General features: G+C 44.6%; 1 protein-coding gene and 2 non-coding genes across 4 annotated transcripts; all 3 read right to left on the bottom strand.

Annotated features, from left to right (window-relative positions):
* Positions 1-14686: 14686 nt before the first annotated feature.
* NUCLEOLIN (nucleolin multifunctional protein) lies at positions 14687-32937 on the bottom strand. 2 transcript variants are annotated; one of them, XM_034407968.2, is made up of 15 exons: positions 32644-32937; positions 29068-29178; positions 27996-28245; positions 27193-27330; positions 25942-26133; positions 25640-25717; positions 24139-24271; positions 22671-22807; positions 21896-22019; positions 20756-20907; positions 19217-19343; positions 18945-19096; positions 17915-18041; positions 16348-16571; positions 14687-15174 (listed from the first exon to the last, which is right to left on the bottom strand). In XM_034407968.2, exons 1-15 carry the CDS (start codon positions 32659-32661, stop codon positions 15089-15091), a joined length of 2049 nt encoding a protein of 682 aa, XP_034263859.2. In that variant the 5' UTR covers positions 32662-32937; the 3' UTR covers positions 14687-15088. The 2 variants fall into 2 exon arrangements, with proteins under 2 accessions (XP_034263859.2, XP_034263858.2); XM_034407967.2 differs by having other exon boundaries at positions 25634-25717; positions 32644-32911.
* On the bottom strand, positions 25805-25887 carry LOC117659932 (small nucleolar RNA SNORD20). Its single transcript, XR_004589547.1, has one exon. It is a non-coding gene; the product is annotated as a small nucleolar RNA SNORD20 (small nucleolar RNA).
* Positions 26896-26961, bottom strand: LOC117659931 (small nucleolar RNA SNORD82). The gene has a single exon (XR_004589546.1). It is a non-coding gene; the product is annotated as a small nucleolar RNA SNORD82 (small nucleolar RNA).
* Positions 32938-71118: the final 38181 nt, after the last annotated feature.

Consider the following 71118-nt stretch of genomic DNA (forward strand, 5'->3'; position numbering starts at 1 on the left):
CCATCTGGAAGCGATGCACGGACTCCGGAGTCTCCAGAGTCAGACGTCAGAGAGGCAGAGGAACAGGAGGAACCTGTTCCTAGTGCGTGCATGCGCAGAGCTACCATAAGGCAAGAACAATTAAAACAAAAGGGACAACTCGGGAGTAAGGCCTGGAGATGATTGGCCCCTCCCATAAGGCTAAAAAGAGGAGGAAAGGCATGTGGTCCCTTTGCAGGAAAGCAACGTTGTTAATTCTGTTCCTAGTCGGCATCTCTGTTTGATTCTGGACTCTGTGGGGCTTTGCCAAGTAGGTCTTGGGCAGCGTGTCAAGGGAGATAAAGGTTGGTGATTATCCCGAAGGACTTCTTGCAACTAATTGGGACTCAGCTGTGAATGAACATAATTCACAGCTGTTGCAATAAAAGAGGTTTTTGGGACTATTCGTGTGTTTTAATGACTCAGGAAGCCGAGGTCAGAACAATGGGTACATTTCGAAGCTTGACACGTGATTTAATGGGGTGCAAAAATGCCAAATAGGCCCTTGGTAAAGGTAGTCCTTGACTTACAACAGTTCATTTAATGACTGGAGTTACAACGGCACTAAAAAAAGTGACTGATGACCCCATTTTCACACTTTACAACCGTTGCAGTGTCCCCATGGTCTCGTGATCAAAATTCAGATGTTTGGCCACTGACTCATATTTATGACAGTGTCCCATGGTCATGTGGTCAACTTCTGTGACCTTCTGAGAAGCAAAGTCAAGGGGGAAGACAGATTTCACTTAACAACCATGTTACTAACAGGACAACTATTCTCCAAAGCACCTGAGGGCAAGAGAAGAAGCAACGGGTGGAAACTCATCAAGGAGAGAAGCAATTTAGAACTAAGGAGAAATTTCCTGACAGTGAGGACAATTAATCCGTGGAACTACTTGCCTCCAGAAGTTGTGAATGCCCCAACACTGGAAATTTTTAAGAAGAGGTTGGATAACCCTTTGTCTGAAGTGGTGTAGGGTTTCCTGCCTGGGCAGGGGGTTGGACTAGATGACCTCCAAGGTCCCTTCCAACTCTGTTTTTTATTCCTATTCTGTTTTGTTCTATTCACTCTACTACTCTACTCTACTCTACTCTACTCTACTCTACTCTAAAGGTAAAGGTTCCCCTCGTACATATGTGCTAGTTGTTCCCGACTCTAGGGGGCGCTGTTCATCTCCGTTTCAAAGCCGAAGAGCCAGCGCTGTCCAAAGACGTCTCCGTGGTCATGTGGCTGGCATGACTCAACGCCAAAGGCGCACGGAACGCTCTTCCCTTCCCACCAAAGGTGGTCCCTATTTTTCTACTTGCAGTTTTTTTTACGTGCTTTCGAACTGCTAGGTTGGCAGAAGCTGGGACGAGTCATGGGAGCTCACCCCCGTTACGCAGCATTAGGGATTCGAACCGCTGAACTGCTGACCTTTCAATCAACATGCCCAGCATCTTAGCCACTGAGCCACCACGTCCCTTCTATTCTATTCTATTCTATTCTATTCTATTCTAAATTGCAGTGATTCACTTAATAACTGTGGCAGGAAAGGTTGTAAAATGGGGCAAAGCTCACTTAAGAAATGTCTCTCTTAGCAACAGAAATCTGGGGGTCAATTGTTGAGGACTACCCGTATTTCACTGGGCTGAAGGTGTGTGGATTTCAACTCCCAGAATTCCCCAGCCAGCACTGAATTCTGGGAGTTGAAGTCCACCTGCCTTCAAACCACCCAGGTTGAGAAACGCTGTTGTAAACCAACCTACATAGATTTGCCTACGTAAATCTGACTTATACACTCAGTGAAGAAATTTCCCCAGTGAGGAAAATTTAAGCCTTCCTTCCTTTTTCTCTCTCTCTCTTTCCTTCCTTCCTTTCTTTTTCTCTCTCTCTCTTTCCTTCCTTCCTTTCTTTCTCCCTTCCTTCCTTCCTTTCTTTGTCTCTCTCTCCCCTTCCTTCCTTCCTCTTTCTCCCTTTTCTTTCTCCCTTCCTTTCTCTCTCTCCCTTTCTTTCTCCCTTCCTTCCTTTCTTTGTCTCTCTCCCCCCTTCCTCCCTCCCTTCCTCCCTCCCTCCTTTCCTTCCTTCTTTCCCTTCCTTCCTTCCTTTCTTTGTCTCTCTCTCCCCCTTCCTTCCTTCCTTCCTCTCTCTCTTCCTTCCTTCCTTCCTTTGTCTCTCTCTCTCCCCTTCCTTCCTTCCTCTTTCTCCCTTTTCTTTCTCCCTTCCTTTCTCTCTCTCCCTTTCTTTCTCCCTTCCTTCCTTTCTTTGTCTCTCTCCCCCCTTCCTCCCTCCCTTCCTCCCTCCCTCCTTTCCTTCCTTCTTTCCCTTCCTTCCTTCCTTTCTTTGTCTCTCTCTCCCCCTTCCTTCCTTCCTTCCTTCCTCTCTCTCTTCCTTCCTTCCTTCCTTTGTCTCTCTCTCCCCTTCCTTCCTTCCTCTCTCTCTTTCCTTCCTTCGTCTTTCTCTCCCACTTCCTTCCTCCCTCCCTCCTTCTTTCCTTCTTTCCTTCCTTCCTTTCTCCCTTTTCTTTCTCCCTTCCTTCCCCTCTCTCTCCCTTTCTTTTTTCTCCCTTCCTTCCTTTCTTTTCCTTTCTCTCCCTTCCTTTCTTCCTTCCTTCCTTTTCTCTCTCTCTTTTTCTTTCCCTTCCTTCCTTCCTTTGTCTCTCTCTCCCCTTCCTTCCTTCCTTCTTTCCTTCCTTCCTTCCTTCCTCTCTCTCTTTCTTTCCTTCCTTCATTTCTTTGTCTCTCTCTCACCTTCCTTCCTTCCTTCCTTCCTTCCTTCCTTCCTTCTTTCCTTCCTTCCTACCTACCTTCCTTCCTTCCTCTAAATAGCAAACGAGACAAATGTGAACTCTTAAAATTGCTAAGGTTGATAAAGGCCTCCCCTTATCTGGAGAAAAGGTGAAACGCCTACAATTCGTAGGACAAATATCCCATTCTCCATCAACCAAACAGAGAGGAACGACCCACCCATCTGACGTCAATGCCAGAAAAGATTGCAGAGCAAATCGTAAGGAGGAGTGTAAACCTTTTCAAAATGACACTAAATATCAAGGTGCCGCTATGGATTTGTCAAGAACAAGCCTTGTCGGACTAACTTCCTCCACGGTTCTGAATGATTTCCTTAGTAGATGGCGGGTACTGTGGAGAAGTAATACGTCTTGATTTCAGCAAAGCATCTGACAACGCCGGACAGTCTGAGTAGCAAGCTAGATAAACATGGATTCTTTCTTTTATTTTAAAGAAAAAAAACAGGTGCTTTCTATCGAGATGAGAATACTAAAATTATCACTGAGCTGCAATGGCGCAGTGGTGAGAGTGCAGTACTGCAGGCTACTTCTGCTGACTGCCGGCTGCCTGCAATTTTGCAGTTCAAATCTCACCTCAGGCTCCAGGTTGACTCAGCCTTCCATCCTTCTGAGGTGGGTAAAATGAGGACCCAGATTGTTGGGGGCAAGAGGCTGACTTTTTCAACCGCTTAGAAAGGGCTGTAAAGCATTGTGAAGCGGTATATAAGTCTAAGTGCTATCGCTATGGCTTTTCATGGCTGGAGAATTCCTGCATTATATAGTTTCCACAGATTTTTGAGTATACCGGATGATTTTTTTTTACTAGTTTCCCAGCTGGTATTGGCATCTGCTGCCACAAAGAAGAGGGGGGGTCAAATTATTTTCCACAGCACCAGAAGGCAAGACAAGAAATAATGGATGGAAACTAATCAAGGTGAGAAGCAACCTGGAATTAAGGAGAAACTTCCTAACAGTGAGGACAATTAACCAGTGGAACAGCTTGCCACAAGGAGGTGTGGGTGCTTCATCACTGGAGGTTTTCAGAAAAGTCTAGACTGTCACTGCCTAGGCCCTGCCTAAATAGGGGGTTGGACTAGATGACCTATAAGATCCCTTCCAACTTTGTTAATCTGTTAATTCTGTTCTGTTCTATTCTATTCTATTCTATTCTATTCTATTCTATTCTATTCTATTCTATTCTATTCTATTCTATTCTATTCTATTCTATTCTTCTATTCATCTGAACTGGTATAGGTTCTCCTGCTTAAGCAGGGGGCTGGACTAGAAGATCTCCAAGGTCCCTTTCACCTCATTCATTCTATTCTAATCTCTTCGAGTAATTTGTGATTCAATCTATTACGAAAAGCAAGAAAAATATCAGTGTGCAAGAACAGTCTGAGCACAGATATTGAGAGATAAGGGGGTTGCGTCATATTACAGGGAGTCCTCGACTTACGACTACAACCGAGCACAACATTTCTGCTGCAAAGTGAGACATTTAAGTGGGTTTTCCTCCATTTTATGATCTGTCTTGCCTCAGGTGTTAAGTGGCTCACTGAAGTTGTTAAGTGAGTCACAAGGTCGTTAAGTGAATGTGGCTTCCCCATTGACTTTGTTTGTTGGAAGGTTGCAAAATGAGTAGAATAGAATAGAATAGAATAGAATAGAATAGAATAGAATAGAATAGAATAGAATAGAATAGAATAGAATAGAGGCCAAGTGATTGGACACACAAGGAATTTGTCTTTGGTGCATAGGCTCTCAGTGTACATAAAAGAAAAGATACGTTCATCAAGAATCATAAGGTACAACACTTAAGGATAGTCATAGGGTACAAATAAGCAATCAGGAAACAATAGCAATATAAATTGTAAGGATACAAGCAGCAAAATTACAGTCGTACAGTCCTAAGTGGGAGGAGATGGGTGATAGGAACGATGAGAAGATTAATAGTAGTGCAGACTTAGTAACTAGTTTGACAGTGTTGAGGGAATTATTTGTTTAGCAGAGTGATGGCATTCGGGGAAAAACTGTCCTTGTGTCTAGTTGTCCTGGTGTGCAGTGCTCTATAGCGTCGTTTTGAGGATAGGGGTTGCAACAGTTGATGTCCAGGATGCGAGGGGTCTGTAGATATTTTCCCAGCCCTCTTTTTGACTCCTGCAGTATCCAGGTCCTCCATGGAAGGCAGGTTGGTAGCCATGGTTTTTTCTGCCGTTCTAATGATCCCCTGAAGTCTCTGTCTGTCTTGTTGGGTTGCAGGACCAAACCAGACAGTTATGGAGGTGCAGATGACAGACTCCATCATTCCTCTGTAAAACAGGGATCACATGACTCTGGGGTGCAACGCCACAACGGTCATAAGTATGAGTCACTTGCCAAGCTTCTGAATTTTGATCACATGACCCTGGAGAGGCTGCAACGGTCACGAGTGTGAAAAATGGTTGTATGTTACTTTATTCAGTGCCCTTGTAATTTTAAATGGTCATTAAAGGAACAGTTGTAAGTCAAGGAGTACCGGTGGTCTTGATCATTTTATGATTTTTTTATAATCCTACCCGGTTCAGAACTGATATTCAGCCGGTTTGGACTAATCTGGGCAAACCAGTAGCAGAAATTTTGAGTAGTCCGGGTTCCTATGTTTTTCGGTAGTTTCAGAAAATCAATCATTTCAAGCCAAACATCAGCTGCAATTATCAATAACAACAACATAGTAGCCCATTCATAATGCATAATAAATATTAGTTCATCCACCAAAAATCCAATTAAATACAAGGACTCCTTGACTTACAACAGTTCATTTAGTGACCGTTCAAAGTTGCGGCGGCTTAGGATCATTTTTCCACACTCATGACCGTTGCAGCATCCCCATGATTTAACATTGGGATGCTTGAACAACTGACTCACATTTATGACGGTTGCCGTGTCCCGGGGTACCCCTTTTATGACCTTCTGACAAGCACAGTCGAAACCGGATTCATTTAACAACCCCCGTTACTAATTTGAGCAATTTGCTTAAGAGATGTAGGTGAGGAAAGTCGTAAGATGGGGAAAAACTCACCTAATAAATTTCTCCCTTGAACAACTTGAAATTTTGGGCTGAATTGTGGTCGTAAGTTGAGGAGTACAATTTTTTACTGCCCTTGTTTTTGCTAGAAACCAGAAATAAATCCATCACTGGATGTTTTTAAGCAGAGACTGGACAGTCACTTATCTGAAATAGTATAGGTCAGTGATTGATTGATTGATTGATTGATTGATTGATTGGTTCGATTTATATGCCGCCCTTCTCTAGAGACTCAGGGCGGCTTACAATGCGTTAAGCAATAGCCTTCATACTTTTGTATATACCTGCTTAGTAGGGTTTTTGGCCCCCCCAAGCGGTGTTATTTTTTATATGCAAAGTCAGCTTATTGCCCCCACAATCCGGGTCCTCATTTTACCTACCTCGGAAGGATGGAAGGCTGAGTCAACCTTGAGCCTGGGGAGATTCGAACTTACAGTAATTGCAGGCAGCTGGTGATATTTAACAGCACTTTAGTCTGCTGCGCTACCAAGGCTCATCCATGATGGCTAACCTTTTTGCCATTGCATGCCAGGAGCGGGGGGAGGGTCGTGCGCGTGCGTGCCCACACCCATAATTTTATGCGCCCGGTCCCCACTCCCCCCGCTCCTGGCATGCAATGGCACAGTAGGTCTGTTTTTTGCTCTCCCCGGCCTCTAGAGTCTTTCTAGGAGTCTGGGGAGGGCAAAAACAGCCTTCCCCATTCCCCCAGAGGCCCTCCGGAAGCCAGAAATGGCCTGTTTGCCAACTTCCGGTGAGGCTGGGGACAGCAAAAAATGGCCACCCCCACCACCCCCTGAGGTCCCCCAGAGACAGGAAACAGCCTGTTTCCCTACTTCTGGTGGGCCCAGAAGGCCCAAAAATCAGCGGAGCTGAGCTCGTGTCCCCACTGATATGGCTACATGTGCCACCTGTGCCACACGTGCCATAGGTTCACCCTCACAGGTATAGGTTCTCCTGATTGAGCAGGGGGCTGGACTAGAAGGCCTCCAAGGTCCCTTCCAACTCATTGATTCTAGGAAATGTTGGATTTTAGCAAAAACAATTATAAATCACTGTCCTATGACCGGGGGTGGGGAGGAGGGGAGTGGGCCAGGGCACCCCAGCGGAGCTGCCATATTGGCATTCTAAAACCAGGTGTCAAGTGTTGGCTATCTGTCAGGTTTCGAGGTCGTCTCAGATAAATTGCATTTCAAACAAAGTCTTTGATGAAAAACTCTTCATTTATTAAGCACGACATTCTAACTCCGACTTCATCGTACCCAACACTGACTTCCTGACCCAAAACCCTCCTTTTCCTGTCCCCTCTCCTCTGCACTCATTGGCCATCTTCCAAATCACTCTACCCCTAATCTACTGCTTCAGCTCAAAGGAATTTCCCCCCTCCCATCCCATCTCCTAGGGGATATTATCTGCAGGGAAAATAAGTAGGTGAAAAGTCAAACGTCCCTTTCCAGACGCCTCCGCTTCTCCTTCTTATGTCAGCACTAGAGTAAATGCAGCTTGAAGTTCTGATACCAGGTTTTGAAACCAGGTGGCTCTTGGGAGTGGCGGTGTATGTTATAACTTTGAATGGTTGCTAGGTGACCGGTCATAAGTTGACTACCTGTAAAACAGTTTGTTCCCTTCCAGCTTGTAAATCATTCCAGCATTCATTTCACGACCGGCAGGCCAGAAGGTTTGGCCAATAAAACTCATGGTTTCCAGGAAATTTGGAGTCCTGCGGATCAGAAGGATGGGCGGCCTTGTAAAGGAAGCATTCCACATGCTCTCCCAGCACTCCTTTGAGTTTACTAGAGTTTACTTGTGACTCATTTTGCGATAAACTTCCAGCTCTTCAACTCTTCCTCCTCCACTTTTTATAGTTTATTAGTTTAGTTTATTATATTTATATACATTATATTTATATATTATATTTATCTTCTTCCTTCTTCTTTCTCCTCCTCCTTCCTATTCTTTTCTAATTTTTTTCTTCTTTCTTTTTTCTTCTCCTTCTTCCTATTCTTCTTCCTTCTCCTTTCTTCCTTCTTTTCTTCTTTACATCTTTTTTCCTCCTCCTCCCCTTTTTTCTTTTTATCCTTTTCTTCTTCTCTTTTGGTCTCCTTCTTCTCTTCTTTTCTTTCTTCCTCTTTTTTCCTCCTCCTTCTTAGTCTTTTCTTTTTTTAATTTTTTTCCTTCTTTTTCTTTCCTTCTTCTCCTTTTTCCCATTATTCTTCCTTCTCCTCTTTTCTTTTTTTCTTTTTTTCTTTTTTTACAGGAAAGATGGGCTGCAAAATTTAATAAATAATGATGATGATAACATGGCAGCCATGGTCACACAAAAGAAGCTTTCTCTCTCTCTTTTTTTTTTAATTAAATTTTATTAACATAAACAAACGTAAAACACAAATACATGTAAACTCTTATACATTAACAAAAAGTCAATCGACTAACTTCTAGAAAACCTTCGCATCGGTGATTAATGTCCATTTAACCAATTTTCCTTAATCATACTATTTACAAATTCCCTTGCTTATACCTTGATATATTCATTGAAGTTCAGCAGTATCTTTCTACAAACATATTAACCATTTATTTATACAATCCTACGGCTCATCTCATGTATCTATTTCTGCAATTCTTGAGTTATGTTCTCCTAGTGTCCTATGTTGTTGGCCCTATCCTTCCTTCTAACCATGTGTACCATTTTTGCCAAACTAAATAAAAGTCAGTGTTCTCTTTATCTTGGAGCTCTTTTGTGAGCCTATCCATCTCTGCGCATTCATTTATTTTTGTTATTATTTTTTCTTCTGTTGGTATTATCTCGGATTTCCAATTCTGAGCGTACACTATGCGTGCCGCTGTCAATATGTGGATGGTAAGATATTTTATCTCCTTGGTACACTGTGTTGTAGTCATTCCAAATAGAAAGAGTTCTGGTTTCATTTCTACACTTTGCCTCGTTGTTTCTTCAATTATTCTCTTAATCTCTTGCCAGTAGCGTTGTGCCTTCCTGCAAGACCACCAGAGATGGTAATATGTCCCCATTTGTGTCTTGCACTTCCAACACATTGGTGATGTGTTTGGAAACATTTTAGCCAAACGTGCCGGAGGAAGGTGCCATCTATAAAATATCTTGTATAAATTTTCTTTGTATGGAATCGACAGTGTCATCTTATAATTTTCTGCCCATAGCTTGTCCCATCTGTCCAACTCTATATTGTGACCTATATTTCTTGCCCAGATTACCATGTTTTCTTTCACTGTTTCCTCCTCTAATTTATACCTTATTAAATATCCATAAATTTTAGATATTATTTTCTCATCTGTGCTCTTCTCCTCTTTTCTTTTTTCTTTCCTATTCTTTTCTTTTGGTCTTCTTCTTTTTTCTTCTTCTCTTCCCCTTCTTCCTATTTTTCTTCCTTCTCCTTTTCTTCCTTCCTTCCTTCTTCTTTTTTCCTCCTCCTCCCTATTCTATTCTTTTCTGATTTTTTCCTTTCTTCTTTTTTCTTCTTTTCATTTCTATTATTCTTCTTTCTCCTTTCTGCTTTTTTCCTCTTTTTTCTTTTCCTCTTCTTTTTATTCATCTTTTATCTTTTATCCTCCTTCCTATTCTTCCTTCTCTTCTTTTTCTTTTTTCCTCTTCTTTTCATCTCCTCCCTCCCTCCTTCCTTCCTCCTTCCAACTCAATTATTCTGTTACACTTAACAGACAGGAGGTACCATTGGTTCCTCAGTGCTCTGCTGCCACCTAGTGAGGAAATAGAGCATTTTTCTCCAGCGTCCACGCAAGACTGCCTTTTCGGTGAATCCTTTTCTCTCTCCAGAATCAGCTGTCTCAAACTACAACCCCCATGATTCCCAGCCAGTTGCTGAGGGAACAGAAGTGCCAATCTCCAGAGAGAAGAATCAGAGAAGAAAGCACAGCATGCATTTCTCATTTATTTTCCCCACAACCAGCTTATGCTTTCACAGGATGGATCAAATGAGACAGAGTTGGTCTGGATTAATCTTTTTTTTTGCTAGTTTAGTATGTTAAAAAAATGTCTGCAAGAAAAGGAGAAAGTTCAGAGAGCACCCAGGACCTCACAGTCCACCTCCTCCTCCTCCTCCTCCTCCTCTTCTCCTTCCTCCACTCCACACACCCTTCTCCCTTCTAGCACTGATGATGTTACCTAATTGGGTCATGAAACGTTTGCAAGAAAACCACCAAGCTCAGAGAGCACCAAGGATCCCTCCCTCATTTCAACCCTGAGCTACTAATGTTCTCCTTTAAGGATATTCTGGAGAAAATGGATCATAATCATGGATTAAATATTGGTCATTGACGAGAGGCAGAGACTCCAGAATCCTATTCCTTACAAAAGGGATTATATTTGAAGATTGCCTTTGGGAGCCTTGAATGGGTGACCTCCTTTTTTGGGGTGCTGCCCCAAAATAAATAAATAACAAAGGAGCAGAGCAGGACTTCAAGGGAGAGGAGGACATTTTAATTCACAATATGTGTAATTCAGGGTTGAACTTGGTGCTCCTGTGAGCTTGGCTGTTTTCTTGCAGATAATAAAATCCTTTTGGTGTTGTTGCCTCAAGAGCTCCATTTGATATCAATGACTAATTTGTTTATTTATTTTCCTCCGTAATTGTGCAACCTCCTGTTTGTAAGGCACACAATATTTTGTTATTTTCCTCATTCAATCTCCATTGTCTTCCAGCCGATTAGAATGCCAGAATGGTTTTGGCAAATTTCACTATAAATGTGCGGTTTGTAGGTGAAAATTCAACTAAAACCAGCCAGATACTCCAACTGGCACATTGGGAAAATATATATATATTTAAAATTGGAGAAAGATGCTTCTGGATAGAAGGTTTGACTTCTGATTCATTTCAATCCTGACTGGATGCTGAGAAAATTCTCTCTCTCTTTTTTTGTTGTTATCTCTGTTAAGCCAATGCATGTAATCCCAGATTTTCTACCCAAAATAAGACATTCCCCTGATAATAAGCCCAATCGGGCTTTTGAGCGCATGGCAATAAGGCCAAGCGCTTATTTCAGGGTTCAGAAAAATATAAGACAGGGTCTTATTTTCTGGGAAACACGGTATCCCTGTCGTGCCAGATGTCCTCAAAGCAGATCCCTGGATCACATTACAGTAGTGGCCAAAATTGTGGAAACGTTTTGGGAAAAGTGTATTTTCTAAAATTAGCTAATAACACCACTTTTCTTGGGAGTAGTACCATAAAATTATACATCAATGGAAAGACAATTTAATCAAGACTGTAATGCAATAACTTTTATGAAGGATTTGCTATTAGAATAGCAGTTACAGTATAAAGAAAAGTGAAACACGTAGAAAAAACGAGATATATAAAAATGATCCCCATGTCAGTTAATACTTCGATGGGTAACCTTCAGCATGAATTCCGGCCTTACAACGTCTTCCCATGGAGTGAACCAAGTCTTTTATTCTGCAGCTGTTCTAATATGAAACCAAGATGGAATGATGGCTTCTATTAACTGGATTTTATTGCTGGGTTGCTTGTGACTAACAAGTTTCTTTAGTCGGCTCCATAGATTTTCCATTGGGCTTTAAGGTCTGGGCTATTCCAGGCCATTCATTCCAGCAGTGGAATAGGATTATCTTGAAACTCCAAAAAAAAAAAAAAAAAAAAAAAGTGGTGTTATTAGCCATCAAACTTCAAAAATACACTTTTCCCAAAAGGTCTCTGCAATTTTGGCCACTACTGTATCTTGAACTGGACTCTCTGCCTATTTAAGGGAGAGTTGAAAACAGCTGCTCGTCATCCACTAGGAACATCTGCAGGAAATAATAGACTTCAGATGATAGTCAACACCTTTAAAATTGGCCTTGTGTCCTTCCGGTGACTTCCCGGTCATCTCCGTGACACTTTCTTAAAATTTACAATCAAGCGCTGTTTTTTTCTTTGGGAGAAAAAAAAAAAAAGAATTGGCTAGGAATCTGAGATTTTTTTTAATTTGGCTGACTTAGAAGGGCTCGATTATGGGGTTTTGTTTTTTTTATTTGATTTATATGCCACCCTTCTCTGAAGACTCAGGGCGGCTTACAATGTGTTAAGCAATAGCCTTCATACTTTTGTATATTTATACAATGTCAGCTTATTGCCCCCACAATCTGGGTCCTCATTTTACCTACCTCGGAAGGATGGAAGGCTGAGTCAACCTTGAGCCTGGTGAGATTTGAACTTGCAGTAATTGCAGGCAGCTGATGTTAATAACAGTGGTTTAGTCTGCTGCGCTACTAAATATGGTTAATGTTTTGGGGTGGGAAAGGGGTGAAAAAGCTAAAGGTATCTTAAGACTCACACTTGGGATAAATCGTTGAATCTTAATAGTTGTTGGAAGATTCAGAATACTCTTAAACAGAAGATTATTTAAATTTATTGGGGTTTTAAATCTGAGCCACTTTATTTATTTTAAATTTTATATTGTTTTGTCTGTGTTTTTAAATAGGCTGTACACCGCCCTGAGTCCTTCGGGAGAAGGGCGGTATAGAAATAAAATTATTATTATTATTATTATTATTATTATTATTATTATTATTATTATTATTATTATTCCACAGGGCAGACAAAACATGATTTTTGAAAAATCTTGCCCAGAAAACCCCAAGAAACTTCTCTCCGTCATTAACAGGAGTAAAGTCCATCTTTTAAATATACCCCGTTTCCCCAAAAATAAGACCCAACCTGAAAATAAGTCCTAGCATGATTTTTCAGGATGCTCGTAATACAAGCCCTAACCCCCAAAAATAAGCCGCTGTTAATATCGTCAACCAGATGGAGGCATTTAGTACTGTATTTCCCCCCAAAATAAGACCTAACCGGAAAATAAGCCATAATGCATCTTTTGGAGCAAAAATTAATATAAGACCCTGTCTTATTTTGGGGGAAACATGGTCTATAGAGATTAGCAATAAAGAATATTTGAAGGTCAGGGTTGAAACGAGGGATCCTTGGTGCTCTCTGCAAAAAACCCACCAAGCTCAAGAGAGCACCAAGGACGCCCGTTTCTCTTGCTTACGTACAACCGGTTTATTTTATTTTATTTTGTCGCATTTCTATGCCGCCCAACTCCCAAGGGACTCTGGGCGGCTTACAACAAAGAATAAAACAATGCGAACGATCCCATAAAAAATGTTAAAAACATTAAAACATTAAAAACTTTAAAAACAATTAAAACTCATTCACACCATTCATGGCCGGATCTCACAAGATCGCAAGAGCGAGATCAACGGCCCCAGGCCTGCCGGAAAAGCCAGGTCTTCACTGCTTTCCGGAAGGCCAATAGGGTGGGGATGGTCCGGACCTCAGGAGGTAACTGGTTCCAGAGAGCCGGGGCCGCCACAGAGAAGGCCCTCCCCCGCGGGCCCACCAGCCGGCATTGTTTAGCTGACGGGACGCGGAGGAGACCAACTCTGTGGGATCTTACCGGTTGTTTAGCTACATGCTAAACATGGGACATATGACAAAAAGACCAGCATTTTTGTCTAGCTTTCACCAAAACCACGCCATAGCCAACCATGGGTTTCCTTAACCACCGCAAAAAATGTTGTAAAATCAAGTCAGTCACATAACCGATCAATTTTATAGCTGGTGGGCAGACTTCCATCACGGTTGTAAACTCAAGACCTACAGGTAGTCCTCGACTTAGGATCGTAACCGAGTCCCAAATTTTTGTCGCCAAGTGAAACTTTTAAGGGAACTATGCCCCATTTTACGACCTTTTGTGCCACCGTTAAGTGAACCGTTTCCGTTGTTAAGTGGATAACCTGGTTGTTAAAAAGAGAATCCGGCTTCCCCATCGAGGTTGCTTGTAAGGTCGCAAAAGGGGATCGTGTGACCTCGGGACACTGACACCGTCATAAATATGAGTCAGTTGTCAAGCATCCAGTGTAAATCACGTGACTATGGGGATAATGCAACCGTCGTGCGAAAAACGGTCCTGTCGCTTTTTTCGGTGCCATGGTAATTTTGACCGGTCACTAAATGAACTGTTGTAAGTTCGAGGACTACCTGTATCTACAATCTTAAAGGGCAGAGGCATTACAAGGCACTAGCAATTTTCTATTGCTCTCTGGTCGTATGCAAGTAGAAAGAATAGACGGATATTTGAAGGGTCCTTGGTGTTCTCCGAGCTTTTCTAGACGAGTTTCTGGTTTTCCTTTGAAGACCTTTCGCTTCTCATCCAAGAAGCTTCTTCAGTTCTGGGCTGGATGGTGGGGATTTATATTCCTTGCAGACAGCTGGTCATTTGCATCCTTTAGAGGGTCGTTGAGGCCACTTGGAGGTTTATCTGCATCCGGGGTGTGTGTGTGTGTGTGTGTGTGTCACCCGAGTAGTGCAAATAGCTCCTGTAGTCTGCAAATTTTCTGGAAACCTGTTCACACTCCCACATCATTCGAAGGGTTGTTCATCCCAAATTGGGATTTCTATGGAGATGTTATTACCCCAACTAGGTAACATCATCCCAGTATGATGGAAGTGTTACCTAGTTGGATAGTGAAATCCGCAAGAAAACCACGAAGCTCAGAGTACCAAGCACCCCAGTTCTTTCTCCCCCTCCCTGCACATCCCCACCCTTTCTAGCACTGATGATGTTACCTAGTTGGGTAATAAAATGTCTGCAAGACAACCAAGGTCAGAGAGCAGCAAGGACCCCCCTGAGCTACAAATATTCTTTGTTGGAGCCAAAGGTCTGCCTGAGTGAATTTGAGGTATGCAGTGTGTGACTCCACTGCATCAATTCGTTTAAAATCGTGCAAGATGCTGAGCTGAAATCACACAAGCCCAGGACATCTCACAGCCCATAGAAACACACACCAGACTCCATTTAGGCCCTTTAATCTGTCCTAGACAGTTTGCCGAGACACAAATGATAAAACATTTTGCATTTTTACAGCAAGGGGAAAAAAAAAAAAAAAAACCAAGAAAAAAGCCTACAGAAATGTTTAAGGAAGTTAAATTTTGTACATGGGTAAAACGTTATAAATTCAGGGGGGGAAATACATGGACACAGGGTCAACTCCCACATTTCTTGTTGCTTTTTAAAAAGTTCTTATGCGCGGCCAGGCAGTCGATCGGCTGTTTCTTTGTGGAGGGGGAGCCCTCGGAGAAGCTCCTCGGGGACTGCGGCGTGTCTTGGAATGTCCTCGGAAGGCTCTGTCATTTCGAGGTGACCCAAATTAAAACCCCAGAGTCCTTTCGGATACAAAGGAACGCACGCCGCTTCAGTCGTCAAACTTGATCTTCTTTCCTTGTGGTTTGTGGTCACCGCCGCCTCCTCGGCCTCCCCTGAAGCCGCCACCTCCTCTGCCTGGAAAGGGGGAAGGGAGGAGAAGGGTGGGTTAAATTTTGGCAAACCTTCAAGGCTACAGGTGGTCCTCGAATTAGGACAATTGGGACCCAAAATTTCTGTTGCTAAGCGAAGTGGGTGTTAAAAGTGAATTCTGACCCATTGGAATGTAGACTAGACTAGAAAGAACGGAACAGAACGAACAGAAATAGAAATGAAAGAATAGAACAGAAAGCACAGAATAGAAATAGATAGAAATAAAATAGAACAGAAAGAACAGAATAGGATGAATAGAACAGAACTGAACCTACTGCATGCGTGCCACAGCTGGCACACGGAGCCCTTTCTGTGGGTATGCTCACACTCAGCTCCACTGCCCATGCATGCACGCCTCCCACCAGCTAGGTGATTTTTGGGACGCAGGAGGCATGCATGGGGGTCATGCGCACTGAGCCCATTTTTGGCCTCAGGAGGCTGCAGGGAGGCCTACTAGGCCAAAAATGGAGTGTGGGGCTGGGGGGGGGGGTCTCCCCACACGGCCTGTTTTTGGGGCCAGGAGGCTGCAGGGATGCCTACTAGGCCCAAAACCGGGGACGGGGCGGGCAGCGGGAGTCGGGTGCACATGCACAGAGTGGCAGGGGAGCGTGGGGTCCCCTCCGCATTGCATTTTGGGTGCCAGCATGCGACAAGAAAAAGTTTCGCCACCACTGGACTGGAGTGAATAGAAACGAAAGCATAGAACAGAAAGAACAGAAAATGGAAATAGAAAGAATATAGAATATTCTTTATTGGCCAAGATTGGACACACAAGGAATTTGTCTCCAGGGCAGAAGCTCTCAAGTGTAGATACAAACAACAAAGGTGACAACAATCTTAAGATACCAATAGGAAAGATGAGAAGGATCACAATAACACAACTCTACTCGTGGGTAAATATCCTCTGTGCTGTGGGAATTCGGCTGCAAATGGCGGTCAGATAACCCGGGACGCTGCAACGATTGTAAACACAGGCTGGAAACCAACGCCCCAATTTTGATCATGCGACCACAGGGGTGCTGGGACAGTGCGAGGACTGGCCGTAAGTCATTTTTTTTTCCAGGACCGCTGTAACTCCAAACGGTCGCTAAATGAATGGATGCCTGTCCAGGGTAGCTGGACATATTGTTGAAAATTGTACGAGCGAAGGATACTCACCTCCGAAGCCTCGGCCTCCTCCCCGGCCCCCAAATCCACCTCTGCCGCCGCGTCCGCCTCTGCTGCCCCGGCCGAAGCCTCCGCCACCGCCTCCCCCACGGGGAGCGGCCCCCTTGGGCTTGGCAAAATCGAGGGTCACTTTGTTTCCATCGATCTCTCCGTCCTCCATGGCTTCCTTGGCTGCTTTGGCATCTTCTGTGGAGCTGAAGTCCACAAAGCCAAATCTGAGAGAGACAGAGAGAGAGGAGTCAAGGCAGGAAACACAGACACACCCCTCGGAGAGGGAGGCAAGTTGTGGTTGTTGTACTTCAGTTGTTCTGAACCCACCGAGACAAACTAGAACAGCACTGCGACTACAGGTAGTCCTCCACTTATGACGACAATTGAGCCTAGCATTTCTATGGCTAAGTGAAACATTTGTTAAGCTGAGTTTTCCCTCGTTTTATGAGCTTTCTTGCCACGGTACTTAACTGAATCACTGCAGTTGTTAAGTTAGTAAACACGGTTATTAAATGAATCTGGCTTCCCCGTTGATTTTGCTTGTCGGGGGACGGTCACAAAAGGGGATCACGTGACGCTGGGAGATGGAAACCGTCATAAATATGAGTTGGTTGCCAAGTTTCCGAATTTTGATCACTCGATCTTGGGGTTGTTGCAATGGTCGTTAAGTGTGAAAAAATGGTAACAAGTCGCTTTTTTTCAGTGCAGTTGTAACTTCGAATGGTCACTAAATGAAATGTTAAGTCGAGGCTTACCTACCTGTACAGGTAGTCATCGACTTACAAGTTTGTTTAGTGACCGTCCGAGGTTACAACGGCACCGAAATAGTGACTTGTCATTTCTCACACTTATGACCGTTGCAGCATCCCCGTGGTCATGTGATTTATATCCAGGTGGCTCATATTTATGACAGCTGTAGTGTCCATGTCATCCCCTTTTGCGACCTTCTGACAAGGAAAGTCAATGGGGAAGCCAGATTCACTTAACCACCAGGTTTCTAACTGCAGTGATCCCCTTAACATCTGTGGCAAGAAAGGTCCTAAAATGGGTGAAAACAAATTTCTCACTTCGCAACATAAAAGGTTGGGCTCAATGGGTGCCGTAAGCCGAGGACTACCTGTAACGAGTTCTCCCCAGAAAGCATGGGGGGAGATAAAAGCACCTGACCTGCCATCACTTAAACCTCAACGTGGAAATCATCCGTGGCTCCACTGGTTGAGGAAGGGAGAAGTTTTATCAGAACTCGAGGGCCTAGCCAGGCCTGAGAATTGTGGGCCAAAATCCCTAAGAATTTCCCTGCTGAGAGTTAAAGTTGTCCCGCAGCCGTGACAGTTAATTCCTCCAGAGGAGTTGGAGGGACTCGGGAGGGTCAGGGCTTGTGGGTTTACTCTTCTTCTCGTGCGAATCCATTGCCTGCCACCGAATGCACAGCAGGAAGGAGCTCATTGAGAAGGAAAAGCGACTTCTGACTCTTAAATCAGGATTAAAAATGCCTTTTGGTTTGAGTTGCAACTAGTAGTTGGCGTCAAGTGTTCCCTGCTCGCCTCGTACGTCCCGTCGCACTTACCCTTTGGAGGAGCCGGTGTCCCTGTCAGTCACTATTCTTGCCCCGATGCAGCTATCGAACGACTCTCTCAACGTCTCTTCGGTGGTGTCCTCTGACAGCCCTTTGACAAACAGGGTTTTGCTTTGCTCTGAATGACAGGAGAAAATGCCGGGAATCAGTACTGGTAAAAGTAAGGTAAAAGGAGTCCTGTGTCATGGCCTGTTTGGAGGAGGAGGGGCTGGAACCGGGAACGTCCGATGGGGATGGCACGTCTCCCCTGGCATGTCACCACACTATAAAAAAAAGATGCTGAGACTCTAGTAGAAAGAGTGCAGAGAAGAGCAACCAGGATGATGAGGGGACTGGAGGCTCTAAAATAATACGATGAACGGTTGCAGGAACTGGGTATGTCTAGTTTAATGAAGAGAAGGACCAGGGGAGACATGACAGCATGGTTCCAATATTTGAGAGGCTGCCACAGAGAGGAGGAAGGGGGTCAAGCTATTTTCCAAAGCACCCGAAGGCCAGAGAAGGAATAATGGATGGAAACTGAACAAGGAGAGATTCAACCTGGAAATAAGGAGGAATTTCCTGACAGAACGATCAACCCATGGAACAGAAGTTGCCTTCGGAAGTTGTGGGAGCTTCATCACTGGAGGCTTTCCAGAAGAGATTGGACTGCCCTCTTGTCAGAAATGGTGGAGGGTCTCCTGCTTAAGGGGGGGGGAGGGTTTGGACTAGATGACCTCCAAGGTCCCTTCCAACTCTGTTAAATCTTGTTATCAATGTTCGGAAAGGCCAGGGGCTGAGGACGATGCTGTCCCGGGCCTCTCAGGTATTGGGGAATTTGGTTGACCGGATGGTTAGCTACCTGCCTTCACAGACAAAAGGGGAGGGACAGGCTGCTGACAGGCAGTGGGACTCGAACCGTCGGAGAACCGACCTTCTCCAGGGTCTTTTAAGCCAGCGTGCATCTATGGATCAGCACTGGCCCGGAGAGAAATGAAGGGCCCTCTTTAATGCTCCAGGTAGGTAGCCAAGCTTCACTTACGACTAAAGCCTCCTTTAATGTTTGTGTTTCTGCTCTGTCCGCCCGAGTTGCTGAATTCTAGTCTGATTGTGCGGCCTTCGATCTCTGTGTTGTTGCAGGAGTTCATGGCTTCCTTTGCGTCCTCAGCCGTGGCAAAGTCGACGAAGGCATACCTGTTCCAAGAGAAGCAGGGGGTCACCAGAGGAACTGCGTGGAGCAGGTGTGACAGCTCCTCTCCCCTCTGTCCAGGGGGGCTGGGGGTGGGGTGGGGGCTCATCTTGGCTCCTACTCACCCTTTGGGTCTTCCCTGGTTGTTCTGGGGAATCCTGATGGCCGACGCTTTCTCAAAGACCTCTTGGAGGCTTTCTTCGGTCGCATCGTAAGAGAGATTGTTCACCACCAGCGTCTTGGATTCTCCCCCTGTGCAAAAAACCACACTTCCAATTGAGAGGGGCCCGTCACGGAGTAATTGCATTTGAGATACAGGTAAATCATCCGTTTCAGAGACAATTGCAATGGTGACTTGGTCATTCCTTAAGTGGTCACTAAGTGAAACCACCTCTCTTTTTTTAGCAATAGCACTGAGACTTATATACCGTAGCGTTTTACAGACTTCTCTGGGCGGTTAAACAATGTGGAAGCATTTTTTTTTCCATATTGCCCCAAACCAACTAGGTCCTCATTTTACCAACCTCGGAAGGATGGAAGGCAGAGTCAATCTTGAGCCGGTCAAGATCAAACTCCAGGCTGTGGGCAGTTTGGCTGCCGTTCTACAGTTTAACCACCAGGGCTCATTTTGATTTTACTTTGGCATTACAGACTGCAAAGGTCTAAATGCAAGAACTGGAAAGTTATTTTATTCATCATAGCTGAAACTGTGAACGGATGCTAGATGAGGACTGACTGTAAAGTGGGAGAAGGCTTCGATAGTGGGAGAAGGCTTCTCCAGGGTGAAGCCTTGGTGGCACTGTGGTTAGAATGCAGTACTGCAGGCTACTTCTGCTAACTGCCAACTGCCAGCAGTTCAATCCTGACCGGCCCAAGGACGACTCAGCCTTCCATCCTTCCGAAGTTGATAAAATGAGGACCCAGATTGTTGGGGGCAAGAGGCTGACTCTGTAAACAGCTTAGAAAGGGCTGTAAAAGCACTGTGAAGCGGTATATAAATCTAAGTGCTATTGCCCTTCCTTCCTTCCCTCCCTCCTGTGGAGGCAGTGGTTAAAATACAGGCTGACTCTGACCTCAGCCAGTTCGATCCTGACTGGCTCAAGGTTGACTCAGCCTTCCATCCTTCCAAGGTGGGTAAAACAAGGACCCAGATTGTTGGGGGCAAGAGGCTGACTCTGTAAACTGCTTAGAGGGCTGTAAAGCACTGTGAAGTGGTATGTATGTCTTTTTTTTCCCTGTTTGCAGGTGTTTTATTGTTCTACATAAAGACTTCAAGTGACTCTTACTGCGCAGCAGAATTACCTGGTTGATTTTGGGAAAGTTCCCATCGCATAATATTTCTATTTTGTTTTTAAAAGAAATGTGCGGCAGCTGTTATACAGGCCTCATCATTATTATTTTCAGAATTATAAAGGAATGCTTTTAATGAAATAGATAGGACTTCATTTGTCTGGAGCAGTCCTGGTGCACAGTGGCAGATGTGTGTGAAGGAATCAAAGAGGGCAGTTACCCCAGGTGGCACCTATATATAAGTCTTAAGTGCTACTGCTAAACTCCTTGTGTTAATGAAAACCAAAGTGTCCCCATGCCTGGTTAATTCTGGAGGTCTCTCTGCAGCAGAGGCAGCTTTCATCCCCCCGAGTGGCTCCACCTGGGCATCTTACCTGACGGGGCTCCCTTGCCAGGTTTCCTGCTATCCTGCTGGCTCTTTTCACCTACGTAGTCAAGGACAATGGGACGGCCTTCTATCTCCATCCCCTGCTTCTCCAAAGCTTTCTCCGCATCGGCCTCGCTTTTAAATTCGATGTAGGCGATCCTGGAATGAAAGGGAGGGAACAACATTACGGCTTCCATCCAAGATTTGTTTGGGAAGCCAGGTTAACAAGCTCCTTAACTGCTCATACCGGTAGTCCTTGGCTTACGACGACAACTGAGCCCAAAATGTCTGTTGCTTAGTGAGACATTTGTTAAGGGAGTTTTGTCCCATTTTACAACCTTCCTTGCCAGTTGTTAAGTGAATCACCGCAGCTGGTAAGTTAGTAATACGGTTGTTCAGTGAATCTGGCTTCCCCACTGATTTTGCTTGTTGGAAGTCTGAATTTTAATCACATGATCATGGGAATGCTGCTGCAACGGTCATAAGTATGAAAAAAAGTCCCTTTTTTCCAGTGCCGTTGTAAAACTTTGGTCTCTAAATGAACTGTTATAAGTCAAGGACTACCTGTATTCCTAGCTAGCTTCCCAGAGAACTTGTAAATCATGCCATTTCTTCAGGTCTGGCTTTTATTAAGCTAATTCAACCCATAAGAGTAATTTTTAGAGGTGGTTTCCCTGAGCTTTTTGGTTCATTTTGGCCTATATTAATATATAGAACACGTATTCTATTCTTATGAATCAATGTATTTTAAAATGTAACCTATAACTAAGGTATAATTTCTTGAATTCTCCAAATCTTAAAACATTGGCTACATATTTCTATCATAAATGTCCCATATTATGATGTGCTTGTTCCATATAATTTTATTACTGTTATACTTGTGCTCTATGCCATACGCTAAATAAATAATTTCGGTACAAAGTCATGACTAGCTAGCTTGTTTTTGCACGATTAATCTTTAGCAGAATGGGCATAGGAACTCCAAAATAAATTACATCTACATGGAGATTTTAAAAACAAAGACTTTTCTCAGTTACATGGATGTGATTACAGTGACAGAATTCCTTTAAACTATTTAAAAAGGAAAGCGGCACAAATCTTATTACAAAGAAATAAAAATATACTGGTGTTCTTAAGAGCAACATACCCTTTACTATTCCCATCCTTGGAGACCAGCCTGACCTCGACAGCCTCCTCAAATGCGGCATGCAGTTCATCCTGGGTGACGCTGTAAGCAAGGTTCTTCACGAAAATGGTCCTTGCTTCTCTCTCTAGGAGAAAAAAACCCCCACATATTACAATATTAGGCCATTTCTTTTGCACACTTGCTGGCCAACCAGTCAATCAAAATCGCAACTTATTAACAAGAAAATCCTGGCCACAAAAATAAATAAAATGTCACAACCACACAGAACTTCAGCTGGACACCCATGGATAACCCTGCTGTCTGCCCGAGTTCTTCAAGGCTTAGTAGCTATCAGAATAGGCATCACTGGGCTGGAAAGGTAAATTTTCTGGCCCAGTGAATACATTTTCCTCTGTTCTTTTGAGAGTTGAACTTCAGCTCTAATCTGGCACACAAGGGAAGGACCGCTTTCATACAAAGCTTTGGCGTAATATTTAATAGTCAATTAGACTTACATGTGTGTCTCTGTTGTACGTGCACCTTTGAGTTGGTGTTTGCCTCCTAGCAACTGCCTGGACAGCCCCTGCAGTTACCTTGACAAAGTTTTTCAGAAGTGGTTGCCCTTGCCTCCTCCTTCCTAGAATGAAGGTCATCCAGCCCAAGGTAGGACTAGAGCTCACCTTCTCCCCGTTTCTTGCCTGATACCTTAATTACTATAGCCTTAATTGCTGCATCGGGGACATGGTATATATAAAAGTGCTGCCAAACAAAATACGTGAAGTGTAATGTTACTCACCTTTTTTATTCTCCCAAAGGCTCTCTTTACTCTTTGCCTTTTCTAGTTTCGTTTCCAGGCCCATCAGTTTTTTCCCATTTAATTTGAGTGCTTTATCCAGTTCAGCTTCAGAGGAGAAATCTACATAGCCAAACTTCCTGCATGACAAAGGGAAAAAAAAATCAGTCTATTTTTTTTAAAGCATTAAGCACACACGATAGCTTTCCCAAGTCCAACTGCCATCCAATTTAAAGCAAATTAAAGTAGCTGGACCTTTACTGAGAGGGCTCCCTCCCTCATTCTTCTCATTTGTAATGTTCTATTACTTGAAATGCTAAAGGGACTGACACACACACACAAAATAACCAGGCCACAATATGCACTTACAGTGCACAAGAGTATACACATACATACTGAACCTTAGCAGACCTTATACTTTTAAATGCACTCCACAAAAGGGGCACACAAGAGACTGTGTAGAATGCAAGCATGAACACCCCCAAACTAAAGCAAGCCAGTCCAACTGGAATTGCTTTTGCCTTCTGAAATGCAGCAAGAGTATTCCTGATGAGCCATACAAACAGAGGCAAGTGATCAGCCCAGAAATTTTGTGAAAAAGTGCTTGATGCTTGTCAAGCCAAAATATGCACTCATGTATTCATAGCGCTATTATGAGCCGCGGTGGCGCAGTGGTGAGCGCGCAGTACTGCAGGCTACTTCTGCTGACTGCTTGCAATTTGGCAGTTCGAATCTCACCAGGCTCAACGTTGGCTCAACCTCCCATCCTTCTGGGGTGGGTAAAATGAGGACCCAGATTGTTGGGGGCAAGAGGCTGACTCTGTAAACCGCTTAGAGAGGGCTGTAAAAGCACTGTGAAGCGGTATGTAAGTCTAAGTGCTATTGCTACCCATGTTTCCCTGAAAATAAGACCCTGTCTTATATTTTTTTGAACCCTGAAATAAGCGCTTGGCCATTTGAACCAAGATTATCTTAGCAGCTTTGCAATAACATACAGCGGCATTTCTTGTCTCTTGTACGCAACTAGTGGTGGTTAGGGATAGTCCTAAGGGATGGCTCTCATTGGCCCGCTCATTTGTTCAACGCCTGCTGCTTTACTCAAAGCTGTATTGTACTGTTCACTCATGTTCAGTTTGCAATCAACTACAACTCCAAGTCCATTTTCACCCCTAACCCTGTCCCAACACATTTCTCAGTTCTATTAGTTCACTCTGCCTAGTTTTGCACTCTTCGTGAAGCTCCCAATAAGTTTGTGGCATTTACAAATGTATAAGCAATTTTTCATTCAGCAAAACTGAATGTCTACAAAACACCCAAGGTACATTCCCCGTACCTCTAGGATTCATGAGGTTGGGAAAGGTAGTTTTAAAGTTAAATCCTTACATTTTTTTTTTAAGAAAGAAAAATCTCCACCAGTTTCCTCCTCCTCCCCCCCCCCCCACCCATATTTCCAACTCGGCAAAGTTCTTACTTTGAATTGCCAATTCTGACTTCTTGGACTTGAAGATCCTTTTTGGCAAAGAAATCTCTGATGGCAGCCTTGAGTTCTTCGAAGTTCTTGCTTGCATTGAGATTACTCATGAAGAGAGAGAAGGCAGCAGCCTCTGCAAAGGTAAAGGGGAGATTGAGACATCTGGCAAATCCTCCCCAGGATTAGCAGGAAGTGCTGATGGAAAGTTGCACGGAAATTTTTTTTTAAAAAAAACCTCAGTCCTTTTGCTACTTTAGCCTATTTTATACATTCAACTGCAACTTTTGGAAAAAGCAGGATAGCAATGCAGAACTACAGGTAGTTCTGTAACCGAGACCAGAATTTGTGTCACTAAGTGAGAAATTTGTTATGTGTTTTGACCCATTTTATGACTTTTATCGTATTTATTAAGTGAATTCACTGCAGTTAAAGTTAGTAACACCGTTAAGTGAATCTGCTTCCCCCACCGATTTTGCTTGTCAAAGGGTCACAAAAGGGGATCACGTGACCCTGCAACCGTCATAAATGTGAGTCAGTTGCCAAGCGTCTGAGTGTAAATCACGTAACCATGGGGATGCTGCTATGGTCATAAATGTGAAAAATGGCCGTAAGTGTGGTTGTAACTTTGAATGGTCACCAAATGAACTGTTGCAATTTGAGGACTACCTGTATTATCTTCTAAGGCAGAGTTCCCCAACTTTTCTGTGTCGGTGGCCCGGAGCAGGGGCAAGTCTGTGTGTGAGCCCGTTGCTTGCGCGAGTGCCCACAATGCTTGCACAAGTGGGGCCCCGAGCCCCTGCAATATTTGTGAGTGGGGATCTGCGGGCATGCAACAGCCAGCCACTCATGTAGTCCGGTTGAGAATAGGCTGTGGACTTGTAGTGGGCCACGGCGGACAGATTAGGGACCCATGCTCTAACGGACAATAATTTATATACTGGGGGCAGACTAACAAGATCTTAAGGATTGGGCTAGGCTTCGCCCACCTACCTTTACAGGAGCCCTGATGGCACAGTGGTCATAGTGCAGTATTTCAGGTTGACTCTGCCCACTGCCAGGAGTTCGATCCTGATGGGGCTCAAGGTTGACTCAGCCTCCCATCCTTCCGGGGTGGGTAAAATGAGGACCCAGATTGTTGGGGACAATAAGTAAATAATGCTTTTCCACTATAAACTCCCCAGAGAGTGCTGTAAAGGGCTACAGGGCGGTATATAAGCCTAAAATGCTATTGCTATTCCTGAACTTAGACTATCTTAGACTATAATAGAATAGAATATAATACAATAGAATAGAATATAATACAATAGAATAGAATAATAGAATTCTTTTATTGGCCAAATGTGATTGGACACACAAGGAATTTTTCTTTGGTGCATCTTATCACCTATTTGAAATTTTCAGGGTTGTCAAGAATCGGGTAACTAAAATATTTGAAGCCAAGTTAAGGGACATGGAGAGAGAAGTAATTATTAGTAATCCTGTTGGGAGGTCTTGCCTTCACCTTCCGTCTTCTTCTTCTTGGCATCTGGGGCACCTTTTTGCTTGGCTAATTCCTTCTTTCGTTTTCCAGGCAGAGCATCTGGGGAGTAAAAGGGCAAACAGATGTTTTTTTTTTCTTTTTAAAAAAAATTCACATATAGAGGAAAAAAGCCGCAAGACAAGAGTGCTGGATCAGGACTTGACTATCTTGAGGATTTGCTCATGTGTGATTTTGGATCACATCAGTTCAGCGAGAAATCATCATTTCCAGCTTTGGGACCCACCTTGGACCTAATGCAAAAGCAGCGGGACAGGTTAACTCACCTTCGTCGTCGTCGTCATCCTCGTCATCTTCCTCTTCATCCCCTTCCTCCTCCTCCTCCTCCTCTTCCTCAGAGTCTTCATCGTCTTCCTCAGAATCCTCCTTTGCTGGGACTGCCTTGGCAGGGATTGCTTTTGCCAGCACAGCTTTCTTCCCCTTGGCTGGAGTGGTTTCCATGGGCTCATCTTCTGACTCTAAAGCCGTAACAAAAGGGCCACCCTGAGTTAACTCCCGCGATCCGCAGGTGCTGGGCCAAGACAAACTGTCAAAAACTACCTTCTCTTCATCCCTCTGGCAATCTTTGGCCTAACCCCTCCCCTCCCCTCCCGAAAATGCTCTACCAGTCCCAATCAATGTAAAGAGATAAGTCCCAAGGTGTTTTTTTTCAAGAGGCAACTGGACTTTCTGGTTTTTCATTGAAGACGTTTTGCTTCTCATCCAAGAAGCTTCTTCAGCTCTGACTGGATGGTGGGGAATGGAAGGATTTATACTCCCGTAAGTATAAAGGAGCATAAAGGAGTACAAATCCTTCCATTCCCCACCATCCAGTCAGAGCTAAAGAAGTTCAACCACAACTTCCGTTGCTAAGTTTTGCCCCATTGTACGACCTTTCTTGCCACAGCTATTAAGCAAAAATGGCAGTGATTAAGGTAGCAACGTGGTTGTTAAGTGAATCTGGATTCACCATGGCTTGTCAGGTCACAAAAGGGGATTGCCTGACTCTGGACACCACGACTGTCATAAATAAAAGAGTTCATTGCCAAGGTGACCGTGGGGATGCTGCAACGGTCGTATGTGTGAAAAATGGCCATAACTTCGAACGGTCACTAAATGAACTGAGGACTACCTGTAGGGTCATCTGCTGCCATTCTAAAATCCCCCTCAACTCAAGACAATTTAAAAAACGCTGTTTGAGTGCTACTACTTTTCTGTAATTTGACTTAGGAGCGGGATCAACACATCAGATCTTATGCGAGACATCACCAGATCAGTATTAAGTCCCAAAACTCATCATTTGTGCTGAAGTTTTCCTACCATCCCTTCTCACAATAACTCCACCCTCTTTCTCTCTGCTATTTTCTTAAATTTAACTGCTCTCCCCCTCGTTAAACCCAATTCAGTTGTACTCGAGTTTGTTGCAAGGAGCGGCGACATCTTCACCCTTGCAGAATCCGCTGTGCTTTTGCTAGCTAGCTAGCACTTCTTTGTGACTTTTAGCCTCAGGAAGCTGCGCTTCTCTCCAGGAGACGTACCTTCCTCTTCGCTATCCTCCTCTTCATCTTCCTCCTCGTCCAGTTGCTTCAGATTGGCAGGAGCTACAGTAGGCTTCTTCTGAGGTGCTTGGGCACCCCGTTTCTTCACTGGCACAGCAGGTTCCTCCTCAGATTCATCTGTAGCAGTTTACTTAGATTAGTTCTTAATCAACTGATAAGTTTACATTTAACAAATTGACTCTCCTTTTGGGAAAAAAAAACAATGAAAAGAAAAAAAAAATAACAGGGGCTCCCTAATGAGATCACTTGTATGGCGGGGAAGATCCTTTCCAGAAGACGTAGCTTGGGAGTGCCAAATGTAAGGAATATTGATACAGGTAGTCCTCGACTTACAACAGTTCGTTTAGTGACCGTTCAAAGTTACAACGGCACTGGAAAAAAGGGACTTTGTTCATACCTATGACCGTTGCAGTATTCCCATGGTCATGTGATTTACGTTCAACTGCTTCATATTTACGACAGTTGCCATATCCCTGGGGTTACGTGATCCCCTTTTGCGACCCTCTGACAAGTAAAGCCAATGGGAAAGTCAGATTCACTTATCAACCTTGGCAAGAAAGTTCAAAAAAAAAAAAAAGAAAAAAAAAGGGGGGGGCAAAACTCACTTAACGAATGTTTCACTTAGCAACAGAAATTCTGGACTTGTGGTTGTAAGTAGAGGACTATCTGTATTATCATTTACTTATTTGTATCTACGTATATACCACTCAACTCCAGGGGATTCTGCATACAGCAGAATACAAACATTTACAAGATCCTTCTGTTTACCAGATCCAATTTACCTTCCTCACTATCATCTTCCTCATCGTCCTCCTCCTCGTCTTCATCATCATCATCCTCTTCCTCCTCACTTTCTTCCTTCTTTGCATTCTTTCCATTTTTTGCTCCTTTGGCAGGGACAGGTGTCTTTTTTGCAGGAGGAGCAGCAGCTTTCTTGGCCGGAGTAGCTACAGTCTTCTTCGCAGGAGTGGCAGCCTTTTTGTTGGGGGTAGCTGCTTTTGCTGGGGTGGCGGCCTTCTTAGGAGCAAGCATCTGCAGGGAAAAAGCATTACTGTAGATAGCAGCCCCCCAAATAAGGGAAATAGGGATTAAAATCCACTAAGGAAAACAGTTTCAGTTCATTGTTTTTAAGTTAAGAAGTGTAGCCCAGCAGGAAAAAGCTACTGTGCAGCCATCATTCCATTTGGGGAACAGTCATTACCAATATATAAACTGAATATTTTCATTTACAGGCAGTCCTTGACTGATAACACCCCATGTGAAGTTACAATGATCCCTATCACCATAAAGGGTTGTACTGACAAATCCCGCCCCCCCCACCATGTGACAAAACTGGGCAGGTAGTTTTCATTATCCATTGTGGCCACATGATGCTTTATATTGGGGTTTTTGGGTTGTTTTTTTTGCCGGTTATGGCACTTTTGTAGATTTCCAGCAAATGAATGGGCTGGCCTAAGGACCACCATTTCAAAAAGGCCAGAAAATTACTTCAGGCTATTGGGATGCCTAGACTTCCAATCCCACTTACGGTAGTTGAGAACTACCTATGGGCTTTTATTACATTCAACATGTTCAAGCCACATTTTTGGGGGGGGGGGGCACAGTGAAACAGGAATAGCCTTCCAATTCCAGTTGTGTTTCTAATATAACGTGAAATGATTTAAGGCGAAGATTGTTTGGAAGCTCAAAGTTGTGTTCAGAGCACTCTATCTTATTATTCTTTGTCATAACAATCCCTCTTGTGCAGAAGATTGAACTGAAGAGACACAGCAAGTCTCCCAATTGACTTTCCACGGCTGAGGCTGGATCAGAACTCAGATCCTAGTGTAGCACCTTCACCACAATGGTTCTCACCTCTTCCTCACTGCTCTCCTCTTCTTCTGATGAATCTTCTTCTTCACTGTCATCAATATCCTTTGGGGGAAGGGTAGTCATTTTCTTTTGTTTAGGCTGATTTTTAACATTCTGTGAAACAAAAAATATGCATGGTCTTAATTTCTCTCACCATCTAAAATAGACGGGTCCAGCCGTCTACATGAAACCCTGGACAGCTGCAACCATACAAAATTATAAATTTTTAACATTTTCATGATTTATATAAATCAAGTATGTATTTTATAGGTAGCACAGGACAATTCTTGACTCAATGCGGCCCAAGCAGGCAAAAAGGGTGGATACCCATGATCTAAAATATCCAAAGCTAGCCAGATGTTACAGTCCTTACTGAGTAATCGGAGCTGCAAACTCAATCACTAAGCAATGTTAAGCGAAACATGGCTGAGCCCACTTACTCTTGTCAATCCAGCAGCAGACATTAAGTGAATCACCCATGGCTGTTAAGTGTAACATGCAACCACGATTTGTAACTTCCAGCCAGTATCACTGATTTTCACGAATGAAGGCAAATGTGTGTGTCCCAGGATAAGACTACCTGTATCTGTATTGCACTACCATATAATTATTTGGAAGTATTTGGAATTGCAAATGGGTTTTGTTGATAAATGGAGTCTTCCATCAACATTTCATTCTGCAATGATTAAGTAGTTTTATTTGTCATACTATCTTAAGGATATTTTATGATTTGAATTTGCTGGGCCGCCTCATCCTTAAAATCTAAAGCACTGAAATTTTCTTTTTCAATCACACCAAGTGCTATTAGTGACAAATGGCTAGGTGTCTATTTTGCAGAACTTGTATCGGCCCACTAAAACAGAAAGATTAGAAATCTGTTTCCCCGAAAATAAGACACTGACTTATATTTTTTTGAAACCTGAAATAAGCGCTTGGCCTTATTGCCATGCGCTCAAAAGCCCAATTGGGCTTATTATCAGGGGATTCTTATTTTGGGGGGAAACAGAGCAGATTGTGAATTTTAGTTGCGAACAAAAATGATGTACTGCAGATGTGTGAAAGTTTAATCTCAAAATTGTTCCAAAATGAAACTCCATGAGTTATTCCTTTTCAAAGTATAAATCCCAAAATGCTCAATACTCAATTTCATAACAGAAATGGGATTTTTGTAGGATCCTCCACCTGATGTCCTGCCTTCTTACTACAGTTCATTTCTATCTAAATAAATCAGCTTCTTTGTCTCTTTTTGCTGTCCAAGAGTCCCTGATTTGGATGGTATCAGGGTGCTGTACAGGGATGCCAATTTTGAAAAGCATGAATGTCAATACAAAAAAAAAATCTTGATCAAATGAGTTGAACTCTGCTAAAGACAGAGGAGTAATCTTCCATATTTATGTGATAAGGAATAACCCCCTTGGGGAGTAATATTGTGGGTGGCTCCAACACTGGAGGTTTTTAAGAGATTGGACAACATTTGTCTGAAATGGTACAGGATTTCCATGCTTGAGCAGGGAGTTGGACTAGAAGACCTAGAAAAGGAACAAAGATAATTAGGGGACTGAAGGCCAACGGTTGCAGGAATTGGGTTTGGCTACTCTAATGAAGAGAAGGAATTGGGGGTGACATGATAGCAGTTTTTCAATATTTCAGGGGCTGCCACAAAGAAGAGGGAGTCAAACTATTCTCCAAATAGGCAGAACAAGAAGCAGCTTAGAAATAAGGAGAAATTTCCTGACAGAACAATTAATCAGTGCAACGACTTCAAAAATCGTGGGTGCTCCATCACTGGAGGTTTTTAAGGGGAGACTGGACAATCATTTATCGCAGTCGTTCTCAACCTGTGGGTCGGGACCCCTTTGGGGGTTGAACGACCCTTTCACAGGGGTCGCTTAAGACCATCAGAAAACACATATTTTCAATGGTTTTAGGAATAATTTTATGGTTGGGGGTCACCACAACATGAGGAACTGTATTAAAGGGTTGTGGCATTAGGAGGATTGAGACCCAGTGATTTATCGGAAAATGGTATATAGGATCACCTGCTTTTTTTTTGTTTTTTTAATTTGATTTATATGCCACCCTTCTCCGGAGACTCAGGGTGGCTTACAATGTGCTCAGCAATAGCCTTCATTCTTTTGTATATTTATACAAAGTCAGCTTATTGCCCCCACAAACTGGGTCCTCAATTTACCTACCTTAGAAAGGATGGAAGGCTGAGTCAACCTGCTTGAACAGGGGGTTGGACTAGAAGACCTCCAAGGCCCCTTCCAGCTCTGTTATTCCACCACCCTGACATGTGGCAGAGCACATGGCTTTACACGCCTCGAAAGCTCTGCACAAACCACAGAAATGGTTTTAAAGGATGAACAGAGTTGGAAGGGACCTTCTAGGTCATCTAGTCCAACCCCATCCCCCCCCAAGCAGGGGAGCCTACACCATTTTTTCGGGATCAGGGCTATTTTTTGGGGGGGGGAAGGTGGAAATGCTTCGATCGCAGAATTCGAGGCAAGGCCACGATCCAGGCTCCCTCGAGGGCATCGATACCACCCCCTTTGGGTTAACTTAAGGTTAGGGTAAGCCTAGGCCAAGAGGTGGCCAATGGTGGCCCTTTTTACAACCTGTGGACTTCAACTCCCAGAATTCCTGAGACAGCCAAGCTGTCTCAGGAATTCTGGGAGTTGAAGTCCACAGGTTGTAAAAAGGGCCACCATTGCCCATCCCTGGCCTAATCACCCACGTTTATGAGGGGCAGGCTGGGCTCGGGGAATCTCCGTCTTCTCGGCCTCGTGGGCAACCATCCGACTCCCCGCCCGGGGCTACTTTTTTTTTTTTTTTTTAAAAAAAGGGGGGGGTCCCCAAAAATCAGGTCGGGTGGCGATCCATAGCCGGGCACCACGTGGAACCTTTCCACCCTCCCCTCCCCTCCCCCCCACGCTCCCTCCACGAGGACGCGCGGCTTTTTTTTCTTTTTTCCCCCCCCTCCCCTTCTTTCACGTGCTCTGGGAAGGAGTCGGTGTCACGTGGTCGAGGCGTGTGGGGTGGGGGGGGCGGCCGGCGCGCGAGCGGAAAACCCGCGCGCGCCCGGGAACGGGAGGCCCTTTTTTTTTTTTTTGTGGTGGTAGTGGTGGTTGTTCTGCGCACGCGCGCAGAAAAGAACTAAGCGACGTCGGGCGGCGCGAGGCAAGCTGGGCGCCTAGAAACCGTTCTCGGCGGGCAGGCAGGCAGGCGCGCGCACTCTCTCTCTCTCTCTCTCTCAATGCCGGTCCCGATGCGCGAGCGAGGGGGGGTGCCTAGAAACCGCCGAACGTTCCGAGCGCGCCCGAGAAAGCGCGAAGAAAGGGGGGAAAAAAGGGGGGGCGGGCTTAAACCGTTTCTAATTATCCCTCGTCACCCCTTGCTTTTTTTTTTTTCTTCACGGATTGCGCGCGGGAGGCCTAGAAACCGCCACGCGCCGGGAGGCCGCCGGAGTTGCCCGCCCTCGTCAACCTGCCTCCCTCCCGCCCCCTCAATAGCCTGGCTGTTTTAAGGCCGCCGCCCGCCGCCATCATCCTCTCAGGCTAGGCCGCGCCGCCGCCTCACCTTAGCGAGCTTCACCATAATGGCGGCGGAGTTGTCCGGATGTTCAGCTGCAGCGAGGAAAAAAAAAACCACCTCACGCTCTCAGCGCCTGGCTCGAGTCTCCGCCTGAGCCGAAAAGAGGGAGGCTGAGGGAGCTCTTCACTCTTTGCCCCGCCCCGCTGGGTTGCTCTGGCCAATCGGGGTCCCGCGCAAGCCCTACGCCCCGCCCGCTCGGCAGGATGGACGGCCCGCCGTTCGAGCTCTCGCGGACAGCGCACGGAGAGCCAATGGCCGCCGTCCCCGCCTCATCCTATCAGAAGCCGCGCCTCTTTCGGAGGCGGGCGGAGGGAACGTTAGCCAATGGGGAGGCCGAGCTGGCGAGGCGAGGCTCTCTGATTGGCGCGCTCCCCTGGGCGGAAGCGGCGGGGTGGAGGAAGTGAGGCTGCACGTGGCGCTGGGTTCTCTGCCGTCCCATGCGCTGATCATCATCGCCAAAACGTGGTTGGGTAGATTGGGGGGGAATCGTGTGAACGCAGCCGGTGTCCAAAGCGAGTTCGGATGGCGGATCCTCCAGTTCTTGGTGTGAATTTCTCGATTCAGGGTCTTTTATGTCCCGAAATAATCAGACAATTAAATTTCTTCTGTTGCTGATGGATCTGGCTCTGATTTCCCTTGTGAATAACAGAATAATTGGAAGGGACCTTGGAGGTCATCTAGTCCAACCCCCCCTCCCCCCAAGCTTGGGCTCAACTGTGGTTGTACATCGAAGACTACCTGTACTAAGAACACCAGAATATCAAGAGTTGGAAGGGACCTTGGAGGTCATCTAGTCCAACCCCCTGCCCTTAAGAGCTGTCTCGCTTAACAACATAAATTTTGGGGCTCAATTGTGGTTGTAGGTCAAGGACTTTCTGTGCTTTTATACAAAGCAAATCCAGGATGGATGGACCCCTGTCCCCCTTGCATGCAACAGAACAATAGAGCGAAGCAATTCCCTGCCTGTCTCAACAGCCAGGAAGGGAGAGCGAGGCCCAGATACTGCAGAGCAGGGTGGATAAAAATCAATGATTTTTTTAAAAAAAAAAATCAGATTTTTTAAATTTAAATCGGTTTCTTTGATTTAAATCGGATTTTTTTGATTTTTATCGAATTTATTTTAATAAAAAACTTTTGGGGTAAATATCGTAAGATAGTTTTCTATTTAAGATATATAAATAATGTAGTTTATTCAGCATGAAATGGAGCTTAGTTATGTAGCAGGAGGCTGTATATTCTGCAACACTGGGACTATCGGCGAGTCAACAGTGGGTCAAAGGAGTAGCAGAGATGACAGTTGCTCTTTAAAAATTATGATTTAAATCGAGTTGATTTAAATCAAGCCTTTTTACTAGTGATTTAAATCGTGATTTAAATCAACTCGATTTAAATCAAATCCACCCTGCTGCAGAGATAAAACAAAGCTTTACAGAATGACAAGAGTCGGAAGGGACCTTGGAGGTCATCTAGTCCAACCCCCCACCCAAATATTGAGACCTCACACCATTTCTGACAGAGGGCAGTCCAGTCTCTTCTTGAAAGCTGCCAGTGGTGAAGCTCCGGCAACCTCTGAAGGCCAGCTGGTGGATGGTGTGGTCAGATTAGAAAAGAATTATTAGGAATTGAGGGGCTGTCGCAGAGAAGAGGGGATCGACCTATTCTCCAGAGCACCTAAAGGCAGGATAAGAAGCAACGGATGGAAGGTTATCAAAGGAAGATCCGACCTGGAAATAAGGAAAAACTCCCTGACAGGGAGAACAATTTAACCAGTGGAACGACTTGACTTCAGATGTTGTGGGTGCTCCCATCACTGGAGGTTTTTAAGAAGAGATTGGACAGCCATTTGTATGAAATGGTATAGGGCCGTGATGGCGAACCTATGGCAAGTGTGCCACAGGTGACACACGGAGCCATATCTGTGGGCACGCAAGCATTGCTCTAGCTTGGCTCCACCGGCCAGCTAATTTTCAGGCCTTCCGGACCCTCCGGAAGTTGGGAAATGGGCCGTTTCTGGCCTCCGGAGGGCCTCCGGAGGGCCTCCAGAGGGTGGAGAAGGCTGTTTTTGTCCTCCCCAGGCTCCAAGAAAGCCCCTGGAGCCTGGGGAGGGCGAAAAACAGGCCCACTGGTAACCTTTCTGCTGTCACGTGCCAAAAGCAGGGGGGGCACGGGGGCATTGAATTATAGGTGTGGGCACGTACGCGTGCGACCCCTCCCCTGCGCAACCCCCCACTTTTGCCACACAACGGCAAAAAGGTTAGCCATCACTGGTATAGGGACTCCTGCTTTGAGGAGTGGGTTGGACTAGAAATAATTCCTAGGTCCCTTCCAACTCATGTCATTTTGTATTCTGAATAGGTAACAGCTGGAGCTTTGTTGAATTATTAAATGCCATAAACATCTTTTGTCATTCTGTTATCTCCTGGGCATTGTGGAGAATTTATTTATTTATTTATTGGTTCGATTTATATGCCGCCCTTCTCCGGAGACTCAGGGCGGCTTACAATGCGTTAAGCAATAGCCTTCATACTTTTGTATACACCTGCTTAGTAGGGCTTTCGCCCCCCCCCAAGCGGTGTTCTTTTTTTATACAAAGTCATCTTATTTCCCCCACAATCCGGGTCCTCATTTTAGCTACCTCGGAAGGATGGAAGGCTGAGTCAACCTTGAGCCTGGTGAGATTTGAACTCGCAGTAATTGCAGGCAGCTGGCAGCTAAGTGCTACTTAACAGCACTTTAGTCCGCTGCGCTACCAAGGCTCCTAATTTGCCTTTTTGTGGGGGATTTTCGTATTTGGTTTCCAGGACAGGAAAATCAGCATGGATCCAATAGGCTCGGTGTTCACACCCTGCTTAATGGATCCCACATAAAACAATATAATGTTGAAACTTTTTAACCTGCACCTCGGTGTTGGGAATAAAGAGTGAAATATTGGAAGCGATCAGCTTGCTTAGTTTTGCGTCTTTTAGGGGTTTCCCCGACTCTTGTCAAAACACCTAGGAGTCACAAGCTAATAATATTATTCATCGTAATAAACCTAAATAATTCACAATCTGAAATATGACAGGTCACTGAGAATTACCTACTTGGTGGATACGCGGAAATATTGTGATATTCTACGACAGATAGAAACTTCACTGAGTTCTTGCTTTAGCTATGAAAGCCAACTGGGTGACCAGGCCGGCCCCTCTCTCTCCGCCCAGACCTCCTTACAGGGTTGTTGTGGGGAAAATAGGAAAATAGGAGGAAGATAGGGTTGTTGTGGGGAGAATAGGAGACGATATCAGTTGGATATTGTCTCCAACTTAGGTTATTTGTAAAAATAAGAAAGGCAGGAGATAAACATATGTCAACTATTGAGGGTTTTTGATTGCCACAGAGCACAAATCCAATAAGTCAATAAATAAGAGCCTGAGTGGCGCAGCAGACTAATGCTACTGTTAAAAGGTAGTATTTAGCTTCCAGCTGCCTGCAATTACTGCGAGTTCAATTCTCACCAGGCTCAAAGTTGACTCAGCCTTCCATCCTTTCTAAGGTAGGTAAAATGAGGACCCGGTTTGTGGGGGCAATAAGCTGACTTTGTATAAAATATACGAAAGTATGAAGGCTATTGCTTAATGCACTGTAAGCCGCCCTGAGTCTCTGGAGAAGGGCGGCATATAAATCAAAATAAAATTAAAAATAAATAAATAAACAGTCGGTTTAGAGTGGGAGCATCTCCCCCTACCCCAAATTCGCTCCTAAAACGTTCAACATACACCTTGGGAATTATTTAGAAGCTGCCTGATGCTCAACGAAACCAGTTACAAGTGAAAACATTAAAATCATAAAATGCGACAGACAAAAACAAAGAGTAAGGTTGGGGAGAATGACGATCGGACAGGGACAAAAGGAAGCAAACTCACACAACACAAAGGCTGTTTCACTTGCTGTCGACCTGTCAAAAAACCGGGTCTTTAAGGCCCTCCCAAATATCAACACGGTGAAGATCATGTGAATGTCGGGGAACCTTTATTAAACCATAATGTAAGTAAAAAGTTTGGGTTGTCGGGAATGCTGTTTGCACCCCACATCCAACAAACCCCGTCACTAAACAAGCTGTGTTCAGGAGATCGCATCTGAAGTGTTCTCTGGAGCCCGTGCTCGAGTTTCCAGTTTCAGTCCCCTTAATTTCCTGGTATACAGGTAAGTCCTCGACTTACGACAGTTCATTTAGTGACCGTTCAAAGTTACAACAGCATTGGAAAAAGTGACTTTTTCAGAGTTATGACCTTTCCAGCCTCCCCGTGCTCGTGTGATCGCAATTCAGATGCGTGGCAACCGATTCATACGTACGACGGTTGCTGCGTTCCAGGGTCATGCGATCCCCTTTTTGTGACCGTCTGACAAGGAAAGTCAATGCGGGAAGCCAGATTCACTTAACAACCGGGTGACTAATTTCTCAACGGCAGTGATTCACTTAACAACCGAGGCAAGAAAAGTCGTAAAATGGAGCAAAGTTCACTTAACAAACATCTCACTTGACAACGGAAATGTTGGGCTCCATTGTGGTCGTAAGTCGAGGACTACCTGTCATTGAAACTCCATCTTCTCGGAAAATCTTCTGATTTTGTCAGTCGGTTCATGTAACCTTGAGTAAGGTAAACCAGCTGTTAGACTTGGTATAAAACAGCGCTTCTGACTTCCTTCAAATTCCTAGGAAAATATTTAATACTAACTCATAACCCTGTACTGCATTTTAAGCCATTTTAAGGCACAACAGGCTGTATCTTAACAGAACAACCCCCCCCCCGCAAGAGGTGTCTTACCCCACAGTATTTCTTTCCAGAGTACATTTGTGTACCAAGTTTGGTTGAAATTGCTCGAGGCGTTCCAGAGTTATGCTGGAACATACATACACACACACAGCCATTTTTATATATATAGAATTTAAAAGACCCCCTGGAATACTGCTGGGGGAATCTCAAGGACAAGGATCTCCAACCATCGCCATTTGAAGATATGTGGATTTCAACACCCAGAATTCCCCAGCCAACGTAGAATTCTATGAGCTGAAGTCCACAAATTTGCCAAGTTTGGTCTAAGATCAAGAGAAGCTGAGATGCTCTCCTCTCTTTATTTCAGCCAGTTCCTTCCTGGTCCCCTCTGGCATCTCTACATCTTTGCATACGAACTGAGACGGCTCAGGAGGTGTGTTGCAAATATGCAGCACAAAATGTGCACATTTGCTGCGACATCATAAATACCAGATAGGAAACAAGCAGAAATCCCCCAAATGAGTGATTGTAAAAAATACCAATCTTCTTTTCAGGCAAATTAGAGGGTTTTTTTCCCCCCTACCCACCCACGTGTGTTTCTGAGAGAGGAAGTTACTATGCAGATTTTTTTTTTTTTTTTTTAAAAAGCAATTTTAGGTTGAGGTGATACTGGTATTTATTATGGTCTTCATTCATCCTAAAGTCCTGGGGGGAAAAATCAGGAGGTATCTGGAAGCACATTTTCTGACTGACACATTTTTATTCAAAGGTAGAAGTTTTCCACCAGCTAGTGTGTGTGTGTGTGTGTGTGTGTGTGTGTGTGTGAGTGAGTGAAAACTGAAACACTTCTTTGTGACGGTTCCAGGAAATTCATTAGGGTTAGTCCCCTGCTTTGAGATGTATGAAAAGAACAGTTTTCCCAGATCCAGTGGTTTCCAGATTTGTGGGACTACTACAGTGGTGGCAGTGGTGGGTTGCTCCCGGTTCGGTCGAGCCGGTAGTGGTGACGCTATTACATCACCGAACCGGTTCTCTTTCTTCGGGAGCTGGGCCCTCCCGCCTGCCCCTGCGTTATTCCGACCTTATATTTCTTCCTTTTTTGCCCGGCTGAGAGGTGCGGCAAAGCGGATTGCCGCACCTCAGCTGGGCAGATTTGCAACGCGCTTGCGCAAAGCGCAAGTTTGGCGCGCATGTGAGCGAAGCGCGTGCACAAAGAGAGCCGGTAGTAAAGCCGGTTAGAACCCACCCCTGAGTGGTGGGATTCAAATTTTTCTACTACCGGTTCTGTGGGCGTGGCTTGGTGGTGGGGTCATGTGGGGGTGGCACCCTGCTGTGAGTGACATAGAATTGACCACGCCTGCTCAGTCACATGTCCCCACCAAGCCACGCCCACTAAACCACACCCACAAAACGGGCAGAAAAGGCAGCTCCTGTGGCCTGTCCATTTATGTCCTCCCCTCTCCCCCGCGTTGAAGTATCTTAAAGGGACACCGCAGTCTGGCTGCCTTCCGAGCAGCTCCGCTGCGACGCCGTCCCTCCAGTGCAGAAGCGGCCGTTCTCCTGGCCGGGTCCGGCAATGGAGTGCCGCCGTGCATGTGCATCGACAGGCAATGGGGTTCACATGCGCAGTTGCCATTGCCGGCTTCGTTCTTTGCCGGGCAGGGGCGGAGCTAGCCAAAGGTGGTATTTGCCAGTTCGGCGAACCAATTAAAATTTCCGCTACTGGTTTGGTGCGAACCGGCTGAATGCCACCTCTGCACTACTACAGCTTGCAGAACAACACAATGACTTAGTATGCCCATCTAACATCTCTGCACAGGTTGCCATTATGCTTCTGGGTGCAATTCAAGGTTAAGAGCCTGGTGGCGCAGCAGGCTAATAGCCTGTTATTATCATTCAGCTGCCTGCAATTACTGCAGGTTCGAATCTCGCCAGGCTCAAGGTTGACTCAGCCTTCCATCCTTTCTAAGGTAGGTAAATTGAGGACCCAGTTTGGGGGGGCAATAAGCTGACTTTGTATAAATATACAAAAGGATGAAGGCTATTGCTTAACGCACTGTAAGCCGCCCTGAGTCTCCGGAGAAGGGCGGCATATAAATCAAATAAAAATTAAAATTAAATTAAATTAAAATTAAGTCCGGATAGTAAATTGCTAATGATTGGAAGTCCTGCTCAAACAGGAGACCCTATAGAGGGTAGTCCTCAATGTACAACCACAATGGAGTCCAAAATTTATGTTCCTAAGTGAGAAATTTGTTAAGTGAGTTTTGCCCCATTTTACGACTTTTCTTGCCCCATCTGTTAAGTGAATCACTGCAGCTGTGAAATGAATAACACAGCTGTTAAGGGAAACTGGTTTCTTCATTGACTTTGCTCGTCAGAAGGACGCAGAAGTTGATCGCATGACTCCAGGACACTGCAACCGTCATAAATCTAAATCTTCTCCCCTTTTTAAATGTAAATTTTAATTTGTTTTTTCAGCCTGTTTGTTCAGCCAAGTTATTAAATTCGTTTTTATTCTATTTTAAATTTTTGTAGTCCTTCAGGAGTAGGGCGGTATAGAAATTTAATAAAATAAAATAAAATAAAATAAATAAATAAATGTGAATCAGTTGTCAAGCATTCGAATGCAAATCATGTGACCATGGGGTCACGTGATCATGGGGTTGCTACAACAGTCGTAAGCATGAAAATAGCAATAGCGATAGCACTTAGATTTATATGCCTCTTCAAGGAGCTTTTCTTCCCTCTCTAAGATGTTTACAGAGTCAGCCTCTTGACCTCAATCATCTGGGTCCTCATTTTACCCACCTCGGAAGGACGGAAGGCTGAGTCAACCTTGAGCCTGGTGAGATTTGAACTGCCAAATTGCAGGCAGCCGGCAGGCAGCAGAAGTAGCCTGCAGTACTGCACTCTCACCACTGCGCCACCGTGGCTCATAAAACAGTCGTAAGTCACTTTTCAGTGATGTAACTTCAAATGAGCTGTTGTAAGCCAAGGACTATCTCTACCACTTCAGACAAACGGTTGTCCAATTTCTTCTTAAAAACTTCCAGTGTTGGAGCATTCACGACTTCTGGTGGCAAGCTGTTCCACTGGTTAATTGTCCTCACTGTCAGGAAATTTCTCCTTAATTCCAGATTGCTTCTCTCCTCGCTTAGTTTCCATCCATTGTTTCTTTCCCTGCCTTCAGGTGCTTTGGAGAATAAGTTGACCCCCTCTTCTTTGTGGCAGCCCCTCAAATACTGGAAGATGCTATCATGTCCCCCCCCCTCCACAGTCCTTCTTTTCTCTAAACTGGCCATACCCAATTCCTGCAACCGTTCATTGCATAATTTAGTCTCCAGGCTTTTAATCAGTTGCTCTTCTTTGCACTTTTTCCAAAGTCTCAACATCTTTTTTGTAGTATTGTAATTTCCGCAACATGGTTTATAGGTAGTCCTTGACTTACAACCAGAGCTGAGCCCAAAACTTCTATTGCGAGACAGTTATTAAGTGAGGTTTGCCCCATTTTGAGACTGTACTTCTCACAGTTTTTAAGGGAATCACTTCAGTTGTTAAATTAGTAACAGGTCTCTTAAATTCATCTGGCTTCCCCATTGATTTTGCTTGCCAGAAGATTGGGAAAAGTGACCTCGGAACACTGCAACCGTCATAAGTACATGCCAGTTGCCAAGCCTTATGTGACTACGGGGATGCTGCAAAAGTTGTGTGAAAAATGGCCATACGTTGCTTCTTTCACTGCTGTTGTAACTTTGGTCACTAAATAAATGGTTGTAAATTGAAAATTACCTGTACACAATTCCACTATTTTCTTGTAATCCAAAATAAATACGTACAGGTAATCCTTGACTATTTTTTATTTTTATAACTAACTCAAGGTGGTGAATATATCCAACACACCTTCCTCCTCCTATTTTCCCCACAACAACAACAACCCTGTGAGGTGGGTTGACTGGCCCAAAGTCACCCAGCTGACTGTCATGCCTAAGATGGGACTAGAACTCACCATCCCCTAGTGATTGGCCCAAAGTCACCCAGCTGACTGTCATGCCTAAGATGGGACTAGAACTCACCATCCCCTAGTGATTGGCCCAAAGTCACCCAGCTGACTGTCATGCCTAAGGCGGGACTAGAATTCACCGTCTCCTAGTGATTGGCCCAAAGTCACCCAGCTGACTGTCATGCCTAAGGCGGGACTAGAATTCACCGTCTCCTAGTGATTGGCCCAAAGTCACCCAGCTGACTGTCATGCCTAAGGCGGGACTAGAATTCACCGTCTCCTAGTGATTGGCCCAAAGTCACCCAGCTGACTGTCATGCCTAAGGCGGGACTAGAATTCACCATCTCCTAGTGATTGGCCCAAAGTCACCCAGCTGACTGTCATGCCTAAGGCGGGACTAGAATTCACCGTCTCCTAGTGATTGGCCCAAAGTCACCCAGCTGGCTGTCATGCCTAAGGCGGGACTAGAACTCACCATCCTGCTTTCGAGCCTGGTGCCTTAATCATTGTACTCACCATCTTTGCTAATCAATCAATTAATTATAAATATTATATTATATATAATACAATTATACATTATGGTATAATTTGTAACAGTATATTAAACCTATAGTACATTACATAAATATAAATGAATGTAATAAAAATATTAGTTATATAATTAAGCCAAACACTCACCTTTTTTCTACTAAGGCAAGCTGAGGAATTTTCGAGCCGAGTTCGTAGAGAATGAAGTGAGGCTTGTATTAGGTTGCAGTTTAAAAGAGAATGATTTGTTAACGTTGAATATACTTGCTGGGAACGAAGGGTGAGGTTTCTTTCGATCTATTTTCTCTCTTTTTCTTTTCTTTTCTTTTCCTTCCTTCCTTCCTTCCTTCCTTCCTTCCTTCCTTCCTTCCTTCTTTCTTTCTTTCTTTCTTTCTGTCTGTCTGTCTTTCTTTCTTTCTTTTTTCTTTCCTTCCTTCCTTCCTTCCTTCCTTCCTTCTTTCTTTCTTTCTTTCTTTCTTTCTTTCTTTTTTCTTTCCTTCCTTCCTTCCTTCCTTCCTTCCTTCCTTCCTTCCTTCCTTCCTTCTTTCTTTCTTTCCTGCACTTTTAAAATATGTTTCTCTCTTTTTTCCCGGCATTTTTGCAGCTGTTGTTTTATTTGTTTCAGATAACCCTGAATCAAATAATTGCAAAAGGAAGCCGGGAGTCGTCCTTCTCTGTTGTTAGCACCTGCAATCCGACTCTGATAATATTCAGAAAGTCCTTGAAAAATCTCGCGGTTCCCCCCAGGCGAAGAGATAGGACAGGGGTGGAGTTTTGATGGATTAAATGTCCTTCCAGATGCAAGGAATATTCTTGGTGTTGGAGCTGGGCGGCCCCTGAAGGAATGAGACAATAATAATAAAAAAAAAAAAAAGTTGTCTCTTCTATCAGTTGAGCCAGAAGCGGAAAGTCAAAATTGCAAAAAAACAAAAACAAAACAAAAGATGAAGACAGTTGCATCCATGGACCTCGGAAAAGAAAATAGACATTCAGATTTCCACCGTTCTGTTGCTCCTAAGCTCTTGTTTGCGCCTGCAGGCCGGGGGATTCTGGGAGTTGAAGTCCGCCCATGTTAAATTGGCTAGGCTTGAAAGAAAAAGCTAGTCTACCTTGTAAGCAGGCAGAAGGGGGGGGGCCTTGAAATTGTTGCTCCCCAATTCCAAAGACTGAGGAGGGGCAGCTTTTAAACACATCCCAAGTTTTATCTTCAGATAGGTTGCATGTGGTGATTTAGGCCTTCCTACCTTCCTTCCCTCCCTCCCTCTCTTCCTTTGTCTTTTCCTTTCCTTCCTTCCTTCCTTCTTTCCTTCCTCCCTTTGTTTTCTTTCCTTCCTTCCTTCCTCCCTCTCTTCCTTTGTCTTTTCCTTTCCTACCCTCCCTCCCTTTGTCTTTTCCTCCCTCCCTCCCTTCCTTCATTTGTCTTTTCCTTTCCTTCCTCCCTCCCTCTTTTCCTTTGTTTTTTCCTTCCCTTCCTTCCTTCCCTCCCTCCCTTTCTTTTGCTCCCTTCCTCCCTTTGTCTTTTCCTTTCCTTCCTCCCTCCCTCCCTCTCTTCCTTTGTCTTTTCCTTCCCTTCCTTCCTTCCCTCCCTCCCTTTCTTTTCCTCCCTTCCTCCCTTTGTCTTTTCCTTTCCTCCCTCCCTCCCTCCCTCTTCCTTTGTCTTTTCCTTCCCTTCCTTCCTTCCCTCCCTCCCTTTCTTTTCCTCCCTTCCTCCCTTTCTTTTCCTTTCCTTCCTCCCTCCCTCCCTCTCTTCCTTTGTCTTTTCCTTTCCTTCCTTCCTTCGCTCCCTTTGTCTTTTTCTCCCTCCCTCCCTTCATTTATCTTTTCCTTTCCTTCCTTCCTTCATTCCTCCCTTTGTTTTCTCTCCTTCCTCCCTTCCTCCCTCCCTTTGTCTTTTCCTCCCTCCCTCCCTTGCTTCATTTGTCTTTTCCTTTCCTTCCTTCCTTCTTTCCTTCCTTTGTTTTATCTCCTTCCTTCCTTCCTCCCTCCCTTCAATTTTTTCTTTTCTTTTCTTCCTCCCTCCCTTCATTTGTCTTCCCCTCCCTCCCTGTCTTTTCCTTTCTCCCTCCCTTTGTCTTTTTTTCCCTTCCTTTGTCTTTTCCTCCCTCCCAGTTTTTGCTAGATTTCATGTTCTGTTGTAAAACTTTTAATAAACAAAATTATAGGCAGACAGAGAAAGAGAGAGGGAGAAAAAACTTGCATCCTTTAACTCCTAGATCAGCCAGTCTCTCCCTCTCTCTCTCCCTCCCTCCCTCTCTCTCTCTCTCTCTCTCTCTCCTCCTTTGGTCTATCTGTATACCGGTAGTCCTCGACCTACAACCATTGTTTAGAGACTGTTCAAAGTTACAACAGCAATAAAAAATGTGACCTGGTTACTAGTCCTCACACTTTCAACTGTCACTGCATCCCCATGGTCACGGGATCTGTGTATATAAACCCTTTCCCTTCTAGCACTGATGATGTTACCTACTTGGGTCAAGAAACGTCTGCAAGAAAACAACCAACCTCAGAGAGCACAAAGGACCCCACAATCCTCCTCCTCCTCTCCACAAACCCCACTCTCTTCCAGCACTGATGATGTTACCTACTTGGGTCAAGAAACGTCTGCAAGAAAACAAGCAAGCTCAGAGAGTACCAAGGAGCCCCTGAAAGAATGAGTAAGTTTATTCTGTTTTTCTTTTATTTTTTTGCTCACTAAGCAAACTTGACTGAGCCTTTATATGCGTGGTTTCCACTAGGGGGCAGCACAAAGCTACTTTTACTTTCTATTCCTTTTTTTAAAAAAAAACCCTCAGATTTGGAGGAACCTGAGGATGGAAAGCAGGTAAAATAACTAGTTTTATAGAGACGGAGAATGCGGCGTTTTTAAACCAGGCAGCAAAAATTAACCGAATCAGCATAAAAGCTTCATTTTTAATGGCACAACAGGCGGGCTGAAGCCTGCGGTGCAGAATAATGGGACAACTATTCTCACCCTGTTAGGTCTATTAATGCAATGCAAGAAGGGGAGGGAATATGCAATTCCTTGCAGAAAATAAAATCCTAACTACAGGTAGTCCTTACAACGGTTCATTTAGCGACCGTTTGAAGTTGCAACGGCAGTGAAAAAAATGGACTTACGACCCTTTTTTCACATTTAGGACCGTTGCAGCCTCTCCCTGGTTACGTGAATAAAATTCGGATGCTCGGCCACTGACTCGTATTTATGATGGCTGCAGTGTCCCAGAGTCACATGATCCCGTTTTGCAACCTCCTGACTGCAAAGTCAGCCTGCACTGTTCCCACCTTCTCTCTACTCTCCAGGGTCGGGGATCAGGAGGGGGCGGTCCTTGCTCATTGCCTGAGTTCCATCGCTCCTCGTTGCTCTCTCTCGGTCATCCTGCCCCTGTTTCTCCCTGCTAACAAGCTGTCCCAATCCTGAGGGGTCCTGGGCTGCCTCGGCCTGCCCACATTCCTCCGAAGCCCACAAAGCCGCCCCCTCGATCTCCTTTGGCTCCAGTTCCAGCTGTTCCTCTTCCCCAGATACAGGTTCCGACAGGAGCATGACATCATCTATGGTTGAAAAGGGATTTAAACTGAGAATAATGGCTGTAGCATCTAACAATACAAGGAGTCCTCAACCTCTGTTTAGTGACCGTTCCAAGTAACAACGGCCCTGGAAAAAAGTGAATTTATGACGGTTGTTCACCGTTGCAACATCCCCAGGATCAGGTGATCAAAATTTGTAAGCTCGGCAACTGGCTTGTACCTCTCCCCTCTCCCCGCACAGTCTCCTGTTTGAGCAAGGGGTTGGACTAGAAGACCTCTAAGGTCCCTTCCAGCTGTGATTCTGATCCATTGAAAAAAGTTGTAGAACTGGGTGTGATCATGAGGTGTGCCATTTAACAACCAATGTGACTTACGATTGAAATTGCAAGTTCAGTTACGGTCGTAAGTCGAGGAGTATCTGTATGGGGGATTCAAGCTTGAAAGACCAGGCGATTTAATTGGCAGCCAAACTTTCAAGAACTGTGTCCAATTCATGAAAATAATAAGCCTTTATAATGTGACCTCCCTTCGCCTCCACCGAATCCTAATCCAACGCTGGTTAAAATGAACGAGTAAAAATTAGCAGCCTTAAATTTGATTTAATTGCATCTCCATTAAATTTCATTGCAGGCTCCGTGCGATTCCTCTCTGGTTGGGTTATTTAATCTTTATTTTCCTTCTGCTATGTAATGATAGCTTCAGCAAGTCACTGGAAGCCTCAGGCGAAACACCTCTGGCAGATACCCAAAAATTGCAAAAGGGAGATTTGAAGAGACAAAGAGGCTTAAGCCTCTTTATTATTATTATTTTCCAAAGCACCAGAGGGCAAGACAAGAAACGATGGATGGAAATTAATCAAGGAGAGAAGCAACCTGGAATTAAGGAGAAACTTCTTAACAGTGAGGATAATTAACCAGTGGAACAGCTTGCCACCAGAAGTTGTGGGTGTTTTTAAGAAGAGATTGGAGAACCATTTGTCTGGAATTGTATAGGGTCTCCCACTTGAGCTCTTCTCTTCTCTTCTCTTCTCTTCTCTTCTCTTCTCTTCTCTTCTCTTCTCTTCTCTTCTCTCTTCTCTTCTCTTTTCTCTTCTCTTCTCTTCTCTTCCCTTCCCTTCCCTTCCCTTCCCTTCCCTTCCCTTCTATTCATTTTCTATATTCTATTCTATTCTATTCTATTCTATTCTATTCTATTCTATTCTATTCTATTCTATTCTATTCTATTCTATTCTATTCTTCCCTTCCCTTCCCTTCCCTTCTATTCATTTTCTATATTCTATTCTATTCTATTCCTCTCTTCTCTTCTTCTCTTCTCTTCTCTTCTCTTCTCTTCTCTTCTCTTCTCTTCTCTTCCCTTCCCTTCCCTTCCCTTCCCTTCCCTTCCCTTCCCTTCTATTCATTTTCTATATTCCATTCCATTCCATTCCATTCCATTCCATTCCATTCCATTCTATTCTATTCATTTTCTATATTCTATTCCATTCCATTCCTCTCTTCTCTTCTTCTCTTCTCTTCTCTTCTCTTCTCTTCTCTTCTCTTCCCTTCCCTTCCCTTCCCTTCCCTTCCCTTCCCTTCCCTTCTATTCATTTTCTATATTCTATTCTATTCTATTCTATTCTATTCTATTCTATTCTATTCTATTCTATTCTATTCTATTCTTCCCTTCCCTTCCCTTCCCTTCCCTTCTATTCATTTTCTATATTCTATTCTATTCTATTCCTCTCTTCTCTTCTTCTCTTCTCTTCTCTTCTCTTCTCTTCTCTTCTCTTCTCTTCTCTTCTCTTCTCTTCTCTTCCCTTCCCTTCCCTTCCCTTCCCTTCCCTTCCCTTCCATTCTATTCATTTTCTATATTCCATTCCATTCCATTCCATTCCATTCCATTCCATTCTATTCTATTCATTTTCTATATTCTATTCTATTCTATTCCTCTCTTCTCTTCTTCTCTTCTCTTCTCTTCTCTTCTCTTCTCTTCTCTTCCCTTCCCTTCCCTTCCCTTCCCTTCCCTTCCATTCTATTCATTTTCTATATTCCATTCCATTCCATTCCATTCCATTCCATTCCATTCTATTCTATTCTATTCTATTCATTTTCTATAGACTGGAGACTGGACAGTCATTGGTCTGAAATGCTACAGGATCTCCTGTTTGAGCAGGGAGCTAGTCTAGAAGACCTCTAAGGTCCCTTCCAGCTCGATTCTGATTCTGATTCTCTTCCTCTCTTTAAATCTCCCTTCTCCAATTTGAATTAGCTGAATTTGAAATGTGCAATTTCTATTTCTGAAGATTGGTAAAGGTCGCTCCTTGGTATTTCGTACGATATACATCCATTAGAAGTAGATAGGATTGTCCGAGCTTTAAGCTTGGCCAGAGCCCCTCTGAGAGGCTAGGCTCCTGAGCATAAGCAGAGTGCAGAAAGGATGCTGAGTAAACAAGAGGCCCCATTACAGCTAATCCTCAATTTACAACAGTTTATTTAGTGCCCCGACAACAGTGGAAAAAGTGACTTAGGACCATTTTTCACACTTACGACCGTTGCTTGCATCCCTATGGTCACGTGATCAAAACTCAGATGCTTGGCAACTGACTCATACTTATGACGGTTGCAGTGTCGCAGGGTCGTGTGATCTCCTTTTGCGACCTTCCGACAAGCAAAGTCAATAGGGAAGCCAGATTCCCTAAAATATTCGGTTGCTAAGTGAGACAATCGTTAACTTCATTTTGCCCCCTTTTACAACTTTTCTTTCCACATTTGTTAAGCGAATGAATCACTTATTACTTATATCTTATATCACTTATTAATTATATCACTTATTATTAAGTATTAGGTTATTAAGTTAGCAACGCGGTTGTTAAGTGAATCCGGCTTCCCCATGGACTTCGCTTGTCATAAGGTCGTAAAATGGGATCGCGGGGACACTGCCACCGTCATAAATGTGAGTCAGTTATCAAGCATCTGCATGTAAATCATGAGACCCTGGGGATACTACAACTGTCGTAAGTGGGAAAAACATTACGTTCATAAGTCACTTTTGTCCGGGATGTCGTAACTTCAAATGATCACTGAATTAACTGTTATAAGTCAAGGACTACCTGTAACAACATTTTCTACGGAACGTTCAAACAATGTTCAAGTTGATGGCTTGAATTCTCTAAAATATCTGGGATCATTTTTTCTCATGACGTGCAGTATCTTTATTAATAGATAAACGCCTTTTAAATGGCATTTGTTCTGCCCCAGCTACGGACCCCAAATAACGCAGCACACACAAACTCTATACAAAGCTTATTTTGCTCAAATAACTTAGTCTTTATCAACCAAAGGCTGTTTAATAAACTGTTTTAACAGCCTACCAGAATTCTAAGATAAGATAATCACGTCTTACTAGAGTTGGCAGAAAGCCCAGAAACAATTTTGCAGAGAATCCAGACGCGAAGGAGATTGAACTAAAGTTGTTCCCTGCAAATTGCTTCAGTTGGCGTTCCTCCTTAAATAGGCTAAGGGAGTGGCCAATTAGCCCCAAGCCTTACTCTCGAGGAGACGTCCTCCTGAGGAGCCACTCCTGCCTTTTGGCAGCTCTGCGCGCCCGTGCATTGAGAAGAGGCTCCTCTTCTTCGTCCTCTTCACTTATGGAAGCTTCTGGAGGTTCTGAAGGCCCTGGCTGAATCCCCGCCTCTGGCACCACATCTTCTCCAGCCTCCTCATTGTCCGACTCGAGTGGCAGCTGCACAGGCTGCTGGTGCAGCACCACACCAGCCTCCTCACTGTCGGAATCAGCTACAGGCCACTGATGGGCCACAACAGCATTGCTAGATAGCTGAAACTACCCAGAAGTCTACAGAGAGAAAATAAAGGTGGTATAAGTCAATAAAAATCCATGATTGCTATATATATTTTAAGAGACAGATTTGCATTAAATTCCTTTAGAGATTTTAAACTAATTGGCAAGCGAACGATCACATTTTGACGGTGGTGGTTTTCGCTTCCTCCGTAGTGAGCGTGGAGAATTAGATTTTTTCCTGCTTTTCAATTATACCACTGTGGATAAGATTTTAATTTCTGTTTTCCGTCGGAATTAAGATGAAATTGAAAATGTACTACTGTGGACGGTGCCGGAGAGTTATTCGCCGAAACGTTTAAAATCCTGTCAAGCAGTTTGTTTAGTGACTGTTTGTCAGGTAGGCCTCCTTTCAGTAGTCAAGAAAGAAAAAACCCGACTCCATTTTCATAGAGAAAGGTACTTTTACTGAGTATGAACTGAATGCAACCAAAGAAAAGCAAGGTCTGAGGCAATAGGCGCGAAAATTATATATAGAAAACATCCTTAAAACCCTCCCCCCAAGGGTCCAGTCAGGATTATCCAATCCACATCTACCCAAGGGGTCATGTGGGGTGCAGCTTCCGATGGCTCCATCCTTCTGATTGTCAGCACTTCAAGCTGCATTTACTCTAGTGCTGACATAATTTATTTTTATTTATTTATTTGTTTAAATTTCTATACCGCCCTTCTCCAATATAGGACTCAGGGCGGTGAACAGCCAAAATAAAACAAGACATACATACAAAACATACAAAATCTAAAAACTGATTAAAATAATTAAATCTTTTGGCCGTAATTAAAACAATTCCAATTTAAAATCAGTTTAAAATTTGACTCAAGCCAGCCCAGCTAGTTGAAATAAATGGGTTTTCAGGGCCCGACGAAAAATCCGGAGGTCTGTTATTATCCGTAACTCTGGGGGGAGGTTGTTCCAGAGGGTGGGCGCCACCACAGAGAAGGCTCTCCCCCTGGGGGTCGCCAGCCGACATTGTCTGGCGGACGGCACCCTGAGGAGGCCCACTCTGTGTGAGCGCACTGGCTGATGGGAGGCTATTGGTGGCAGAAGGCGGTCTCGTAAGTACCCCGGCCCTAAGCCATGGAGCGCTTTAAAGGTGGTCACCAACACCTTGAAGCGCACCCGGAAGACCACTGGGAGCCAGTGCAGCTCGCGCAGGAGAGGTGTCACATGGGAGCGCCTCGTCGCCCCCATAATCCCCCACGCGGCCGCGTTCTGGACCAGCTGGAGCCTCCGGGTGCACCCCAGGGGGAGCCCCATGTAGAGAGCGTTGCAGAAGAAGGAGAAGCGGAGGCGTCTGGAAAGGGACGTTTGACTTTTCACCTACTTATTTTCCCTGGAGATAATATCCCCTAGGAGATGGGATGGGAGGGGGGAAATTCCTTTGAGCTGGAATGGTAGATTAGGGGTAGAATGACTTGGAAGATGGCCAATGAGTGCAGGGGAGTGGGGAACGGAAAGGGAGGGTTTTGGGGCTGGAAGTCAGTGTTGGTTTCGATGGAGTCGGGTTTTAGAATGTCGTGCTTAATAAATAGGAGTTTTTCTTCAAAGACTTTGTTTGAAATGCAATTTATTTGAGACGACCTCAAAACTTGACACTGGTATGCCAGGATGGTTGACCTTGACTGGTTATCAGCGCATCTCCCAGCTGCAGAGAAACGCTGAGGGAAAACTTTCTCCAATTCACTCCACCAACTCACTTCCCCCCTCCCAACTATCCAGACAGCTCCCCCCTCCCCCCTGTTTCAATGACAGCCGTAGCAAGCAAGTAGTATAGCAAGCCGTAGCAAGCAAGTAGTATAAAAGCGGAGGGTGACACCGTTCGAAGTTACAATGGCACTGAAAAAAACGACTTACGGCCGTTGTTCACATTGACGACCGCATCCCCATGGTCACGTGATCAAAATTCAGAGGCTTGGCGACTGACACACCTTAATGACGGTTGCAGCGTTCCGGGGTCACATGACCCCCTTTCGCGACCTTCGGACAAGCAAAATAAGTGAGGAAACCCTTAACAACAGTGCGACCCAGAGGTGGGATTCACTTACCTTCCCTACCGGTTTGTAAAAACGAGCGCACGCACACACGCGCTGGCTTCGTTCGCACGTGCCACCTCTGCGCATGCGCACGGCCTTCTGCACATGCTCAGTAGTTGCACATTACATCCGGGCGAGTGGGCGGAGCCTCCCACAGTCGCCGCTACCGGTTCGTGCGATCCGGAGAGAACTGGCTGAATCCCACCACTGGACCAGTTCAGGCGAACCGGTAGTTCCGATGATCAGCTGGCCCCGCCCACCTGCCTTAGAAGGTAAGCAGCTGAGCTTCAAATTGTTGTATTTTGAATGCGTTAGGCGTGCGTGCGCTCACCGAACCGGTTGTTAAACTGGTCGCAGCCCACCACTGCGTGTGACTAACTTAACAACTGCAGTGATTCCAGTGGTGGGTTGCTCCCGGTTCGGTCCGGTTCTATAGAACCGGTAGTAAAACCAGCGGGGCCACGGCGTCATCATGGGTGACCTGCGCATGTGCAGAAGCTTCTGCGTGCGCCCTCCCGCTGCGAACCGGTAGTAAAGCAGGGGTGGGTTCTAAAATTTTTACTAACGGTTCTATTTGTAAAAGCATATTTGAAAGAGAGAGAGAACTGCAAAAGCATCGCGTGGAACGCTTAAGAATACTCCTCACATCCACTCTCCTTCTGCCTTATTCCAACGGTCACTAAATGAATGGCTGTGTGAGTCGAGGAACACCTGTATTTAAAAGGATTCTTGAATGTTGACTGGGGAATTCTGGGAGTTGAAGTCCACGCGTCTTAAAGCAGCCAAAGTTGGGAAATCCTTGCTCTATTAGTCATTCATTAGAATTAGAATAGAATAGAGCTGGAAGAGACCCTGGAGGTCTTCTAGTCCACCCCTCTTCTCAAGCAGGAAATACTATACAATTCCAGACAAACGGCTGCCCAGTCTCTTCTTAAAAAATTCCAGGTATGGAGCACCCACAACTTCTGGTGGCAAGCTGTTCCACTGGTTAATTGTTCTCACTGTTAGGAAGTTTCTCCTTAATTCCAGGTTGCTTCTCTCCTTGATTGGTTTCCATCCATTGCTTCTTGTCCTGCCTTCAGGTCAATGGTGAAATGTAGTTCTGTGGCCGTGGCTTGGTGGGGGGGGGTAACGTGACTGAATGGGCGTGGCCAACTTTTTTTTTTTTTTTTACTTTTAAAAGCAGGCCGAAGAGGTTGCAGAAAAAAAAAATGCTTTTAAAAGCCTCTGACGATCAGGCAACTCAGCTGGGATCGTCAGAGGCTTTTAAAAGCATTTTTTTCTAGACCCTCTAGGTTGTAGAAAAAATGCTTTTAAAAGGCTCTGACGATCCCAGCTGACTTGCCTGATTGTCAGAGGGTTTTTTTACTTTTAAAAACATTTTTTCTACAACCTCTTCGGCCGAAGAGGTTGCAGGAAAAAAAATGCTTTTAAAAGCCTCTGACGATCAGGCAACTCAGCTGGGATCGTCAGAGGCTTTTAGAGGCATTTTTTTCCCTACAACCTCTTCGGCTGAAGAGGTTGTAGAAAAAATGCTTTTAAAAGTTAAAAAAAAAAAAAAGCCTCTGATGAGGTGGGCGGGGTAAGCGAGCGGTGACCGGGCTGGGGACCGGTTTGCGGGGCGTGACCAGCCAATGTTATTACTGGTTCTCCTAACTACTAAAATTTTTTTACTACAGGTTCTTGTGATCCGGTGCAAACTGGGAGCAACCCACCACTGTAGTAAAGGAAAGTGGAACTCACCCCTGAGTGATTCCCTTAACAACGGTGGCAAGAAACGTCTCAAAACAGGGCAAAACTCACCTAACAGCTGTCTCGTTTAGTAATGGAAATTTGGAGTTCAATTATGGTCGTAAGTCGAGGACTACCTCTACTGACATTTTATACTGATATAAGGCCCCTGCCGTGGAGAACTCAGCTTCATGGAAACCTGAAGCCACTGAACGGAGAGAGAGAAAATATTTTTTTCCTGCGGTACATAGTCTTAAAATTAATGCAAATTAAATCCATCTAGCCATAGAAAAATAATATTCCAAGAAACACGACCCACAAACCACAATTACAAGAGATTTGGGCAGCCAAGTCATAAACCCGGACGCCAGAAACGTTACGCCTTTCACACCGAAGATTCAGGAAAAAAAAACGGAGAAACGCTTTAGGAAAGAATCCGTAGCTGTCTTTTATTGAATGAAAGAAAAAGAGAGATTCGCCGTAGTGCAACCTTTCTATTTATCCAGGGAAAGCAAAGCCATGTCAAAGGCCAGGAAAAGGGAGATTGCCTTGTAATAAAGAATAGAAATAGAAATAATAAGCATGGAACAGAACAGAATAGAAAATATGGGAGGGGAGAGGAGAGGAAAGGAGGGGAGAATAGAATAGAATAGAATAGAATAGAATAGAATAGAATAGAATAGAATAGAATAGAATAGAATAGAATAGAATCTGGAAGGGGCCTTGGAGGTCTTCTAGTCCAACCCCCTGCTGAAGTGGGAGACCCTTCAATTCCAGACAAATGGTTGTCCAATCTCTTCTTAAAAACCTCCAGGGATGAAGCACCCACAACTTCTGGTGGCAAGCTGTTCCACGGGTTAATTGTCCTCACTGTTAGGAAGTTTCTCCTTAATTCCAAGTTGCTTCTCTCCTCGACTAGTTTCCACCCATTGCAGAGGTGGGTTTCAGCCGGTTCTGACCAGTTCTGGAGAACCGGTAACGGAAATTTTGAGTAGTTCGGAGAACCGGTAGTAAAAATTCTGACTGGCCACACCCACATCTGTTTTCTGCTTCCTGAGTCCCAGCTGATTGGGAGGAAATGGGGATTTTGCAGTATCCTTCCCTTGCCACGCCCACCAAGCCACACCCACCAAGCAATGCCACGCCCACCAAGCCACACCCACAGAACCGGTAGTAAAAAAATTTGAAACCCACCATTGACCCGTTTCTTCTTGTCCTGCCCTTAGGTGCTTTGGAGAATAGCTTGACTGCCTCTTCTTTGGGGCAGCCCCTGAGATATTGGAACACTGCTATCATGTCTCCCCTGGTCCTTCTTTTCATTAAACGAGACATACCCAGTTCCTGCAACCGTCCTTCATATGTTTTAGCCTCCAGTCCCCTAATCATCTTCGTTGCTCTTCTCTGCACTCTTTCTAGAGTCTCCACATCCTTTTTTTGAAAGAGGAGGAGGAGCAATTTTGCTGATAATTATAGTTTATGATTTCCACCACTAGTCAGTACAGGTTGTCCGTAGCTTACAACAGTTCATTTAATGACCATTTAAAGTTACAACCATGATTGAAAAAAACCTGCCTAGCCATGCCTAAGGGTAGACTAGAACTCACTATCCCCAGGGGTGAAATGCTCCCGGTTCGGACCGGATCGCCCGATCCGGTAGCGATGGCGGCAGGTGGTTCGGAGAACCGGTAGCAAAAATCTCTGCCCCCATTGCCCAGCTGAGCCGCGCAATATCAGAGGCTTTGTTTTATTATTTTTAAAGGCATTTTTTAAATAACCTCTTCAGCAGAAGAAGTTTATTTATTTATTTATTTATTTTATTTTATTTTATTTTATTAGGTTTATATGCCTCCCTATCTCCAATGGACTCAGGGCGGCTCACAACAATAAAACCACAATCCAATGCAAGATTAAAATGCCTAATTAAACAAATACAGTTAAAACCCGTAAAAACCCCATCAGTCCAGGCCTTGGGGGAACTCGAAAAGCCAAGTTTTTAATTCGCGGCGAAAGGTGCGAAGTTGTAGAAAAAATGGTTTTAAAAGTTAAAAAAAAGCCTCTGATGATCGTGCGGCTCAGCTGGGATCCTCAAAGGCTTTTAAGAGAAAAAAAAAGGGTTTTTTTTCTTTTAAACGCCTCTGACGATCCAAGCTGAGTTGCCTGATCGTCAGAGGCATTTAAAAGAAAAAAAGCCTCTGCCGATCAGGCAACTCAGCTGGGATCATCAGAGGCTTTTAAAAACATTTTTTTACAACCTCTTCGCCGAAGAGGTTGTAGAAAAAATGGTTTTAAAAGTAAAAAAAGAAAAAGAAATTGGCCGCCCTAAGCCCACCCAGTCACATTAACTCCCCCCCCACCAAGCCACGCCCATAGAACCGGTAGTAACAAATTTTAGATTTCACCACTGACCTCTGGTGATTGGCCCAAAATCACCTAATTGGTTTTCATGGCTCAGGTGGGACTAGAACTCGCCGTCTGCCGCTTTTGAGCTCGGTGCTTTAACGACTCTAGACCAACCCCAAATTTCAATTAAATTGTGAGATCCTAAGGGGCCATGCTGACCTTTTTTTGTCGCCACGCACCCTGTGTATAAAGGTGCAACTTCTGCTCATTACAGGATCGCTGTATGCTAATTATGCATTTTGGGTGCTTTTGCAGCGAGCAAATTGACTTAAAACTGCTCCTCCGGTCTGTTAAAATGCAAAGGCCGCCGATGAAAATTTACTTTTGCTCCTTAGGAGATGCAGATTCAGGCGGTCATTAGCGTCCTTCCTCTGCTTTCTTCACGACCTGAAACTTTTGCTAACTTTCTCTTCCCTCTAATTGCACCTGGCGCTGAAGCAGAATTGGCAGTCAACAAGAGTGGTGGTGAACTCTGGACCTCACCTCCTTGAAGGGGCAATCTTGGTGACACCCGGGTGGCCGACAGGCTTTTGTTAAGATGGCCAGATGATGGGTAAATTCACATTTAGGCACCAATTGAGCTCTGTCTCTGCTCCAAACAGCAGGTCATAGAATAGAATAACGAAGTTGGAAGGGACCTTGGAGTCCAACCCCTTGCCCAAGCAGGAGACCCCACACCATTTCTGACCGATGGCAGCCCAGTCTCTTCTTGGAAGCCTCCAGTGATGAAGCTCCCACAACTTCCAAAGGCAACTTCTGTTCCATGGCTTGATTGTTCTCACCGTCAGAAAAAAATTCTTCTGATTTCCAGGTTGAATCTCTCCTTATTCAGTTTCCATCCATTGTTCCTTCTCTGGCCTTCGGGTGCTTTGGAAAATAGCTTGATTCCTATCTTCTCTGTGGCAGCCCCTCAAATATTGGAAGATGCTCTCCTGTCTTCCCTGGTCCTTCTCTTCACTAGACTAGACATGTCTTCTGTCCATCCATGGCTCACTCAGATGTCTGTCTTTCTTTTTCTTTCTTTCTTTCTTCCTTTCCTTCCTTCTTTCTTTTTTTCCTTCCTTCCTTCTTTTTCTTTCTTTCTTTCTTTCCTTCCTTCCTTCCTTCTTTTCTTTCTTTTTCTTTCTTTCTTGTGCTTTGGAAAATGGCTTGACCCCCCCTCCTCTCTGTGGCAGCCCCTCAAATATTGGAAGATGCTCTCTGGTCTCCCCTGGTCCTTCTCTTCACTAAACTAGCCAGGCCCAGTTCCTGCAACCGTTCCATTGTATGCTTTAGCCTCAGTCCTGTCTGTCTGTCTGTCTGTCTATCATCTATCTATCATGTCTGTTTGTCTCTGTCTGTCTGTCTATCTATCTATCTATCATCCATCCATCCATCATGTCTGTCTGTCTGTCTCTCTCTCATGTCTGTCTATCTATCTATCTATCTATCTATCATGTCTGTCTGTCTGCCTGTCTATCTATCTATCATGTCTGTCTCTGTCTGTCTGTCTGTCTGTCTGTCTATCTATCTATTTATCATTTTTATTTATTTATTTATTTATTTCCAATTTATTTCCAATCATGTCTGTCTGTCTGTCTGTCTGTCTGTCTGTCTGTCTATCTATCTATCTATCTATCTATCTATCTATCTCTGTCTATATATATAGTTATTGGGAACGCTAAGCATATCCATTGCATTTGCATTTCCTGCATCGGATGAAGAGAGCACCTCTTTCTTTTTCTGTCCTGGCCATTTTTTACAGAGGCACAATTAAGAGCGTTTTAACCAACTGCATCCCTGTTTGGTTTGGTGGCGGCAGCGGCTCAGATAGAAAGTCCCTACAGAGAGTGGTGAGGACAACCAAGAAGATTATAAGAAACTCGCTTCCCGTTATTCAGGATGCTTCTTATAAGCGCGAAGTACTTAGAGCCCGAAGCATTGTTAAAGACCCCAGACCCCCACTTCACGGTCTGTTTCTGTTGCTCCCCTCTGGGAGGAAGTTTCGAAGTATTACCAGATCCTGGAACAGCTTTTGCTCCCTATATATGCCATCCGTTTGGTAAACTCGCAGAATTTCTTTTCTTTCACCATGTACAGCTAGTCCTCCTACTTATGACTATTGCAGCATTCCCACGGTCATGTGATCAAAATGCAGAGGCTTGGCAACTGGCATGTACTTATGACAGTTGCAGTGTCCCGGGGTCACATTATCCCCTGTTGCGAGCTTCTGACAAGCAAAGTCAAAATATATTGCTGTTGTCCCCACTTAATGCCAATTGCTTGTATAGCAAGCGACACAGCTATATATCTTTTAAACTCGACGTTTCCTTCTTTATCGCCTAGTTGAGCGTGGATAAGACAGGGGTGGATGGAAGATCTTTTCTGCCAATGTGTGAAGAACGCCTTCCTCCTTGGGGACTAGACACTTGAAGGGCAATCCAAGCAGCCTGAATGCTTTGATCGTAAAAAGATGCCGAAAGAAGATGGAAAAAACAATGTGCAAAAGACAATTTGTAATATCTTCACCCTTCGGGATTTAAAGCCTCGTCAGACTTTTATTATCTTTGCCTTCAGTTCCAAGAACGGTTTATCTCGCTGTTTTTCAACCTTGGCAACTTTAAGGCGGGCGAACTTCAACTCCCAGAATTCCCCAGGCACTGGTCCTCACACTTATGACCATTGCATGTTGCACAGGGTGGCCCCAATGTCATGTGATCGAAATTTAGGCACTTGGCAATCAGTGTGCATTTAATGATAGTTGCAGTATCATTGGTTCATGTGATTGCCATGTGTGATTTTCTTTTCTTTTCTTTCTTTCTCTCTCTCTTTCTCTTCCTTCCTTCCTTTTTCCTCTTTCTTTTTCTCCTATGCTAAATAAATCCATTCTTTCTTTTTCTCTTTCTTTTCTCTCATTTTCTTTCTTTCTTTTTTCTTTCTTTCTCATTTTCTTTTTATCTATTTCTCTTTTTTCCACTTTGTTTCTTTCTCTTTTTCTCTTTGTTTTTCTTTTTTCCTTCTGTCCTCCTTCCTTCTTTCTTTTCTTTCTCTCTCTCTCATTTTCTTTTTATCTTTCTCTTTTCCCCACTTTCTTTCTCTTTTTCGCTCTGATTTTCTGTTTCTCTTTGATTTCCTTCCTCCCTCCCTCCCTTTCTTTTCTTCCTTCCTTCCTCCTTTCTTCTTTTTCTTTCTCTCTCTCTCTCATTTTCTTTTTATCTTTCTCTTTTCCCCACTTTCTTTCTCTTTTTTGCTGATTTTCTGTTTCTCTGATTTCCTTCCTTCCTCCCTCCCTCCCTCCTTTCTTTTCTTTCTTTTTCTTCCTTCCTTCCTTCCTCCTTCCTTTCTTCTTTCTTTCTCTCTCTCTCTCATTTTCTTTTTATCTCTTTCTCTTTTCCCCACTTTCTGTTTCGCTCTGATTTTCTTTTTCTCTCTGATTTCCTTCCTTCCTTCCTTCCTTCCTTCCTTCCTTCCTTCCTTCCTTCCTTCCTCCTTTCTTTCTTTCTTTCTCTCTCTCTTCTCTTTCTTTCTTTCTTTCTTTCTCTCATCAGATTTGCTTAACGACCACATGATTCAGTTAAGAACTGCAGTGATTCACTTCCCAACCACAGCAAAAGGGATCATCAAACCAAGCCTAACTCACCCCTGCCTTGGTTAACAGCAAAATGTTTAGTTCCAATTGTGGTTGTAAATCAAGGACTGCCTGTCTTTCTTTTTTTCTGCCATCCTTGAAGAAGTTTGAGATCTGTTTCCCGAAATTTGGCACCGTTATCTGTAGCTTTCAAAGACACCACGTCCCTCCCTTCAAACGTTGCATCCTCCAGTCCATGACACAATCTCCATTTTTCCGGTCAATTTCACGCTCCCGTTCTCAAAAATCCCAAAAGGATTGCAATAGTTTGAAGCCCCGGATAAAGAGAGCAGCAGACAAAAATATTTTCTACGTCGTGAGCAAAAACCAGCTTATCGTAATTGAAAGCTGAAAAGGAAAAGCGAGGAAGTGCGACCAGAAGGGACACACATACCTCAACTTTTCTGAAAACACCTTTTTTTGGGCCTTCTTCAATGTATTTATCCTGCAACCTCACTTAAGGAAGTCGCGGCTGGCAGGCTCTGGAAATTTGCTTGACGGTATCTCAGTCAAGGATAGTCCATCTTTTTTTTTTTTTGAAATTTTTGAATTTTTTTTTTTAAAACAAAACATAAAACAAATCCATCATCCATTACAAATACGAAACAGTGTGTCAGTCGGTTACAAATCTTTTGTGCATCCTCCTCCTCTTCAAAATTGACTGATTATCTAATTTCTCATATTGTCAATTGTCAGGTTTCGAGGTCGTCTCAAATAAATTGCATTTCAAACAGTCTTTGAAGAAAAACTCCTATTTATTAAGCACGACATTTTAGACCCGACTCCATTGAAGCCAACACTGACTTCCAGCCCCAAAACCCTCCCTTTCCGTTCCCCACTCCTCTGCACTCATTGGCCATCTTCCAAGTCACTCTACCCCTAATCTACTGCTCCAGCTCAAAGGAATTTCCCCATCCCCATCCCATCTACTAGGTGATATTATCTCCAGGGAAAATAAGTAGGTGAAAAGTCAAACGTCCCTTTCCATACGCCTCCGCGTCTCCTTCTTATGTCAGCACTAGAGTAAATGCAGCTTGAAATGCTGACATCAATCAAATCAACATCCTCATTTATCTTTTATTTAATTGTTTGTATTGTTGCTTCAAAAATTTTATTTTCAAATATTATATTCATAACATTCATATTTCATATTTCATTACCATGTTTTATTATCTAGCCATTGATAAAATAATTCCCATCTCTTGTAATATTGTTTATCTTCTTGTCCTCTAATTTCAGATGTCAATTTACTCATTTCAGCAGCACATTCCATAATTTTCTTAATAATTTCATCTTGCGTTGGTATTTTCTCATTTTTCCAGGTTTTAGCAAATACAATTCTGGCAGCTGTTAAAACATTCACAATCAAATATCTCACTTCTCTATTGCATGTTTCCGGCACACTCCCTAATAAAAAAAATCTCTGGTTTAAAGTCTATGTGGTTTTTTTTATCATTTTTTCCAATCATGTGTAGATTTTAGTCCAATATCTTTTCGCTTCTACACATGTCCACCACATATGGTAATATGAGCCCGGATAGTCCATCTTAATAATCGCAATCAAAGTGTGTGTGTGTAAATAATCCCACAGGGATCTTGGCTGGATCTAAGAGAGAGAGAGAGACTGCGGAGGATGGAGAGCCAAGGCAGAAAAGCTGGTTAGAGCAGTGGAAAAGTCAACTATTGCTTAACGCATTGTAAGCCGCCCTGAGTCTCCGGAGAAGGGCGGCATATAAATCAAATTAAAAAAAAAAAAACTTAATTAAGTCCTACTGGACAACCCCTTAAACATGAGCCAGCTGTATGCGGCAGCAGCCGAAAAAGCTAACACAATCCTAGGTTTTATAAACAGAGGCCAAGAATCAAAATCACGTGAAGGAATAATAGTACCACTTTACAAAGCCTTAGTAATGAGGTAGAAATGAGGTAAATATAGCAAATAAGGTGAATAAAAGAAATAATCATTCCAAGTCAGGTACATAAAGTCAGATCAAATATATGAACTTTGAATAACCTTCTCTATTGAACTTTGAGAGAACCTCTCTATTCACATGAGTATACGTGCTTGTTAAAAGCAGCTGAACTCCATTATTGGTAAATATATCTTCTGATGAGGCCCAGCTGTCATCCATCAGGAAAACTAAGAGTGGGGTTCTGGTGAATGACTGACTCGGATAAAGAAAAGAAGCTGAGAAAATAGTTCATGGATTTCCCCATAATTACTTGACCTATGACACTGTGTCAAACACACTGATTCTATACATCTTCTTAATAGAATCAAAAAACTACGGAAATTCAGATATATGTGAACATCTGAACGGATATACATGGGAGACAGAAGGTTACTTATTGTTTAAAGTATAGCCATAAATTTCTGCATTTAAACATTACAGCACTTAAAGAAAAGTTGTAAACTATAAAGTGATGGGTTAGTAAAGTTGTAATAGTTTAATAATTAGTAATTGATGGAGTAGTGAAAATGTATAGCCACAATAATTTTATTAACTAGCATGTAATGGTTTGGTAATTAGTAAAGTGTAATGTAAGTATAATGTATTTTTAATGTAACCATATATGGAAGCCGGAAGGGCTCATAGAACTCCTTGTCTTGAAAACATATATAAATCGTGAAATCATAATTTGTCTTTGTTCAGATTTGCAAGAACCAAACACTGCACTGAACCTTTGCGCAAATAAGTGCATCTGTCTGACCCAGGAATGTTTTCCAGCCTTTCATTTCTACAGTAGTAAGGCCACACCTGGAATACTTGCATTCAGTTTTGGTCACCACATTCCACAAAAGATGTTGAGACTTTGAAAAAAAGTGCAGAGAAGAGCAACAAAGAGGATTAGGGGACTGGAAGCTAAAACCAGGGGTGAAATGCTCCCGGTTCGGACCGGCTCAGGCGAGTAGGTAGCGATGGCGGCGGGCAGTTCGGAGAACCGGTAGCAAAAATCCCTCCCCCCCCCCAGCCTCCAGCTTGCTTACCTTCGCTCTTCGGACCGAATCCTGAGCTGCTGGTTGCAACGCCTGCCTTGCTTCGCTTGCTGTAATCCCTGCAATCCATTGCATCAGCAAGCAACTGAATCTCTCTGCCTGCAATCAAGCTCATTGGTGAGCAGCTCTATCTGCCTGCCTGCCTGCCTGTAAGTTTTTTCCCCCCTTTGGGAGCTTTAAAAAAAATAGTTAATTGGGGTTTGTTTTAGTTGTTCTTTTTTTTAGACCTAGCCATTTAAAGTTTAGCAAGTTTTAAATTTAGCTGCTCTTATATAAAAATAAAAATAAAATAATATTTGTGCAGCTTTCTGAGATTTAGTGTGTTTCTGTAATGTTTCACTCTAACTACACAAACACACAAAATCTCACAAAGCTGTATGTGGAATTTTGTGTGTGTAAAGTGTGAAAGTTGTTTTTTTGGGCTTTTTGTGGTTGTGTGAGGTTCCTGCTTGTTGCAGGGGCCATTTTGGGTCTAGCACAGCTGCTTTTACATTGTGGGTGAGCCAGTTGTGTTGTGTTGTGTTTTGTAGGTTAAAAAAGGGCAAAGAAGTGATGTCGACTTAGCTACGCACACGTGACCAACAAGCCATGCCCACCCAGTCATCTGATCACCAAGCCACGCCCACTAATTAAGCCACACCCACAGAACTGGTAGCGATAATTTTTAGATTTCACCCCCGGCTAAAACATACGATGAATGGTTGCAGGAATTGGCTGGTCTAGAGAAAAGACTAGGAGGGATAGGAAATCTTCCAGTATTTGAGGGGCTGCCCCAAAGAAGAGGGGGTCAACCTGTTCTCCAAAGCACCTAAAGGAGGGGTGAAATGCTCCCGGTTTGGACCGGATCGCCCGATCTGCTAGTGGATGGAGGCGGGTGGTTCGGAGAACCGGTAGCAAAAATCCCTGCCCCCCCCACCATGCCCAGTTGAGCTGCGCAATCATCAGAGGCTTTTTTTTTTACTTTAAAAAGCATTTTTTCTACAACCTCTTCGGCAGAAAAAAATGCTTTTAAAAGCACAAAAAAAAAAAGCCTCCGATGATCGTGCGGCTCAGCTGGGATCGTCAGAGCCTTTTAAAAGTATTTTTTCTACAACCTCTTCGGCCGAAGAGGGTGTAGAAAAAAAATGCTTTTAAAAGCCTCTGACGATCCCAGCTGAGTTGCCTGATCGTCAGAGCCTTTTAAAAGCATTTTTTCTGCAACCTAGAGGGTCTAGAAAAAAATGCTTTTAAAAGCATTTTTTTTCCTGCAACCTCTTCCGCCGAAGAGGTTGTAGAAAAAATGCTTTTAAAAGTAAAAAAAAAAAAAAAAAAGTTGGCCACGCCCATCCAGTCACGTTACCCCCCCCCCACCAAGCCACGGCCACAGAACTACATTTCACCATTGACCTGAAGGCAGGATAAGAAGCAATGGATGGAAACCAATCAAGGAGAGAAGCAACCTGGAATTAAGGAGAAACTTCCTAACAGTGAGAACAATTAACCAGTGGAACAGCTTGCCACCAGAAGTTGTGGATGCTTCATCACTGAAGGTTTTTAAGAAGAGACTGGGCAGCCGTTTGTCTGGAATTGTATAGTATTTCCTGCTTGAGAAGAGGGGTGGACTAGAAGACCTCCAAAGTCCCTTCCAGCTCTATTCTATTCTAATTCTAATGAATGACTAATAGAGCAAGGATTTCCCAACTTTGGCTGCTTTAAGACGCGTGGACTTCAACTCCCAGAATTCCCCAGTCAACATTCAAGAATCCTTTTAAATACAGGTGTTCCTCGACTCACACAGCCATTCATTTAGTGACCGTTGGAATAAGGCAGAAGGAGAGTGGATGTGAGGAGTATTCTTAAGCGTTCCACGCGATGCTTTTGCAGTTTTCTCTCTCTTTCAAATATGCTTTTACAAGCAGTCCTCAACTTACAACCGATGGCTTAGTGACCATTTGAACTGACAACGGCAGTGAAAAAAGGGACTTAACGACTGTTTTTCACACTTACGACCGTTGCAGCATTCCCCAAGGACATGTGATCAATATTCAGAGCCTTGGCCACTGACTCGTATTTACGACAGTTGTAGTGTCCTGGGGTCATGTGATCCCCTTTTGCGACAAGCAAAGTCAACGGGGAAGTCGGAGTCACTTCACGGCCATTGTTACACTTAATAACTGCAGTGATTCACTTAACAACTGCGGCAAGAAAAGTCCTAAAATGGGGCAAAGCTCACCGAAGAGTGATCTCCTTTAGTAAGATAAATTGTGGGCTCAATTGTCGTCATATGCGAGGATTACCTGTGCCACTTTCTGATTTCCTACAGGAGCAGGTGATGCATACCTGAGTGGATTCTTCTTGCCTTTTCGGAAGACAAGCTTCATTCTTGAAACCAGGAGATGGTGAGTTCTAGTTTCACCTTGGCCATGAAAGCCAGCTGGATGATTTTGGGCCAATCATCCAGAAACAGGCAGTTCTAGTCCCGTTTTAGGCATGAATGCTGCTGGCCAGGTGACTTTGGGCCAATCACCAGGAGACTGTGAGTTCTAGTTCCACCTTAGGCATGAAAGCAAGCTAGGTGACATGGGGCCAATCATTAGGAGACTGTGAGTTCTAGTCCCGCCTTAGGAATGAATGCCAGCTAGGTGACGTTGAGCCAATCACCAGGAGACTGTGTGTTCTTAGGCATGAAAGCAAGCTAGGTGACGTTGAGCCAATCACCAGGAGACTGTGAGTTCTAGTCCCGCCTTAGGCATGAATGCCAGCTAGGTGACGTTGAGCCAATCACCAGGAGACTGTGAGTTCTAGTTACACCTTAGGCATGAAAGCAAGCTAGGTGACATTGGGCCAATCACCACGAGACTGGGAGTTCCAGTCCCGCCTTAGGCATGAATGCCAGCTAGGTGACATTGAGCCAATCACTAGGAGACTGTGAGTTCTAGTCCCACCTTAGGCATGAAAGCAAGCTAGATGACATTGGGCCAATCACTAGGAGATTGGGAGTTCTAGTCCTGTTTTAGGCACAAGAGCTGACTGGGTGACTTTGGCCCAATCACTAGGAGACTGTGAGTTCTAGTCCCGCCTTAGGCATGAATGCCAGCTAGGTGACATTGAGCCAATCACTAGGAGACTGTGAGTTCTAGTCCCGCCTTAGGCATGAAAGCAAGCTAGATGACATTGGGCCAATCACTAGGAGACTGGGAGTTCTAGTCCTGTTTTAGGCACAAGAGCTGACTGGGTGACTTTGGGCCAATCACTAGGAGACTGTGAGTTCTAGTCCCACCTTAGGCATGAAAGCAAGCTAGGTGACATTGAGCCAATCACCAGGAAACTGTGAGTTCTAGTTCCGCCTTAGGCATGAAAGCAAGCTAGATGACATTGGGCCAATCACTAGGAGATTGGGAGTTCTAGTCCTGTTTTAGGCACAAGAGCTGACTGGGTGATTTTGGGCCAATCCCCAGGAGACTGGGAGTTCTAATCCCACCTCAGGCATGATCGCCATGCTGGCTGGGGAATTCTGGGAGTTGAAGTCCACCCATCTTGAGGCTGCCAAGGTCGAAAAACATGACATTTGAAGATCCTTTTAAACACAATTTCTGCTTCCCCTGCAGAACACACACCTGAGTGGATTCTACCTGTCCGTTTGGGAAGGCGACAGTGGTGGGATTCAGCCGGTTTTATCCGGTTCGGGTGAATCGGTAGCGGCAGCTGCGGGAGGCTCCGCCCACCCGCCCGGATGTCATCACGTCCCGTTCTTTTACACTCTGCGCTTGCGCGGAAGCCCCTGCGAATGTGTGGAGGTGGCGCGCGTGTGCTCCCATTTGCGAACCGGTAGCGAAGGTGAGCGAACCCCTGGAAGACGACCTTAATTCTTTGAAATCGGGAAGAAGAATTGACAGGCCTGCTTCTCCCCTTTGCTCTGACTTCATGCGGTTGAACGAAAGTAATTGTGCGGCAGAGATGCCATCTCCTACCAACAGGTGGGCTGGCGAGGAAAAGCAAGATAACATTTCTCATTATTGCCTGCCGCTCTTGGTGAGTTAGGACCGATTCTCACCTGCACCTCCGTTTTTCGGTCTGAATTGATTTCTCGCTTGGCTTTCACGCCTCCTGAGGTGGAAAGACGGCCCTGCCGAGAGTGGAAGGCCACAATACTTGTTGTGTAACTCCTGGGATTGATAAAACGGGGGGGGGGGGAAACCTTGTCGGAAGGATTGATCGCAGCTGCATCACAGTTTTTATACTTAGAACAACTTTATTGTCACTTTATTGTCACACTAAGAGACATACATTAAAATGAAATTTCGTTGCAAAGGGTCACCACCTCCAATACACAGTACATCATCATCATCATTTCCTTTTAACGACCGTATAATCCCTTGCGGGGTGGAGTCTGGGCAACTGAATGGAGTTAGCATTCAGTGTTTTAATGGCCGGATGCTGTCCCTGTCACCAGTGTGGAGTTTTGTTCGGCAGATATATTCTCATTGTGCCCGGAGTGGGAAACATCTGCCTCTACCTAGGATCGAACTCACAGCCTCCGGATTGTGAGGTGAGAGCGCCACCTCTAGGCCACCGCACCACTCCTCCAATACATAAATACAAATACTCCGATACTCCAATAAATAAATACAAAATTATGCATGTACCCACATATGTTATATGACACAGAGCAGGGGTGAAATGCTCCGAAGTCTGCTACCGATTCGCTTCGCTACCAGTTCGCTGCGTGTGCACATGTATGATGTGTGCCAAACATGCACTTTGCACGTGCATGCATAGTGCACACCAAACACGTGCTTCGCGCACATGCGCGCTGCAGGCACTGCCACACAGCACTGAAAAAGGAGGATTAAGAAGCCTTATCTAAGGTAAGTAGAATGGGGGGAACCAGTGGTGGGTTGCCCCCGGTTCAAACCGGTTCGTAAGAACCGGTAATAAAACCGTCAGGAGGCTCCACCCACTGTCCCGGATGTTGTCATCGGCGATCTGCACATGCACAGATGCACAGAAGCAAGGCGTGTGCACTTGCTTCGCTCGCCTCCCCGCGCAATCCCATTGCAAACTGGTAGTAAAGGTAAGTAGGACCCACCCCTGGGGGGAACAGCTGTGCCACGCGATTTAGATTCACTACAAAACAGGATTTCCTGCTTTCTAGTGAATTTAAATTGCGTGGCACAGCTGATCATCGGAAATACCGGTTTGTCTGAACTGGTAGTGTTTTTTACTACCAGTTCGCACAAACTGGTAGCTTTTATTTCTACCGGTTCAGGCGAACTAGTCCGAATAATTTTGGGGTTCCAACTTAAGTTGGGATGGTGCAAGGCAGAGGTGGGCTTCAGCAGGTTCTGACCAGTTCTGGAGAACCGGTAGCGGAAATTTTAAGTAGTTCGGAGAACCGGTAGTAAAAATTCTGACTGGCCCCACCCCCATCTATTCTCTGCCTCCCAAGTCCCAGCTGATCTGGAGGAAATGGGGATTTTGCAGTAACCTTCCCCTGGAGTGGGGAGGAATGGAAATTTTACAGTATCCTTCCCCTGACATGCCCACCAAGCCACGTCCACCAAGCCACACCCACAGAACCGGTAGTAAAAAAAATTGAAACCCACCACTGGTGCAAAGTGCGTGCGAAGCGAACCAGTTGTTACAACAGGATCACATCAGTGGTGGGTTCCTCCTGGTTCGGCCCGGTTCTCCCGAGCCAGTAGCGGTGACGATATGATGTCACCGAACCGGTTCTGCCCTCCCGCCCCTCCCGTCCGCCCCCACCACCACCACCCCGCATTATTCTTACCTTTTATTTGGCCCCACCACCAATCTATTGCTGCCTCCTGAGTCCCAGCTGATGGCTAGAGGGAAAAAAACTGTTTAAACTCTTGCCATGCAGCTTCAAAGGGCCGCCCTACAGCTGATCAGTGTTAAAAGAAAACAAATGAGTAGACTGGTGCCTGCAAAAACAAATGGGTAGACCGGTACAGCTCTGCAAGCAGTTAAAAGCCTGGTAGACCAGTACCTCTGCTAAATCCTAAATAATTGTCACATGACTATTAAGCCACGCCCACAGAATCGGTAGTAAAAAAAATTAGAACCCACCCCTGGATCACATGACCCCGGGATGCTGCAACCGTCATAAATGCATGCCAGTTTCCAAGCGTCCGAATTTTGAGCGTGTAAATCACTTTTTTCCAGTGCTGCTGTAATTTTGGACGGTCGCTAAATGAAGATTAGATAAGTTCACTTTCATTGGCCCAGTGGCCCACATGAAAAACAAGATTCTGTTGGTTGGAATTCTTGCAACCATCCTCTCTGAATGGACTAACTGTATATTATAGCTAATGGTGGCTGGGGAATTTGGGGGAATTAAAGTTCCAAAGGTTGAGAATCATCGCTCTGGAGACTGACAAGCGTTCTGGCCCAATGTTACGGGCTACAATTTGCTGATCAGTCTGCAAATCCTCATTGGGGCCGGATATCTGTCAGCTGCTCCGCTTATCTCCTTGGACTTACTCAGTCCTGAAATTGAAGCTCGGAAGGAATTATATGTTATTTTTCGGGCTGTCAATAAAAGCAGAAACATCAGCACCTGACTGGGTTTCATAGAGCCATCAAAGGTCTCCATGTTTTAGATGTACAGGCAGAGCTCGGCTTGTCCCGTGTGACCATTTTTCACGGACAACTCGCCATCACCAACTCACTGCGGCCAACTCGCCATGGTCATTTGCTGCGGTCAACTTGCTGCGGCCAACTCGCCATGGCCATTTGCTGTGGCCAACTAATCCTGGCCAACTCACAATGGTCAACTTGCTGTGGCCAACTAACCATGGCCAACTTGCAATGGTCAATTCGGTGTAGCCAACTTGCCATGGCCATTTGCTGTGGCCAACTAATCCTGGCCAACTCACAATGGTCAACTTGCTGTGGCCAATTTACCACGGCATTCGCTGTGGCCAACTAACCATGGCCAACTTGCAATGGTCAATTCGGTGTGGCCAACTTGCCATGGCCATTTGCTGTGGCCAACTAATCCTGGCCAACTCACAATGGTTAACTTGCTGCGGCCAATTTACCACGGCATTCGCTGTGGCCAACTCACCATGGCCAACTTGCAACAGTCAACTTGCTGCGGCCAACTCACCATGGCCATTTGCTGTGGCCAACTAATCATGGTCAACTCACAATGGTCAACTCACTGCAGCCAACTCACCACGGTCAACTCACAACAGTCAACTCGCTGTGGCCAATTCACCATGGCCATTTGCTGCGGCCAACTAATCATGGTCAACTCACTGCAGCCAACTCACCATGGCCAACTCACCATGGCCAACTCACCATGGCCAACTTGCAACAGTCAACTTGCTGCGGCCAACTCACCATGGCCATTTGCTGTGGCCAACTAATCATGGTCAACTCACTGCAGCCAACTCACCATGGCCAACTCACCATGGCCAACTCACCATGGCCAACTTGCAACAGTCAACTTGCTGCGGCCAACTCACCATGGCCATTTGCTGCGGCCAACTAATCCTGGCCAACTCACAATGGTCAACTTGCTGTGGCCAACTAACCATGGTCAACTCACAATGGTCAACTCACTGCAGCCAACTCGCCATGGCCATTTGCTGTGGCCAACTAATCCTGGCCAACTCACAATGGTTAACTTGCTGCGGCCAATTTACCATAGCATTCGCTGTGGCCAACTACCCATGGCCAACTTGCAACGGTCAACTCGCTGCGGCCAACTCACCATGGTCATTTGCTGCGGCCAACTAATCATGGTCAACTCACAATGGTCAACTCACTGCAGCCAACTCACCGTGGCCAACTCGCAACAGTCAACTCGCTGTGGCCAATTCGCCATGGCCATTTGCTGCGGCCAACTAATCACGGTCAACTCACTGCAGCCAACTCACTGCAGCCAACTCACCATGGCCAACTCACCATGGCCAACTCACCATGGCCAACTCACCATGGCCAACTAATCATGGCCAACTCACAATGGTCAACTTGCTATGGCCAACTTACCACGGCATTCGCTGTGGCCAACTCACCATGGCCAACTCGCAACGGTCAATTCGGTGCGGCCAACTAACCTTGGCCAACTCGCAATGGTCAACTCGCTGCGGCCAACTCACCATGGCCATTTACTGCGGCCAACTAATCCTGGCCAACTCATAGTGGTTAACTTGCTAAGGCCAACTTATCATGGCATTCGCTGTGGCCAACTACCCACGGCCAACTTGCAACGGTCAATTCGGTGCAGCCAACTCACCTTGACCAACTTGCAATGGTCAACTCGCTGCGGCCAACTCACCATGGCCATTTGCTGCGGCCAACTAATCATGGTCCACTCACAATGGTCAACTCACCACGGCCATTCACTATGGTCAACTCACTGCAGTCAACTCGCTAAGGAGGGTCCCTTCTAAGATGTATGCCCCATCCAAATTCCTGCCGAGGGCTCAGCAGCCCCTTATCAGTCCATTCCCTTGGCTGCGTCCCTTCTTCCCTCTCCCAAGGTCCTTCCCAGTTACCATAACATACACATTCAGGCACATTCACTCAAGCACAAATCCACTGCCTTTCATTGTGCACAGCTTTTTAAACAAACAATGGCTCATAAGCCATGCTCTATCTTTGTACTTCTGTACTGCCAGATTTGAGTGCCATGAAGAAACAGCTGGGTGACTAAGGAGATGATGAGTTCTAATCCCACTTTAGGCATGAAAGCCGGCTGGGAGACTTTGGACTAATCACCAGGAGACGGTGAGTTCTAGTCCCGCTTTAGGCATGGAAACTAGCTAGGTATCTTTGGGCCAATCAAAGTTTCTTTCTCAATGGGCACAAAAATCTGCGGGGGGAGGGAGATTGAGTCTGCTTCCTGCCTTTTAAGAAAAACATGTTTCTCTACTTCTCGTTCAGGGAAATATTCTTTCAGATGCTTTAACCTGAAAGGGAACAATATTGTTTCCTCATCCGTTTTAAAAAAGTCAGCTTTTCTTTAACAAAACCTTTCTAAGATTAAAACATTCTGATACATCTTTTTTTTTAAAAAAACTTCCTCTTAGCAGAC

The sequence above is a fragment of the Pantherophis guttatus genome, chromosome 6 (genome assembly GCF_059756535.1).
Source record: "Pantherophis guttatus breed Tessera chromosome 6, ASM5975653v1, whole genome shotgun sequence".
NCBI classification, from domain to species: Eukaryota; Metazoa; Chordata; class Lepidosauria; order Squamata; family Colubridae; genus Pantherophis; species Pantherophis guttatus.

What these genes read in the sequence shown, in the direction of transcription:
- NUCLEOLIN (XM_034407967.2), bottom strand. An exon ending in GGAGGATAGCGAAGAGGAAG is followed by an intron (nt 26,134 to 27,192) that starts GTACGTCTCCTG and finishes TTACGGCTTTAG; the next exon opens with AGTCAGAAGATGAGCCCATG. An exon ending in GGATGACGACGACGACGAAG is followed by an intron (nt 25,718 to 25,941) that starts GTGAGTTAACCT and finishes TTTACTCCCCAG; the next exon opens with ATGCTCTGCCTGGAAAACGA.